Below are 72,089 nucleotides of genomic sequence, written 5' to 3'. Positions count from 1 at the left end.
ATTACTGAACATGGTACTACAATGTGTAGATCCTTGGGATTGGTGTGGAATACCGAGGGTATTCTAGTCACACTGTAAATATCTTAGGAGTGGGGTGTGACAACTTTGTAAATAACCAGATGCCACAACAGAATTATTAAAATGAATAACCAATTTAGAATTAAAGGAAAAACGATATCTGTTCAAAACAAGTTTTGAAACTAAAATGATCTTCCTCTTGAAAGAGGTGCATAGCAACAATCCTTTAAAACTAAAGCAAAGGAACTAAAACTTAAAGTGAAAGCTCCAACCGTCATCACCATGGCTTCAGCTCCAGTGCCCATTCTCATACGCACCTAAATTCTTTCTAGGTTCCTTGTCTCCCTGAACCCCTGCAATAGATTGCAAACATGGATAGTGGCGTTAGAGTCCATCAACCATAAATTAGATGGCTTAATAGACAAAATTGACTCATAAAGAACATTTATATCAAATAGACCTTCTTTAGGAGTACTCTATTCTTCTGGCTTCTTGTCTTTCACAATAGCCAAGAATGCATGATAGTTTCTCTTCCAATGACCCTCCTTCTTGCAATAAAAGATCTTACCATGTGCCTTCTTATTGCCATCACCCCCACCCTTGGCTTTTAGGGTCTTGCCCTTGTTGCCCTTTTCTTCTTCTTCTTGGAAGATGTCTTTGCAACAATGGTGTTCACTTTAGGCTTGTTCCCTTTTAGGATTTTCTCTGCCTCGACCAAAGCATTGGCCAATTCAGTCAACCCCAGCTGCCTTTCATCGATTTTATAAGACATCCAGAAAGGAGCATATGACCTTGGCAGAGAGTTCAGAACGACATTCGTCTTGTAAAGAAGATTGAATGATGCCCCCATGGTCTCTAGTTTCTCAAATAGATATATCATTTTCATGACATGATCCATTAGAGGGGTCTCTTGGGACATCCGGGTATTATGGATCTGGTTCACTAGATCGTAATGTGCATGAGTGAGCTATCTATTAAACAACTTGGCTAGCTTACCCATTTTACCCCTAGCTATCTTTATGCCTTTTATAGACTCTACTAATGACTTATTGATAAATCTCTAGATATATAATGAGGCTTTCAAATCCCTCACAATGAAGTCCTCATAGTAATCTATGAGTTTAGGGTCATGTGGGGTTCTTGAGGAGGTTCCTCATCTAAAACACTAACGAGTCCTTCTATAGTTAGGAGCAACCTAATGCTCTAGTACCAGTCAACGTAGTTGGGTCCAGTCAATTTTGAATCACTTATAAGGGCTAATAAATTTGAATTAACGACAGCTATCGTAATTTCAATCTACATATGCACAAGTTCAATCATATGAATTAAAATTCATTGAAAAAATAATAAAAGTGAACAATCATCATGAATGGTCTCTCACAATTCAAGTCTCCGTCATGACTTGTAAAGTGAATTGGATACTTACTACTCATGCATGCATAACTTACCCTGTCGGGAGTCATTATACACCTTGGCAGTATGGACTATGATGTCTGCCCCTAGGGCTTCCAATATTTTCAGCCACCTGAGTGTCATGTCCAGATACTGTCAGATGACACACACTTAAGTAATGTATATACCCATTGCATTGGATAGTGTCATGGAAACATGAAGGATGGCCCACTGTCCTAGTGCCCCCTTACTATCCATACCCTAACTTATCCAAAAGGAGATAAAATATAGATAATTATGCGATACGAACCGGGCCTTATCCTGTCAACATCAGTATGGTGATATCACACAACTTCTATATTTATCCTCAATGGGAGACCATGGATTTGATCTACCAGAATAGATTAATCCATATCATACATGTATTACCGTTAAAGAGGGATAATAACAACTCTCACATCATACATGGATAGCAATATACCGTTAGCAACAATTAAAGTGATTATTGGATTTCAGCAATTTTAAATAGAAACGATAATTAAACCCTCCCACAAAAAATTAAAATAGATGTAATAAATTTCTATGAATCATGGGTGACCATATCAAGGTGGCTCAGTCGAGGCAGAAGAGCTACGACGATGTTAGGCGGAAGGACCTAGAGTTTGCTGTTGGAGATAAAGTTTCCTTCATGTGTCAGCTACTATAGGGGTGATGAGGTTTCATAAGAAAGTGAACTTGAGTCCAAGAGTCATTGGACCTTACGAGATCTTGGCTTGCATCTGCCAGGTGGCTTACAGATTGGCACTACTCCCATCATTAGTAGGAGTCTATGATGTATTTCATATATCAATGTTGAGGAAATATGTACCAGACCCAGCGCATGTCTTATCCTCGGAGTTATCTAAGCTTGTTGAAGATATGCCTTCTGAGGAGAAGCCCATGGAGATTTTGGAGAGTAAAGAGCCTAACCTCTGCAATTGCACCATTTAATATGTGAAGGTGCATTGGAGCAATCACACTGATCAAAAAGCATCTTGGGAGCTCGAGAGCGAGCTGAGAGCGAAACATCATCATTTGTTTGGATTATCAAGTAGGTTAAATTTTGAAGATGAAATTTCTTATAAGGTGGGGGGAATGTTACATCCGTAACCAAATCTATACTAATACGAACTAGTGTGTAGGTCTGGAACTCAACTATGTTGGAAACCTTTAGGCCATTACAATCAAACTGACACACAAAGAAATTGACCAAGGGACTGGTGAACCAATTGAGTAAAGGTTCCTCGATAGGATGCTGGGAAGATTCGTTGATTATGGTTGTTTAGTTGATCTCCCTATTTATTTGAGTAAGGAAATGGAAGAAAGTCGTAGAGGATACCCAATACCTCCCTTTTCAGATGAATGAAGGTACGAGCCTTAACTAACATTGCACATACATCCCCTAATGAACTAGTATCCCATTTATGCCTATTAAGAACCCCTTGTATGTAAAACTACTTGAAGAAGACCCCACTCCATTTGGAGTTGAAACCTATCCAAAATACCCTCTACGAACGATGGCTGGGCAGCCTATAGACAATGTAGCACATGATCCGCAGAAGCTAAAACAGCTCAGAAATGCTATTTTGATTCTTGGATCACTCATGACCGAGCCTAGGGTTTGACCCCAAGTATTTTTAGGACCCTTATGAACTAATTGACCTATCCTAATGCTTTGGACATTTAACCTAGGACCTATTTGGATTCTAATATGTCTTAAACCCATTTTAGACATTAAACCAACCCCCAACCAAACACACCCTTGAGCCCTTAACCAAATTAGGAAAACCCTAGCCTCCTGCTCATTTCCCTCATTTCCAACACCTTGAGAATATAGAGAAAGCATGGAGAGCTAAGGTAGAGGAGGGAAGGAAGGAGGAAGAGAAGGATGTTTGAGATGTGTGTTCTGTGGAATGAGATAGGATGGTGACCGGCCAACCGTGATTTTGATATCACACCCGCTATATTGTCGTATGCTTATGTGTAAGCTAGATGGGGGAGAGAGGATAGTTGGGCCACCGTGATTTGGCACTATGGACTCGATCTCTAGGCTACACACCTGAGTAGCCTCACATTGCATTAGTTGTTTGCTGGTTAGGCCATGCTACACCCAGTACTACAATCCTTATCGATAGGGGTATAGGTATCGGGCATACCCATGGGTCCCGACAGTGTTTTCAGGGTAGCCCATCGTGAAGTTCAGGCGCTGACCAGTATTTCATTCTAAACACCAAGATGGGGTTTGTATCGGGGGTTTGCGGACAACTCCGTAAGGAGTCTAGTACTGTAGGATTCCACAAGTGACATGGGTTTGACATCGTTGGACTGCCTTCCGATTTATGGCACCAAAATATAGCCTTGTCTAAAATTGCATCGATGAGTTGGAGTAATACTTGTTGCATCTCGGTCTTCTTCACACTTCAAGCAGCCCTATGTCATAGCTTCCACAAGGTTCATGGGGCTAGTTAAGGCACAACTTTTATGATTCTATTTCCGACTAGTCTTGATAGAACCTAAATGCAAGAGTCCGTTATGTGACCGCAAAGCTTAAGCGCTTTAGCTTTTGCACTTGACTTTTCAAACCAAGCTAGGGGGAAAATCAACGAATGCATTCATGCATCATATGCATCATATATATCTCTGTGCTTGCTTGTATGGTTTAATCTCTCACTGGGCTTGATGGAAGCTCATCCCTCGAGGTTACATTTTTTCTAGATATGAACACAGGCATGGTGGACCAAGTTGAGGTCGAGCAGGACTACCAGCATGATGACGGATGTGAGGCTTGGGGTGCTCTTGGTGAGGAGGAGCATGGTACTGGTTATGCTTGTGAGGCGTGTGCTTTTGAAGCACAGTAGTGTGGGGCTAGAGGCCCATTGGACTTATGTTTTCTTTTATTCAGTTTTGGGAATGTATTAAGTACGATGTTACTTTGGGTTTCGGTTGATGTATATAGTTATTTACTACGCTTATGATATGATCGATGAACACTGTGAACATTTGGAATAAGACGGAACTAATGAGCACAGTTATGTTCAAAATCTTAGGGCATAAAGTATGCATTTTACATACTTAGAATGGAGCTAACTTGGGTATTTTCTATTATTTTCAGATTTTAGGTCCATTTGTGAGCCTAAAGGCTATTCTGGACTATCGGGCACCATATCTTCAAATTTACACGTAAAGTGGTCTAGTTTCTTTTCATGGTCGTGAAGAAGACTGAATTCTGAGAAAGATGGACGTGATGCCTTAAAAGTACACATTCTTTTTGGCACCCATACATGTGATTATTCTTTTTGGGGCAGAAAAGAATAATAGGCCAGAAATGAGCTAAAATGCAAGCCCAAGCCCGGTACCAAGGAGGATTGAGTTTTTCAGAGTTGGTGTCATGCCACCATCTCAAGCTTAGGAATAAGCACAGTCAAGGGGATGATTAGGATCACACACATCATCCCATTCCTACCAGGATCAATGACACAGTGTCCCAATCCATGGTCAATAGGCAAGGACCCACCCAAATAATTACAAATTATAAAAGAAAGGAATGATCCATTTAAAAATAGAGTTAATATAAGCGGAAGCTATATATATATATATATATATATATAGCAGTTACTGTATGTTCAGCTGGCTAGGTGATACAATAATAGTCTAACACTGTTTTTTGACTGACCATGACGTAATTACTCAAAAGAATAATATGTTACTATAAAATATATTCATAATGGGCATGCAGCCCCAAAAGAATCAAAAGATGGGACAATCCCCAACAACATCAAGGCCCGTAGGCATAATCATCATAGGGGCAGCCGTCGTCGTGTTCTTCTATCATAGCCTCGGGTTCCTCCATGCCAATACTATCATAATTTTTCGGCTGGACCTCTAGGCCAGCCAGATAACCACCATCTGCATCAAAATCTAAAAAGGTATGTACACAAGGGGTTAGCTCCACTGAGCCAGTGAGGAGAAAGGGGAATGCACAAACGCACAATCACACATAGTCCATGATGCATGTAATGTTAAATAGATTTTCCACCTAACAAACAATCTAAGTAATAGTATATACTACTATGATAACTCGGGAGACAATGTGGGTAACTTAACTTATCACCACAATGAAACCTCAATTATCACCAGGGAGCCTACGCCGGTAGAAACCATTTGGCCACCCAATGGCAGACCCTGATGATCAGTGGTCATCCCTGACCTGGTCTCTCTTACCCATAGGCAACAAGGAGCCCCGATCACCCAACACCTAAACCCCTATTGGTAAGAGTCGTAGCATAGAGAAAGTAAATCCTAACCGCAGATATACTACATGCAAGTCCTATCGTCCCGAGAGGTATTCCGGGTACATCAATGTCCCATTCCATCTCGTACCCGGGTACCAGCACGACATGGCACATACAGACCAGGATGACAATCAATAAATATCATAAGCATTTCTGAGGTTCCAACATCGGCATATTCAGCACCGTAACCCGATACAATAAAATAAAGTTATCACATCCACATTTCATCAATTCGTATCCAACATAGTATATATGCAAGGATGCAACATGTTAAGGATGAAAGCAAGCATACAAACCATTATATGATCTATGTAACTATATGTACATAATATATATCAAGCTCAAACATCACCCAAGACCCACTCATAGTTTGCTTGCTTGTTGTTCGGTGTGTTCGGTAAGATTTACCTTGGTGCACGGACTTTCGTACAGGTTATGAAGTCTGAGGATGCATGAGAATAATGTTAGAAGTGTATAGGTGGATCCCTTAAGGGGTCCCAACAATTTATTTAAAGTTTAGGTTAAGATAGCACGGGCGGATTGAGGGACGGAGGCAACCAGGTGAGTCCATTCCTGGCTCCGTCCAAGCCAATCAATGAAAATAGATGCAACGGATTCATGGATGGAACTTCCAATGTGAATCCGTTCGTGCATCCGTCCAAACCTTGAGACATTCTAAAGAGTGAACGGAGTTACGGGCGGAGTTACCAAGTGAATCCATTCGTGGCTCCGCCCAAGCCAATCGACTGGACTATACTGGACAGACCAACAGACAGAATTGCGACAGTGGATCCGTTCGTGGATCCGTCGGACCTCTCTTTGAAATTTGGGAAGATTTCCATCTCTAGCCCTTCATCCATGAAACCATAAGGGTCTTAGGGTTAGGGAGGTGAGTCCATTCCTTCGTTGGGGGTCCTAAACATATATCCCTCTATAGGACTTAGAGGATTCAAGGGATTGGAGCCATCTCCTGGTTTTCTCAAACTTTGTTTTAGGTCTCTTCCTTTGAACAGTAGTTCAGGCCACCAAGGCCATGAAGGCAGCAAGGGAGGGAGAAGTAGGCCTCAATTTGGGGATTTATTAGTGATTATCGGGTTCCCAAGAGGAAACTCAAAGCTGGGAATCGGTCCCAAGGGGATCCCCAAACTTGAAAATGGAAAAGAGAGGGAGAAGGGTGATAGCATTCACCTTAAAGATGAACCAATAGATGGCTTCCACCTCCACAGCTCTCTCCAATCTTCTCTTCAAAGCCTTCAAAGCTCTCCAAGTTTCCAACCTTTAGGTAGGTGGGAGAAGTAATTAAGCCACAATTGGCTGGACTTTGCTTTTATAGTTAGCTCCCACTTAGGGCCTCTGTGGCTTGGGGCTTTAACATTTAAAACTCACTTAAATGCCAACTTAGGCAAGTGGTCCACCTAGATAGCACACACAAGCCAAGGAGACCAAGGGTGGGGCCCACCTTATCTAGGTGCTTAGGTAGGATGCCCAGGGAACGGGGTGTGGGTCCCACACGAGGAAAATACCCAAAAGCCTAAAACAGTACGGATGGAAGTAGTCTTACGAGTCCATTTGTGCGTCTATTGTTGCTATAAAGGGCAGAACCTTAAAGAAATTGATTGGGCTTTGGCCCACACTTCAAGGCCAACAAAGGGAGGGTATATTAACATTTATAAGGGTAGTGTCTTACCCCACAACCATCACGATGTGTCCTTCATGATTCTGAAGAGTTTCCCGATCGCGATGCTAAGCTCATCGTCGAAAGAGGTGTCTAAGTGTGGGGACACAGGAAACGCCTCCGGGTACTCTTCACTCAGGGGACTCATGCTAGGAGGATGGCCGATGAAATCACCACCAATAAATCTCCCCCACTACCGGTTGAGGAACCTCTCTTCCATTGATAGGCCTATGAACTGGTCAATGATCATGTGACTAGGTTTGACCACAAGTGAAAACAGCTCAACAACGTACACGGAAGCAGAATCTACACGTCACAAGAGAGGGAAATTATAATTAATAGCAAATCGAGGTGCGGATGTAACATCCTCCCCACCTTACAAAAATTTCATCCTTGAAATTTGGCTGACCTTGTAAGAATTCAAGGGAAGGGTACTTTGCTTGCATCTCCACCTCGGCTATCCAAGACGCTTCTTCTTCTGGGTGGTTGCACCACTTCACTTTTACATAATGAATAGGTCTATTGCGGAGATTCACCACTTTGATATCTAGGATCTTCTCGAGCTATTCCTTATAAGACATATCCACTGCCAGCTCTGGTGGTTCTTGAGATAGAACATGACTTGGGTCATGCAAGTACTTCCATAACATAGATACGTGGAAGATGTCATGCACGACATCCAAAGATGGTGGAAGCGCTAACCGATAAGCCACCGGTCCAATCTTCGTAAGAATTTCATAGGGCCCAATATATTTTGGGCTTAGCTTGGCCTTCTTATTGAACCGCATCACGCCCTTGGTGGGCGACACCTTAAGGAATACCTTGTCACCGATAGAGAACTCTAGATCCTTCCGCCTTTGGTCTGCATAGCCTTTCTGCCTAGACTGGGCAGCCTTGATTCGTTCACGGATCAAGTCCACTTTCTCACAAGTTTCTTGGATCAATTCCAGCCCAAGGATACGCCACTCACCAACTTTATCCCAGTATAATGGAGTTTGGCACTTCTTCCCATACTGAGCTTCAAATGGTGCCATCCCGATAGTAGCTTGATAACGATTATTGTAGGCGAATTCGATAAGCAAGATGTGCTCATCCCAATTGCCCTACATATCAATGGCACAGGCTCAGAGCATATCTTCCAATATTTGTATTGTCCTCTCCGACTGTCTATCAGTTTGCGGATGGAAGGTAGTGCTAAAACTCAATAAAGTGCCCATAGTTCTCTGGAATCTGCCCTAAAACTTGGATGTGAACCTGGGGTCCCAATCTGAGATAATGCTAACTGGAACTCTGTGCAGGCGAACCACGTTATCAATGTACAAGCGATCCAGCTTATCCATAGAATAGGTGACCTTGATTGGAATGAAATGAGCTGTCTTCGTCAATCTGTCCACAATAACCCATAGAGCATCAACACCTCTAGGTGTACTAGGCAGTCCAGTGATGAAGTCCATGGTAACATGTTACCACTTCCATTCTGGCACGGGCAATGAATGTAAAAGGCCATGGGGCCATTGTCTATCTGCTGTCACTTGCTAACATGTGAGACACCTGGCTACAAATTCAGCTACATCTCGCTTCATTCCACTCCACCAGTAGTGTCCCTTCAGGTCCTTGTACATCTTAGTACTACTTGGGTGAATTGAATAGGGAGAATCATACGCTTCTGATAACACTTCCTTCCTCAGCTGATCGTCCTTAGGGACATATAGCCGATCCCTAAACATGAGAACGCTGCTCTCTATCAATGTGAAATCTAGATCTTGTTGTGTATCACCTTGGATAGCTTCAGTGATCTCCTGAAAGCGTTCATCTGAGGCCTGAGCTGGGTGAATCCTTTCCACCAAGGTTGATTGCACAGATAAGGCTACTAGAGATAGAGTAACACCCTCTACCAGTAACTCCAAATCCATCCTTCTAGCTTCTTCAACAAGTTCCTTACTGATAGCCAAGGATGCGATGGATAAGGTCTGGGACTTCTAACTAAGAACATTCACCACAATGTTTGCCTTACCAGGATGGGAATGGATAGTGCAATCATAGTCCTTCATGAGTTCTAACCAACGCCTCTATCTCATGTTGAGTTTCTTCTGGGTAAAGAAATATTTGAGGCTTTTATGGTCACTGTAGATCTCACTCTTTTCTCCATATAGATAGTATCTCCAGATCTTTAGGGCAAAGACCACAACCGCCAACTCTAAGTCATGAGTTGGGTAAGTCCTCTCATAATCCTTCAGCTGACGAGAAGCATAGGCTACCGCTTTTTCATTTTGCATCAAAACACAGCCAAGACCCATCTGTGAAGCATCACAATAAACTACCATCCCTCCGGTACCAGTTGGAATGGTAAGTACCAGAGCCAAAATCAGTCGCTACTTTAATTCCTAGAAGTTCCTCTCATAGTCGTTCGACCACTCGAACTTCACTCCCTTCTAGGCCAGTTAAGTCATAGGGGCGCAGATCTTTGAAAAATTCTCAATAAACCTCCTATAATAGTCGGGTAGACGGAGGAAGCTGCGAATATCTACTACATTCTTGGGTGTCTCCCAGTTAACTACAGACTATACCTTGCCAGGGTCAACTTCAATACCCTTGGTAGAAACCAGATGCCCTAAGATAGCCACTTGTTTTAACCAGAAGTCACACTTGCTCAACTTAGCATACAGTTGCTTTTCTCTCAAGCGCTGTAGCACAAAGCAAAGGTGGTCAGCGTGCTCTTCTTCGCTCTTCGAGTAGACCAGGATGTCATCAATAAACATGATGACATACTTATCCAGCAAATCATGAAACACCCTGTTCATTAATTCCATAAAGGCTGCTGGGGCATTGGTCAGCCCAAAGGACATAACCAAAAACTCGTAGTGTCCATATCGCGATCTGAACGCGGTCTTGTTGATGTCATTACCTCTGATCTTCAACTGATGATACCCCGAGCAGAGATCAATCTTGGAGAATACCCTTGCGCCTTGGAATTGGTTGAATAATTATCGTTCTTAGGCAGCGGGTACCGATTCTTGATTGTAACCTTGTTGAGCTCATGGTACTCAATACACATACGCATACTACCGTCCTTCTTCTTTACAAACAAAATAGGTGCGCCCCACGGGGAAACACTTGGCCTGATGAAGCCCTTCTTCAATAGGTCATTGAGTTGCTCTTGAATTTCTTTCAATTCTGATGTGTCCATTCTATATGGTGCCTCAGACACTGGAGCAGCACTGGGCACCAGGTCAATCATAAATTCTGTCTCCCGATCCGATGGTAACCGTGTGAGGTCTTTCAAAAAGACGTCAGGGAAATCTCTTACCACAATTATCTCTTCCATAGATGTAATCTTGGCTTCAGTGTCCAACACGGAGGCTAAATAGCATTGACAACCTTGCTCTAACAACTTCTGAACTTGGAGAGCCGAAATAATTGTTTTCTTAGGCTTCTTATTTTTGTTGCCCTAGAACACAAATTCATTGCCTTCCTCTGACCTGAAGAGGATCTTCCTCTTTACACAGATCAGGCTAGCTCCATGAGTGGACAACCAATCCATTGCCAGAATGATATCAAAGTCTCTCATATCCAAGATTATCAAACTAGCCTCAAGCCCATGGTCACTCACTCGAACAGGGTAGGAGTTGAAGGCTTAGTCAAGCTCGACCTTGCTTCCAGTCGGTGTACAAACTATTAGCTTCTATTCCATACTTACCAGTCTAATAGGTAATTTCGCAGCAAATGATGGTGATATAAATGAGTGCGACGCTCCTGAGTCAAACAACACATATGCAGGTAGGGAGCACACAGAAATCATGCCTGACAAACACCGAATAGCCAAACGTGATAAACTCAACATAAAGAATTTCACCAAGGTGGTTGAGTACAATACCTGTGATGACACCAGGGTCAGATTGGGCTTCTTCATGAGTGACAGACTAAACTCACCCCTGAGTTTTGCTTGTTGGAGGAGGAATAAGTGGGCGAACAGCAGCCTTTGCTTGGGGTACCTTGGAAGTCACAGTTGGCCATAAACCTGGTTGTCGAGGATGTGGGCAATCCTTTACCATATGGTTGGACTCCTTACAGTTGTAGCACATAAGAGTCTGGGTCCCATAATAAGGAGCAGATGTAGCGTTGGGTAACTGGGCCACATCGGGTCTACGGGACTGAATTGGAGCTACATTCATGTAGGCCCCTCTCCTCTGGAACCTATTAGGTCCCCTAGAGTCATGAGATGACATTGGCCTCTTGCCAGCTTGTATGGCCCTGTAGTTCTCTCTCTGCTGATCTTCAATTAACTTAGCGACTTGAACCACTTTTGCATAGGTAGGGTACTTGTGTAGCACCACAGATGTAATCAAGTAGGCTCTCTGCCCTCTTTCAAACCTTCTTGCCTTAACTTCCTCAACCTTCAAGTATGCCAGAGCAAAATAGAAATACTCCTCAAAAGCTTATTGGTATTAAAGGACCGACTTGGATCCCTGGCTGAGGCTCATAAATTTGATTTCCTTCTTCTCTCGAAAGTTCCTTGGGAAGTAATTATCAAGAAAAGGTTCTGTGAACTGAGCCTAGGTTGCATTTGGATACTTGGCCCAGAGGTATTCATTTGAGGAACACCACCATGCATCAGCATCACCTCGAAGTTGGAAAGTGGCACATCGAATCTTCTCAATGTCACTACACGACAGTACCTCAAGGATCCTTTCGAGATCTCTTATCCATGTAGCTGAAAACATAGAGTTGTGAATCAACTTGTAGAAAGTAGGAGGACGATGCTTTTGGAACTTCTTTGAAAGTTTAGAGGCATCGGCCCAATCTGTCACCACATTTTGGACTAGTAGGGTAGCCAGAGCAGGAGGAGGTGGATTCAGAAACACTTGCACTGTAGGGACTTCAGCTGCAGCTGGTGCCGGGGGAGGAATGATAGGAGTGGTATTAGCTATGGGGTTAGGGACTATATGCACCGGAGGTGGCACTCTTTGTCCTTCCTGTCCAACATTCTGGAGCTGAGCAGTCACATTCTACATGAAAGTGCACTGCTCATCTTACGACTCTCAATGTTCCCATTGCATATCTCACAAAACGTTCCCCAAGAGTGCGACAACATCCACAATAGTGTTAATTGGAGGCGGTACAAGCAAACCTTCCTCAAAGACGTCACCGGTGTCATCCCTAGAAGGGGAACAATTTCGATTGTGGGTATTGACCATGATTCAGCACCTGATATAGATAAGATGCTTCACATGTTAGCACAAGGACAAAGGGTAATAAATGCAAGGTAAGGAACCTCAAGGGAACAAGTACAAAACTTTATACAAAGTGTGTGTAACAACACACAAGAGAAACTAGGGCCCTAAAGGTGAGGCTGAGCCAAAAAATATAGGCCAATAGCCCTTTAGAACGCGGGTGGATGCATGGATGGAACTAGTCTTCTGAGTCTGTTCGTGACTCCATCGCTATAATAGGCTGAATGGACTAACAGATGGATGTGGAATTTGAGTCCGTGCATTTGTCTATTCTCAGGGTGTCCATTTTGGCCCAAAAGACAGAGTCGAACAAAACTACAGACGGATCCTTGGATCGTGGTTTGGTTCGTGCATCTGTGCAGTTCAATAAACAAAAAGTCAGGTTTTTATGCTCAACGGATTCACGGGAGGAATCACGATAGTGAATCCGTTCAAAAATTTTTGATAGGAATACAAACCGCACGTTTCATATTCATTTTGGCTTATTTGGAGGAGGCGGAGGCATAGAGCAGGGGAGCCCTACACTTCGTCCGTTCAAAACTTTACACCCTAGATTGGTGAATTTGGACTCCTCTTCCCTAAGATTCAAGCTTCCTTCATCAGGGTATGTGGTTCTCTATCCATTTTAGCTTCCTAGAGTTGTTCTTAGACTTCTCCTAGGGTGTTTGGTTAGATTTTTCTTCTCTTTTCCATTGTATGGTGTTAAATTGCTTGAAAGGTATTGGAACCCTTGTTTTTCCTTCATTCTTGGCTCCCAATCTATTTGTGAACATGTCTTATCATTCTACACCCATCGATTAGGACTAGGGTTGGTTAAACCCTTGCCTAAATCGAAATTTCCCCACTATTTTTGGGTAATTTGTTTTGTACTAGAACATGCACTTTAATTCTCCATACATTTCATGAATGTGTTGTAATTTTAGATGTACTCTTACTTATTTAATGTCATTGTAAATTTCTAAATGGGAGTTAGAGGAAACTCCCAAATTTCTTACTGTTTTTGGGGTGGTTATGTTTCCATGGTTTAAATGTGTTTATCTCCCCATTTAATTACTCCCATATGCGGGCTGTTTACATTGTCTATGCCTGGTTATTATGGTTGAATCAATTTCATGGAAAGGGTTATTGGGGATCCTCCCATTAAACCCATGTCCAAGGGATTTATCTTCTGAATAATTCTTTTCTAAGTCCCAAATGAATATGGATCACTTATTTGCTATGTTTTACATTTAGTCTCTATATTCTTGTTGAAGTTGGAGTGGCCAAGCACTTATATTGTCCTTTTATTGTTTGTGTGTAGGTAACTAAAGCGAAAAATGGCTCCCAAAACAAGGGGAAGCACTCCTGCAGTAACAGCAGCACCATTGCGCTATGACACCAGTTTATTTGTGTCAGCAGAGGCAGAGAAGCTTTACACTAAAAAATTTCATGACAGAAAGATCAAGGTGGGAAGGGATGCTATCTCGGAAGAATTGATTGCCTTCAAAGTGGGGTAAAGGTTCGATAACTTGGGGTGGTTCAACATGCTGTCTCTACCCAAGTTCTATTATCCCAAATTGATTGGGCACTATTACTCCAACCTAACAGCCGTTCAGGAGGATGCAGTGAGGCTCCAGATAAATTCTTTTGTAAAGGGAGTAAAGATTTCCTTTAATGAAGTGGAGCTAGGGGTTATTCTTGGGATCAACTCCGTTAGGGATCGTGTCTACCACCCACCAGGGAGGGATCCACTTACATGTGTGTCCAAGGTAGAATACAAGCACCTGTATTCCACCTTGACCAATCAGAAGTATGAGTATCGGATGAATCTAACAGAGTTTGGCAAGTCACAGAGGATTCTAACTATGCTGGCCAAGACTAACCTTGCTCCTGTCAAGGGTCACAACAACGAGCCCTCACTCATGGTCTGCATCAAGGTATTCAGGTGTGTCTACCCTATGTCATCATCAGATACATGGAGCAGGTCCTATTCAAGTCTAGGATGAAGAAAACCCTACCCTACGGGAGGCTTCTCACCCACATCTTTCAGTACTTCTAGGTCAACCTGGAGGATGAGCCACCCTCAGAGAGCTTCAAGGAACCTTTTTAGTACAATTCCCTAGCCCAAATGCGCATCAAATGCGATAAATTCTATGATGGGGAGCTAGTGGACCTAGAGGGTGGTGAGGGTGAGGAGGGTGAAGAGGGAAGTGATGATGAGAAGGAGGAAGGGGCACCAGTGCAGTTTTTTACTGGAGCCTCCAGTTCTGCGACCTCCGACATGAGTGCGGTCCTAGATGCCCTTGGTCAGTTGAACAACAACATGACCAAGCTCAACCCAGACATGGTGCAGGGATATATAGGAATATAGGGATAGTTTACTTCATATGATCGTCGCTTTGAGAGGGTGGAGAAAGACATCCACGACATCAATGCCTACCTGTACTATGAAGGCAACGATGAAGAGGATGAGGGTAGCGACGGTGAGATGAGGGACTAGGCCTCAGGGCCGTCGGAGTTATTTCTGATTTTCTCTTTTTAGTTGTGTTGTGATTTGGACGGATATTTTTAGAACAATATTTTAAGTTTAGCTTTTCTTTTGCCTTTTCTCCCTTTTTTTTTTTTTGTTCAAGTATGTAATTATGGTTTACAGTTGTAAGTTTTGGAAGTTCTCTTTTTGGATTATATGTAGTTTGCTCGCCTCCAAGGGAGGTTGAGTAAACAAAATAGTTGGATGTAGGTTGGACCTACTTATATATATATATATATATATATATATATATATATATATATATAGCTCTTTAACTTAAATGTTAGCCCTGTTATTTTTGCTATGGTTCTCGGACTCCACCCTAGCTAGTCTTCTCCCTATGTTTTACACACATTTCATTTGTGTCAGTTGAAAGCTTTTAATTTAGACCCTATTGTGTAGAGTAAATCAAGAGTCCTTGGTAGACCATGTTTGGTGTAGATCATCACGCTTTGATACCACACTGTCACGCCCCCATCCCAAGCTTAGGAATAAACACAGTCAAGAGGGTGATTAGGATGACGCACATCATCCCATTCTTACCAGGATCAATGACACAATGTCCCAATCCACGGTCAACATCCAAGGACCCATTCAAATAATTATAAATTATAAAAGGAAGGAATATTCTATTTAAAAATAGAGTTAATACAAGCGGAAGCAATATATACATATATATATATATATATATATAGCAGTTATTGTATGTTTCAGTTAGCTAGGTGATACAATAATAGTCTAACACTGTTTGCTGACTGACCATGATGTAACTACTCAAAAGAATAATATGTTATTACAGAAATGTTCATAGTGGGCACGCAGCCTAAAAAGAATCAAAAGAGGGGACAATCCCCAATAATATCAAGGCCCGTAGGCACAATCATCACAAGGGCAGCCGTCACCGTGTTCTTCTGTCATAGTATCGGGTTCCTCTGCACCAATACTGTCATAATCTGTCGATTGGGCCTCTAGGCCAGCCAAATAGCCACCATCTACATCAAAATCTAAAACGGTGTGCACAAAGGGGGTTAGCTCCACTGAGCCAGTGAGGGGAAAGGGGAATGCACAAATACACAATCACACATAGTCCATGATGCATGTAATGTTAAATAGATTTTTCACCTAACAAAAAATCTAAATCATGGTATATGCTACTATGATAACTTAGGAGACAATGTGGGTCACTTAACTTATCACCACAATGAAACCTCAATTATCACCAGGGAGCCTACGTCGGTAGAAGCCATCTGGCCACCCAGTGGCAGACCCCAATGATCAGTGGTCATCCCTGACCTGGCCTCTCTCCCCCATAGGCAATAAGGAGCCCCGATAACCCAGCACCTAAACCCCTATTGGTAAGGGTCATAGCATGGGGAAAGTAAATCCTAACCGCAGATATACTATATGCAAGTCCTATCATCCTGAGAGGTATTTCGGGTGCATCGACGTCCCATTTCATCTAGTACCCGGGTACCAGAGATGAGAAGAGAGACTCATTGTAAGCCCTAGTCTTCCCTTTGTTTACTGTAGTCTTCCTCTTCTTGCTTGGAGCACCTTCCTTTGGAGCCATTGATGAAGAAAAAGAGGTTTTTGATGGAAGAAGATGAGATTGAAGTGAAATGGGGCAAAGAATCAAGGGGTTTTATCGAGGGTTTGCCCTAGAAGGTTCGTTCAAAGGTTTTGGAACAAAGAGGCACAAAAACTAGAATGAAAAGGTATGAAGAAATGACCTCTCAAATTCCCTTAAAAATAAAATTTTAGCGATCCGGTCGACCGGCACGATCGAAGCGGTCTACCGGTTGGGGCAGAAATCCAAAAATTTGAAATTTTGAAACAAAATCTGATTTTCAGTCCAATATGAGTGTTTTCAAATAGAAATATGTTCTATTTCAAAAAGGATTGCAGATGCCCAACTCACGTTAGAGCGTGCAAAAATGCTCTTTAGATAGGGGTTTTATGAAAATGTCCGCGACTTACCTTACAGTGTTGATATGTTCAAGGATAATTTTGCCCTTTTGAGCAATGTCACGAAGAAAATGGTGACGGATGTCGATGTGCTTAGCACGGGAATGACGAATAGGATTTTTGCTAAAATTTATAGCACTTGTGCTATCACACATGATTTTTGAGGTTTCAAAAGAGATACCATAATCAGTGAGAGGTTGGGGCATCCAAAGGATTTGAGCACAGCACCTACCTGCTGCAATGTATTCAACTTCAGTAGTGGAGAGTGCTACGCAATTCTGTTTTCTGAACCAAGAAACAAGACATGATCCAAGAAAGTGGCAAGTTCCACTTGTACTCTTGCGGTCAAGATGACAACCAGCAAAATCAGCATCAGAAAAGCTAAGTAATTCAAAATTATTGTTCATAGGATACCATAATCCTACATCAACAGTGTTTTTCAAATATTTGAATATTCTTTTGACTGCACTTGTATGAGATTGCATAGGGCTAGCTTGGAATGTAGCACAAGCACAAACACTAAACATAATGTCAGGCCTACTTGCAGTTAAGTAGAGTAAACTGCCAATCACACCTCGATATCAAGTGGGATCAAAAGGAGTTCCATTCTCATCTTTCGCTAAACTTAGTGAGGCACTCATAAGAGTGCAAGAAGCTTTTTGAGCATTTATATCAAATTTCTTCAATAATTCTTTAATATATTTAGATTGATTAATGAAAATTCCATTTTTTGTTTGTTTAATCTGAAGTCCTAAAAAGAAGTTTAATTCTCTCATTAAACTCATTTCAAATTCATTTTTCATGCAGTTTCTAAATTCAATGCATAGAGATTCATCAGTAGCATAAAAAATGATATCATCGACATATATTTGAACAATGATTAAATGTGATCCTTTGTGCTTAACAAACAAGGTTGTATCTACTTTATCAATAATATAATCATGCTTAATAAGAAATTTCCTTAATCTATCATACCAGGCTCTAGGTGCTTGTTTAAGTCCATATAAAGCCTTCTTGAGTTTATAAACATAATTAGACAAAGTAGAGTTGTCAAATTCAGGAGGTTGTGAAACAAAAACTTCTTCAGTTATAAAACCGTTCAGGAATGCACTTTTTATATCCATCTGATAAAGTTTGAAGTTCTTATGACAAGCAAATGCTAACAATATTCTTATAGCTTCTAATCTAGCTACAGAGGCATAAGTCTCATCAAAGTCAATTCCTTCCTGCTGATTATAGCCTTGAGCAACTAGTCTTGCCTTATTTCTCACAACAATTCCATTTCCATCAAGTTTATTTCTGAAAATCGATCTTGTTCCAATGATGGATTTATTTTTGGGTCTTGAAACAAGTTCCCAAACATCATTTCTTTTGAATTGATGTAATTCCTCTTGCATAGCCAGAATCCAATCATTATCTAGTAGTGCTTCCTTTATGTTCTTAGGTTCAATCATAGACAAGAAAGCAGCAAAATCACAAGTATTTTGAATTTTAGATCTAGTTTGAATACCTTTCTCAATATTCCCAATTATTTGGTCCAAGGGGTGATGCCTTACAGGTCTTATGTCTTTAGGAAGTCCAGTTGACTCTTTTAAAAGGATATCTTTGATGGAATCATCTAGAAAGATGGTCTCAACTCTCTTTTTGATCTTGGATAATGTATCCTCATCATCATCAATCAATGATTTATATCTATCTTTGGGAAGTGAAACATCAAATTTGACATTCATGGATTCTTCCACAGTTAGGGTCTTTTTATTAAATACTCTATAGGCTCTATTGTTGCTAGAGTATCCAAGGAAAATACCTTCATCAAATTTTTCTTCAAATTTCCCTTTGGGATCTTTGGTATTCAAGATAAAGCATTTACATCCAAAAATTTGAAAGTAGTCAACCTTGGGTTTCTTTTCAAAATACAATTCATATGGTGTTTTAGACAAAATCCTTCGGATTAAAACACGATTCAAGACATAGCAAGCAGTATTTACCGCTTCAGCTCAAAAGTATTTGGATAGAGAATATTCACTAAACATGGTCCAGGCAGTCTCTTGAAGAGAACTATTTTTTCTTTCAGCAACCCCATTAGATTGAGGAGTTCGAGGAGCTAAGAAGTTGTGTGTGATACCTTCATCATCATAAAATTTTCCAAATTGGTTTGAGTTGTCAAACTCACCATCATGATCACTTCTTATAGTAGTGACCAAATAGCCTTTTTGGTTTTGTATTTTCTTGTATAGTATTGTAAATTCATTGAAAGCATCATTCTTGTGTCTAAGAAATAAAGTCCAAGTATATCTAGAATAGTCATCAACAATCACAGAAGTATATACTTTACCACTCAAACTTGGAGTAGGTATAGGACCAAACAAGTCTAAATGAAGTAATTCAAGGGGTCTACTTCTAGATATCATATTCTTAGATTTATGAGAAACTCTTGCTTGTTTACCTTTTTGACAAGCATCACAAAAATAGTGTTTGTCAAATTTCAACTTTGGCAAGTTTCTAACAAGATCTTTAGATGCAATGGATTCAATCAATTTAATATTTATGTAACCAAGCTTTCTATGCCAAATATTTGATTCTTCATGTGAAATCAAGCATGTAATACTAAGACTAGCTTCATCAATAATATAAGTATATATATTGTTATTTCTAGTTCCTTACAATATGATTTCATCATTAGTATCCATAACTAAATAATGTGAAACATTAAAGTTTACTTTAAATCCGGTACTACAAAGTTAACTTACACTAAGTAAATTGTAAGCAAGTTTGTTTACCAAACAAATGTTTGAAATAGTAGTACCTCCAATATTTATGTTTCCGATGCCAACAATTTTTTCTTTGCCATTATCTCCAAAAGTTACCCATCCACCATCATATTTTCTTAGTTTTGTAAAAAGCTTTTCATTTGATGTCATATGCTTGGAGCATCCACTATCAATGTACCATTCAATTTGATCTTTGGTCTTCAAGCATACCTACAAAACAAGATTCAAATATACATTGGCCCCCACATTCTTATGGGTCCATTGTGGTTAGGATCAAGGGTTCCTTTGGGCACCCATACTCTCTTAGTAGAGTAGTTCATCGAATAAAGGTTCCTTGGGGATTGACCATAGCTACTTGAGGATGATCTGGATTGTGTTGTAAATTTTTGAGTTTTTGGTTTTTGATATCTAGGATAGATATTCAAGGAAGATGGTGTCCTCTTTTAACTATCAAAAGACTTTTGAGATCTCCTTCTTCTTTGAGGAATATATGATTCATAATGTCTTGGGTAGTAAGGCTTATATGACCTATGGTTTGGGTGAGGTCTATAGTTTTTTTTCATAAAGTATGGAGCTTGTGGTCTATAGTATTGCCTTTGTGGCTCTTGGGGAACAAATTTCCTTTGTGACCTATACCTTTTGTGATAGGTATATTGGAAGGCATGATTCTTTGGTTTTCCATGATTTTGTTTTCTTCTTGATTTTCTAGAAGAGGGTACTTGGGAATTTAAAGTTTGACATTGACTTGCTTCTTTTGGATGTACCATATTACTCTTACCTCTAGCTTGTTGTGGGATTCTCCCATCATACCCTAGACCTTCCTTATCAAGAGGGGTCTTTTGTGGTGTACCAAGAAGAGCATCTAAGGACTTTTGTCCTTTAGTAAAGGTGAGCAAGGCCGACTTCAAATTTTTCTTTTCTTCTTCAAGCTTAGCAATATTATCATGCAGACTATCTAGCTTATTATGAAGATTAACAACTTCTTTTTCTAATGTAGAGTTGGAAGCCTCAAGCTTTTGGCTTGCCTCATAGAGAGCTTCAAAGCCTCTTTCTATATCATCTTCATCTATATCATTTATATCAATATCATCAATTGAATTGCTATTTGAACTAAAAAAGTCAGAATTTACCTCTAATTCATTTTCTCTTTCATGAGCCATTAGTGCTAGGTTTGTGGTTTCTTCTTCGGATTGATCTTCTTCTTGTTCTTCATCCGAATCCCATGATATTTCAATGACAAAGGTTTTCTTCTTATCTTGACCCTTTGGACACTTAGTTTTGAAGTGACCAGGCTTTCTGCATTCATAACAAACTATATCTTTTCTGTTAGAAAAAGAAGGTTTATCCTTAGAGATGTATTTACCTTTGTTCTCTCTTGATGTCTGTCCTTTGTTGAAGAACTTTCTTCCTTTTTTTTTGAAGAATTTTTTAAAGTTCTTGGTGATTAGAGACATCTCCTTTTCTGATATACTTAGATTTTCATCTTCATCGCTGTCATCATCAGAAGAGTTTGTAGCTTTAAGTGCAATAGTCTTTCTCCTTGGCTCTTTCGTCTCTGCCCACTTGTCATCTTCATTTAAATTAACTTCATGAGTTATGAGAGATCCCATAAGCTCATCCATACTGACCATGTTCATATTTTTTTATTCTTTTATGGCCGTAACCTTTGGTCTCTATTTGGGAGGAAGTGACCTGAGAATCTTTCGCACATTTTTGGGCTTGGTGTAGGTCTTCCCTAAGCCCTTCAACTTATTTATGATGTTAGTAAATCTTAAAAACATATCAGCAATAGTTTTATTTTCTAACATCTTGAATAATTCATATTCAGTCACAAGCTTATCATTTTTTTATTCTTTCACTTGTGTTGTTCCTTCATAGGAAATGATAAGAGTATTTTAAATCTCTTTAGCAGACTCACACATAGCTATTTTATCAAATTCAGATTCACTTAATGCATATTGTAAAAAGGTAATAGCTTTAAAGTTGTGTTGAATTTTTTCCTTTTCAACTGAAGATAATTCGTCAGTGATTTTGAGAACATTCTCATCACCAACCTTCTTGGTGAAAGTATATGGTCCATTTTCAATGACATGCCAGATATTTAGGTTATGTGCACATGTGAAGTTCTTAAATCTAATTCTCCAGTATGCAAAATTATCACCGTTAAACAGTGGAGGTCTCGAGACATTGTTCGAGTCCATTGTGGTGTGCTGCCATGGATCTTTAGTCTCTATATATTGAGCTCCCACTCTGATACCAATTATGAGATAACCTAGAGGGGGTGAATAGATTATCACTAGTGAATTTTAAACCTTTTTTGATTTGTCTCCCAATTAAGTGATTAAAATAAAATAGTAAATAGAAATAATGCGAAAATAGGAAGATACAAGATTTATAGTGGTTCGGCTAAACCAAGCCTACATCTACTCCTCTCAACCTTGAGAGAATTTCACTAGTAACTTTCTTTCAGTACAGTAGGTGGGAAGAACACATTTACAATCTTTTTCACAAGATAAGAGAATCCTAACTCTTTTTCACGGGATAAGAGGATCCTATCTCTTTTTCACAGGATAAGAGGATCCTACACACTAATCTAAGTATAGTCTAAATTAATGTAAAAATACTTTCTTAACTCAAAAGCATAAACAAATGAAAGATAAAAGGTAAGGATTACCTAGGCAAGAAATGTGGCATGTGTTCCTTGCAAGTGAATAATGATATGTACATGAATGCTCAATATAATGCCTTCAACATAATAATGCTTAAAATATGAATTTGGAGAAGGTCTTTGATGTGTTGAAGTTCTCTTGAATGATGTTTGTAAGAGATGGCTAGACTTCAACAAAGAGAGCTTGAGATTGATGTTTGAATATAGCTCTCACTAGATTTAAAACTCACATAAACAAGTCTTCAATGACTAGTACTTGAGGGGTTTCAAGTGTTGGGTTTAGAGCTAAGAAGATGCTCTATTTATACAAAAAGTCTGGGTTAAGTTTGAGTCACAATGGATTAAAAACGGCTAGTTTTTAGTCAAATCGATCGACCACTTTGTGTGCCGATCGACCTCTTTAAAAGAGTCATTGGAAAAATAGCTGTTGGAGTCAAATTTGATCACCGGTCGACCGGTTGTGGAACCGGTTGGTGTTGGGCGACCGGTTCCCCAACTAGCTCATCCCACTTCAACTTCTGTGACTGACGGTCGATCTATATAAAGATCAACCGGTCAACCAGTTTTGAAACCGATTCCCAGATAGGTTCTTTTCAGTGATTTTTCTCAGTGGATACTTACATATATTAAACCCTATTTAAACTAAGGCCATTATGGTATATATAATCTAGTCTCCTAAGGTCTCTAGAATGCATGATGTATGCAATGCAATTTTCATTAAAGTTATCATGCAGTACATTGTGTAAGAGTGGTGTGTGTCTAAAGGTTTGAGTCTTCGGTCTTGAGCTTCATATTGACATCTCTAAAGATGTTCTTCAATCTTCAAAAGATTCTTATTTAGTTCTTTCTATTGATGAAGCTTTTCATGACTTTACAGCATCCTTGATCATCTAAGTTCTTTTGGTTTTGGACTCCTTGATTTCTTGTCTTCATGACTTCTTGGCTTGATGTCCATTTTCAACCATGCTTGTTTGTTATCATCAAAACCAACGATTTTGGAGAGGTAAGTGATTACCCAACACTCATGACTTGCATGAACACACACTTTCAAGCTGCAAAATAGACACATACTGCACCAGGGGTTTCTCCTGTATCTGACTCACCACCTGTACCTGATAAGTCTGTGGAAGACAGACAAGGAGTTAAGGGCATAACACAACATGGGTCCAGGAAGAGACCTATGAACTCACAAGAGCCTGGAGAACCTAATAAGGCTCCCAGAGGACCCTATCTTGATTCGACTCCAGCATGCTCTAACGGGGAGGATGCAAATCGACTTAGCCAATCGGCACAATTCATCGATGTGCCCCAACCATCTAAGTCAAACAACCGGTGCTATGTCTACAATCGATTGGTGCATATGTCCAGGGATTGTAGGTATCAGGGAGCCAAATTCATGTCGTATTTGAATGTCATCTACCCGGAGCAGCCACGACAGGACAGTAGGCCAGAAATGGAACAAAATTTTCAACCTCCTCAGTCGGCATCGAGTCGTCCTCAACCCACTGCACCTACCCATCCGCCTGCTAGACCTGGTCACTGCTATACGTGCAAGCAGCCCGAACACATGTTTAGAGATTGTCCTCGTCGCAGATTTCGTGCACCACGATAAGATCCACCTACTACTCGGCCCTTCCGGTCCTAAAGCAATAGAGTCCAAAAACAAGTATATACCTTGGACACGAGGGAAGCTGAGGCGAATTCGAAATAATAATAGGTACTCTACCTGTATCGTCCTCACCTATTCGAGTATTATTTGATTGCAGCACATCACACTCTTTCGTTCTACTGAGGTTGCTAATGCAAGGAAGGTGCCCCCGAAGAACTTAGAATACAAATTGGTGGTTAGCATTGTTAATTGAAACATTGTGAAATTAAATGAAGACTATGGACCCTGTCCATTTGGAAAATTCTATATTCGTATGTAGATTCTGGAAGGATGATAAAGGACCGTAGGCGTGTAGCTAGGTCTTGGTAAAGCGTTATACAGCAAACCAAACAAATAGAACATCCTAGGCAGGATTGGGGAAAGTGTGAAGTATACTAGGTGGTTGGAAGTGAATAACAGAGGTAAAGAATTTAAGCTGAGGATAGAAATAGGTATTAGTATAACTAAGAACAACCAAGAATAGGAAGAAAGTAGAACTAAAGGATCCAACAAAACCTTGCTCAACAATAGGTATGAAGGGGGTAATGGGTCCCCAAATGTCCCCTCTATTATTGGGAGTGAACAATAGGGATTCCATCAATATCCCAATTCATCCTAAAGTTGAGACTAGGTATTGGGAAGCCAAAAGTTAAAGTATTCATAGGAAGAGTTGTGTAGGAAAGATGGTGTAGACTTATGCTACATAACCCAAAGCCATAAAAGTATAGATTATTAGGCAAAATACATGGAGGTGTTAAAGAAGTATCTCCCAGACTCGACTCATGTTGTCACACCCCAAACCTCCCCCTAGGAGAAGTAGGTAGGTGACCCGAATTACATAGCGGCAATCTACCAAATCCCAAGGATCTAGAAGCAGTGCTTACATTCACAGAATCACATTCATTCACTTTACCAAGGGCAAGATCAGAGTGCTGCAAATAAACTACAATTTCAATAAATAAAGGAAGCATAGCGATACGGGGAAACGATGATAATATATATATAATAAAGTTTATTTTGATACATTTCCCATCCACCCACAAATTAGAAAACAAAGCTGTCAGAACCAAAGCAAAAACTACTATATATATATACAGGGTGAGCATACTCAACCCCGAAAAGAAAAAGAAAGAAAACTACAATAGTACCACGGTCAGCACGGGAAAAAATTCCTAACAAAAACAAAAAGGAGTCCCCAAAATAAAAAACATCAGAAGTACTCCTCAACGGTCTTCATCAATGACCACCGAGAAAGTACACAGGATCGGTATGACCTCCGTCGGGGTCCACACCAACATCATCGTAACAACCAGGACTCTCCTCCTCGAGATGATCCCCCAGGCCACACTGGCATCTATCTGTAACATCATCTAAAAAAATAATGTATAACAGAGTGTGAGCCCCACCGAGCTCGTGAGCAAATAACATCAATCATGCATGCACATGTAATCACAATTCATAGTTCAAATGATCCTACATGAAGTGCAAGTCCAGTTTATTATTAGCCACCTAACAATACAACTAAGTCAGGTCTGTGCTACTACAATCCCCAATACATGTATCCCTAGTGCGAGCTTCTAACCCCTTCCTGCGATACACCCATTGAGTTGTCAGAGAGGACCAGTCAGCTCCCGCATCTCCCTCACCAAGGTCAGCCCGACCAGCCCTCTGTGATTCACCTGTAGGGTAATCCATTTCCTTTCTCTTTTCTTTTCTTTTCTTTGGCTTACAGCCCATATTCACCATTCCGGTGTTCTTTCATTTTCTTTCATTCACCATTCCGGTGTTCTTTCATTTCTTTTCTCATATGCATATGGTCACCCTCACAGGCATCCAACACCTAAACCCCTATTGGCAAGGGTGCGTAGCATGGGTGATCAAACTCTAGCCCCATGTCTATATGGCATCATATGAGTCGGGTGGTGTCAACCACATCCCATTCTACGGGCTACCACAAGCCTCATTTCCAAGCCGACTACGGCATCTAGTCTAGCATTCACAATCATCATAGAAGAATTCACAGTGTTGATCAACAGACAGTCATTATGCAGTGATTTGAATAGTTTGAACAAAAATAAATAACACAACATATATGATTCAATTCTTATTAGCCGGCATAGTATCATAATTACACATGTATGCACGATTGTATTATTCACTCACCTGAGTTTGGCTCTAGATACTCGATTGCAAACTCAGTTCCAATAGCAATCTGGTTGTTGACCTCGAGCGCGGGATCAATTCCTAGATATAACTCAAAATTTGTCATGTTAGGTTTTTAGTCTATCACTGGCACTCCTAGAGTTGACCTAAACTTATTGGGTTGACACGGTGTTGGTACCCATTTGGGATCATTGGGCCTTGCACTGGGTCTTAGGCCCATGTCCCGGTGCATCATCCAATGTCAGTGGCACAAGAGTAATATGGTCATTGTCATTAACTATACCTGACCCTAGGTCAGATTAGGTTCACAGTGCTGTCCACAGCTTGTCTGTGCTATAGGACCAAGCACAGGCAAGGTTTCCTTTACCTGCGGGGCCCACTAGGGTTCTGAAGCTTTCCCTCAAAAAGGTCAGATGTGGGAAAGGGCATTCAGGTCATTTTCCTTCCTCCCACAGTGCCACATGGCCAATGAGTGAGGTCCCCAAATCCAGATCAGTAATTCTGCCCATTTTCCTTCACTGGGTGATGGCTTTGGGCGTTAGGTTCATCGCCCAGTGCATCGTCCAGAGGCTGTAAATCGACATTGGGTTGAGATTCCAAGGTGGGGCTTCTTGGGCAGTGTGCTCCACATCACCCCATGCATGTTAGGGTGCTGTGTAGCCCCTGGAATGGCCTACCTATGGGTTCAAATGGGTCATCCATCAGGTCCACCATCAGGCTGCCAGAGGCTGCCTAGACAGCCCAGTGAATAGTATCATAGGGTTTTCTCAAAACTTGAAATTCGATTCCAGCCTCATGCAAGGCTGGAAATGGTTGCAGAACAGTGATTCAAAGCTGCAACCACCTAGGGTTTAGTCTCTGCAGCCATGTCTTGTATCTAGGGCTTCAATCAGTCAGCCAGAAGTGAATCTGGGCAGTGCAACTATGCACAGCCAGAATCGGCTCCAAAGAATAGCAAAACAGAATTATAAAATTAAATAAAAATCTCAGATCTTCCAAGCTCAAGGCTTGCATGGTAGATCTGGTGCTGTTTTGGGCAAACCCTAGCCGTTCAGGGCTGCCCAGGGAGCAAAATCACATCAAACATAGAGAAGAAATGGGGACAGCAGGCATATGCAGGTATGTTTATACCTGAGCAAGTCTGAGAAGACTCGAACCAGGCTGGGTACAGGGCTGCTGCAGCTCCTCCCCCTTCCTCCTTCTTCTTTCTTCTTCTTCCTCCTCTTCTCTCTCTCTTCTTTCTCTCCTTTCTCTCCTCACTGTTCCAACAGAAATAAGAGCTCTAAATGAGCTCAAGACCCTTATATTTATAGGCCCAGCCCACACTGAGGCTTGTTTGGCTGTAAAGGCCCGTTTTGAAAATCAGTTTTTAAACTGATTCTGACTGATTTTGGCCACACTGGTGGGGTCCATAGTGAACCAAGGGTATGAGGTGGTCCCTCAGACTCCCCTCTATCCATGGAGGGTTCCCATATTTATATTGGGTGGTCCCCATAATTAAAAATTATTAAAAATATACTGTTTCACTCACTGGGCGATGTCACTGGGCCTTGCTGCATTGCCCAGTGCCATCGCCCAGAGAATTCTAGAAAGTTGAAATTCAATAGGGCTGCACTAGGGTTTGACCCTTGGTTAGGGTATTGTCCCCACATGCCATTTAAGGGTTTTTGCACAAGTTTACAAAGGTGGGTCCCACCACTATAGGGAGGAGAGAGATTACCTGCAATCCATGCCATATATCAGGCTATGAGCTGCACAGTTGCAGGGTTCTGCTATCCATCTTCTGACAGGTATATTAGCTGGCATGCACCAGGTCTCTTCATTAATCCAAGTCACTGGAGAGATGCTCCACAGTGGTCTTGGTTGCCTGGTCAGGGGTTCCTGTCCTTAAGTCAAAATTCTAGCCTGTTAGGAGCAGGGTTTGACATTTCTCCCCACCTTATAAAAATTTCATCCTCGAAATTTGCTTACCTTGTAATCCAAAGAGTTGGGGATACTTCTCCTTCATTTCTTCTTGATGTTCCCATGAAGCTTCTTCTATTGGATTGTTTCCCCATCAAACTTTCACAAAAATGATGGTGCGGTTATAGAGGTTATGCTCATTTCTATCCAATATCTCTATGGGTTGTTCTTCGTAGGTCATATCCACGTCCAACTATTCAGGTTCAGTTGACAACATATGTGTCGGATTGTTAATATACCTCAGTAGCATTGACACATGAAAAACATCATGGACGCCTGACAAAGATGGTGGTAATGCCAGTCGATATGCTATGGGTCCCACCTTATTAAGAATTTCGTATGGACCGATGAATCTTGGGCTCAGCTTGCCCTTCTTGTTGAAATGTAGCAATCCTTTAGTTGGAGATACTCGAAGGAATACTTTTTCTCCGACCTCAAATTCAATATCTTTCCTTCGATTATCCACATAACTTTTCTGTCTTGACTGGGCTATCTTGATCTTCTCTCTTAAGACATCCACCTTGTCGTAAGTCGCTTGAATCATTTCGATTCTGAGATATTTCCGCACACCAACTTCATCCCAATATAATGGAGTTCGATACTTTCAGCCATAAAGTGCTTCGAACGGTGCCATGCCAATGGTGGAGTGATAGCTATTATTGTATGCAAATTCCACCAAGGGTATGTGGGCATCCCAACTGTCATCCATTTCCAAAACACAGGCTCGGAGCATGTCCTCCAGAGTCTGAATAGTCCTTTCTGATTGTCCATCCGTCTGCGGATGGAAAGCTATGCTAAGATTTAGTTGAGACCCTAATTCCTTCTGTAAACTTCTCCAAAACCTTAAGGTGAATCAAGGATCTCTGTCAGACACAATACTGACAGGCACGCCGTGTAAGCGGACTATGTTTTCAATATATATGTGGGCAAGTTTCTCTATTGAGTAACTTATCTTAATTGGTATAAAGTGTGCCACCTTGGTTAGTCCATCTACAATCACCTAAATTACATTCATGCCCTTCCTAGTGTTGCGCAGATTTGTCACGAAATCCATAGTGATTCTTTCCCACTTCCACTCAGGTATGGGAAGTGGCTACAATAAGCCATATGGTTGGTGTCTCTCCGCTATTATCTGCTGACAAGTAAGGCACTTGACACGTATATCGCTATGGTCTGCTTCATTCCAATCCACCAGTAATACTTCTTCAAATCTTTATACATCATTGTACCTCCGGGGTGAATTGCATAGGGTGAGATGTGTGCCTCTTTAAGAATTCGGTCTTGGACATCAAAATCGTCAGGCACACACAATCTTTCTTGGAACTTTAGTGCACCATCTTGGGCCAAAGAGAAATCTGGGTCCTTATGGACACCTTGTTGAACTTCCCAAATTATTTTGGCCAACTCGGGATCCAATGGTTGCTTCGTAATTATTTCCTCTCGTATCGACGGCTGTAGGTTCATAGCTGCTAATTGCATAGCGGTTCCTTCAATCACGAGTTCTAAATCAAATTTATGAGCTTCCTCTATTAAGTGCTCACTTACGACCAAAGATGCGAGGGACGAAGTCTAAGATTTTCTGCTTAGTGTGTCCTCCATAACATTGGCTTTACCAGGGTGGTATTGGATTTCACAATCGTAATCATTTACCAATTCCAACCACCTTCTCTGTCTCATGTTCAACTCCTTCTGGGTGAAGAAATACTTTAGACTTTTGTGGTCGCTGAAGATTTTACTCTTTTCACCGTATAGGTAATGTCGCCATATCTTCAATGCGAAAACTACCGCCGCCAATTCTAAGTTATGAGTGGGGTAGTTCTTCTCATGCTCCTTTAATTGTCTAGAGGCGTAGGTAACCACTTTACCTCTCTGCATCAGGTTGCCACCCAATCCTATTGTGGATGCATCCGTGTATACCACCATTCCTCCTGTGCTGTCCGAAATGGTTAGAACTGGTGCTGTTACCAATTGGTTCTTCAATTCCTGAAAGCTTTTCTCACATGCTTCATTCCATATAAATTTGTCTCCCTTGTAAGTTTTGTCATTGGTGCCAAAATCTATGAGAAATTCTCAATAAATCGTCGGTAATACCCGGTCAGTCCTAAGAAACTTTGAATCTCAGTAGCACTCTTTGGAGTTTTCCATTCAAGAGCCGCTTTCACCTTATCAGGGTCTACTTTGATGCTGTCTTTGGTGATGATGTGCCCCAGGAAACCAATTTGGTGAAGCCAGAATTCACATTTGCTGAATTTGGTGAAAAGCTGGTGTTCTCGCAATCGCTGCAACACAAAAGTGAGGTGTTGCACGTGTTCTTCCTCATTCTTAGAATACACCAGGACATCGTCAATAAATACTATGACGAACTTATCCAACACATCATGGAATACCCTATTCATCATATCCATGAATGCTGTCGGGGCGTTAGTTAATCCGAACAACAATACCAAGAATTCATAATGTCCGTATCGAGTTCAGAATGTCATCTTATGGATATCACCGCTCTTGATCTTCAACTGATGGTATCTCGACCTAAGGTCAATCTTGGAGAATACTCTCGCTCCTTGTAACTGATCAAATAGGTCATCGATATGCGGCAACGGATATCGATTCTTGATTGTCATCTTATTCATCTCGCGGTAGTCAATGCACAGCCGCATACTGCCATCCTTCTTCTTAACGAACAGCACGGGTGCTCCCCAGGGTGATACACTAGGTCGTATAAATCCTTTCTTCAACAGGTCCTAATGTTGAACTTGCAACTCCTTCAGTTCGATTGGCGCCATTCTGTACGTTGCCTTGGATACCGGTGCTGCTCCAGGAATTAGATCAATCGCGAACTCTATATCGCGGTCAGGCGGTAACTGCGTCAGATCTTCTAAAAAGACATCAAGAAACTCTCTGACGACTGCTAATTCTTCCAAAGGTTTTCTCTCTGCCTCCATGTCTAACACTGTGGCTAAAAAGCCTTGACATCCATCGTCAAGCAACTTGCGTGCCTGGAGGGCTGATAAGGTTAGTCTCCTTGATTTCCTCCTGGATTCACCTTGATAGTTCAAAATTGACCCATCCTTTAACTTAAATATTATCCTCTTTTCCGCACATAAGACGTTTGCACCATAGGTAGATAACCAATCCATGCCTAGTATTACGTCCAAATCTTTTATATCCAACTTTATCAATCATGCGGTTAGATTCTTCCCACAAATATCAACTTGGCAGGGGTCATATACCTCTTTCAAACTCACGACACTGCCCGTCGGTGTGCTGACTACTAATTTGTGTCCAATGTCTCTTGGTTGATCTTTCATCTTACTCGCAAAGGTTGAGGAGAAGAAAGAGTGGGTTGCGCCCGAGTCAAATAATACTCGTGCGGGTATGGTTGAGACATTCAGGGTACCTAGGGTTTGTAGGTAATTTAGGTTACATGTAGTAAGCCATTTAGTCCCTATAAGTTAGTAGTATTCAGCTATGGCCGGAAAGACCTAGCATAGGGCTGATTCTACAAGTTATTGCTGTACCCACGTACTCGACAATCTCTGGCCATATGTCCTTCTTTGTTGCACTGGTAACACTTAAAGGGTGGAGCAGCAGGTGTTGAGGCTTGGCTCAATTGACTTGTTGTTGGTCGAGCTGGCGAAGCTGTTGTTGTCACTTGACTCATAGCAGGTTGAGCAGGTCGATTGAATGTGGGGCGAAAAGGATTCTGGCCCCCGTTCGGCCTACAATACGGAGTCGAGATGGAATTTGAGTTGGTTCCGTGGTAAACTTTACTTGGCCAGGCGTAGGTCTGGAAATTGTTTGGCCTTTTGCCCACGGACGACGTCACAACTTTCTCTTTCTCTTTCTCCTTAAATCTATCTTCCATGGTGTTCGCCTTGTCGACCATCTGAGCATAGTCCCTAATGTCCATGATTGACAACATTGATCCGATCTCAGTCTTGAGTCCATTCTCAAATTTCTTTGCCTTACTAACTTTCCCTTTCAGGTGCTCTAGAGCAAAATGAAACAAGTCCTCAAATCGCTATTGGTAACCCAGCACCGACTTGGTTCCTTGCACTAGTGCAATGAATTCTGCTTCTTTTCTATCCCTGAAACTCTCTGGGAAATAGTTCTTGAAGCAAACTTCTAAATTGCTCCCATATGGGGTTTGGGTGAGCAGCTTCCAAATTAGGCCTAGTTGCCTTCCACCAAGCTTCAGCTTCATTCTGCAATTGATAACCCGCACATATAATGTCAAACCCTGCCCCTGACTGCTGAAATTGCTGCTGAAGAACAGGGACCCCTGACCATGAAACCAGGACCACTGTGGAGCATCTCTCCAGAGACTTAGATTAATGAAGGGACCCAGTGCATGTCCTACTATATACCTGTCAGAAGATGGATAGCAGACCCCTGCAATTGTGCAGCTCACAGCCTGATATATGACTTGGATCCCATGTAATCTCTCTCCTCCCCAAATAGTGGGACCTACCCATGAGAAATGTGCAAAAATCTCCTATTTGACATGTGGGGACAATACCTTGACCTAGGGTCAACCCCTGTGCAAGCCCCATTGAATTTCAGGTTGCTGGAATTCTCTGGGCGATGTCACTGGGCGATGTGACAAGGCCCAAAGACATCGCCCAGTGACTGATTCTGCATATTTTTAATTATTTTAATTATGGGGACCATCCATTATGGACAAGGGCACCCTCCACTGATAGAGGGGAGTTTGAGGGACCACCTCATACCCTTGGTTCATAGTGGACCCCACCAGAGAGCCCAGAATCAATCAGAATTAGTTTAAAAACTGATTTTTAGAAGTGGCCTTCACAGGCAAACATGCCTCAGTGAAGGGGGGGTCTATAAATAGGGGGGATAGAGCTCATTTAGAGCTTTCTATCTGTTGGAGAAACCGTGGGAGAGTAGAGAGAAAAGGAAGGAGAAGAAGAAGAAGGGGGAGAAGGAAGAAGAAAGGAAGAAGTAGGGCTGCTGCCACCACCCCTGCTCAGTTGGAAATCGAGCCCTCCCTGGCTCTGTGCATGTATAAATACCCCTCATATGCCTGCTGATTCCTATTTCCTCTCTCATTTTCTGTGTTTATGCTCCCTGGGCAGCCCAAACTAGCTAGGGTTTGCCTAGATCTGATCCAGATTAACCGTGCAGACCTTATGCATGGAGGATCTGAGATTTTTACAGAAAATTAATAGGCTGTCTTAGTGTTCTTTGGAGCCGAACCTGGCAGTGCCCTACTGCACTGCCCAGGGTTGCTCCTGATGAGCTGGAACGGAACCCTGGATGCAAGCCTGGGTGCAAAAACCTAAATCTAGGTGGTTACAACCCTAGACCACCATATTCTAGCCTTACCTAGGGCTGAAACCGAAATCCCTGCCTAGCAAAACCCTGTGATACTATTCACTAGGACTACTTGGGCGGCCACTGTCAGCCTGATAGTGGATCTGATGGATGATCAGCTTGGACCATGATGTAGACCATCACTGGGGCTACATAACCCCATTGCATGCATGGGCTGAAGGTTAGGCCTCTGTCCATGAAGCCCAGCCTTGGAAACTCAGCCCTACTGTAGATTGCAGCCTCTGGGTGATGCACCCAACGCCCAGAGCCATCGCCCAGTGTGTGGAACCTGCTGTATTGATGGTCAGATTTAGGGATTCTCATCTAATGGCTTTTAGACACTGTGGGGGGTTGGAAAATGACTAAAATACCCTTCCCCACATCTGTTCATAATTAAGGAATGCTTTAGAACCCTAGTGGGCCCCGCAGGTAAAGGTAACCCTGCTGTGCTTGGTTCTGCTGCACAGACAAGCTGTGGACAGCACTGTGCACCTATTATGATCTAGGGTTGGGTGCAGATTTTGATAATGACCATTTTGCGCCTTTGCCATAGACATTGGCCGAATGCACCGGGACATGAGCCTGAGGCCTAGTAACTCCAAGTGAAACCAATTAAACCCCGGGTCAACCCAATAAGCTTAGGTCAACCTTAGGACTAACAGAGATAGTTTAAAAACCTAACATGACAACTTCTGATTTACATCTAGGACCTGATCCCGAGCTCAAGGTCAATGACCAGACAACTGCTGGAACTGAGATTGTGACTGAATACCTAGAGACAAGTGCAAGTGAGTGAATGATATTGTTATATATGCATGTATGATCATGATGCTTATGCTGGCAATTGAACATGATAATTGTGAATGCTGTGAGATATATACTTTTGTTAAAAGCTACTCAAATCACTGCATATTATCTTACTGTTGATCAACATTATAAATGCTTGCTTGATGAATGTTTGTTAGATTAGATGCCATAGTCGGCTTGGAAATGAGGCCTGTGGTAGCCCGTATTATGGGGTACGGTTGACACCACCCGACTCATACGATGCCATATAGACATGGGGCTAGAGTTTCATCACCCATGCTACACACCCTTGCCAACAGGGGTTTAGGTGTTGGATGCCTATGGGGGCGACCATCAGAAAATGAGAAAAGAGAAAAAGGAATGAATAGAACACCGGAATGGTGCATGAATGAAAGAACACCGGAATGGTGATATTGAGCTATATGCCGAGCTATAAGCCAGAAAAGGAAGAGAAAAGAAATGGATTGTCCCATAGGTTAATCACAGAGGGTTGGTCGGGCTGACCTTGGTGATTGATGGGGGAGCTGACTGGTCCTCTCTGACAACTCAATAGGTGTATCGCGAGAAGGGGTTAGAAGCCCGCACCAGGGATACATGTATTGGGGATTGTAGTAGCACAGACCACACTTAGTTTTATTGTTAGGTGGCTAATAAATAATTTGGACTTGCACATCATATAGGAACATATGGAATGTAAATTGTGATTGCATATGCATACCTGATGATATGATTTGCTCACGAGCTTAGTGGGGCTCACACTCTGTTATGCAATGTTTTTCTTAGATGATTATGCAGGTGGATGCCGCTGTGGCATGGTGAGTCATCTTGAGGAGGAGACTTATGGTTGTTACGATGATATTGGTATGGACCCCGACGGAGATCATACCAATCCTGTGCACATTTTCGGTGGTTGTTGATGAAGACCATTGAAGTGTGTTCGTGATAGCTTTTTGGCTTGCGAACTCCTTTTTGGGTTATCTGGAGTTTTCCCCATTCTGACTTGGTTGTTGTAGTTTTTTTTTACCTCTTTCTTATTGGGGTTGAGTATGTGTTTGAGTTTAAAAATTATACCGCAAGCGTTTGGGTCAATCGTAGCTACGGGTCGAACACGAGGAGATATACGCCACTCTATTTAACTAACTTAAAAGTAATGCAAAGTGAACCAAATTAAAGTGTTAAATTAAACTAATGAAACTAATGAAAATTAATGCATCCTAACTCATAAGCATCTAACAAAATTAAAGGATTAAGTTGGTGTCCTAACACATGAGCATCTAACCTATCAAACTAACGTAAATTGGAAGGAATAACAAAAACACAGCCACACTTCATAATCACATAAAAATAAATAAGGGAATAAAAGTGCATCCACATACCACAACCATATAAAAAAAATAAAAGAAATAGAGGGAGAAGAAGAAGAAGATAGAGAGAGATAGAGGAGAGGAAGAATGAGATTGAGAGTTTAGATAGTAAAACCTGGATGTGCTTGCATGAATGTAACTGAAAAGCTTGAATACTTCATAAACTTACCTTGGCCTCCTCTTCTAAATCTTCAAATCTTGTCATCAACTTAAGAACTTAGACTAGAAGGCTTAAAACCTAAACTAGAATTAAGAAATTACAACCCAATTGAAGACTTAAATTGAAATTAAAGCATAAACTAAACCTATTACAACCATTAAATGAAAATCAAAAAGCAAACTAGAACTTAGAAAAGCCAAAAATCACAACTTAGAAGGAGAAGAAGAAAAAAAATTTTACTAAGTGAATGAACTAAAAATTACACTAAAAACTGAATTAAAATTGAACTAGAAACTAACTAAAAACTGAACTAAAAAAAACTCACTTCTTACAACCCAGAGGGCAAGGGGTATTTATAGGGGGAAGAGAGGAGAAGAGAGAAGAGGGAAGTGTAGGAGAAATATTCCCTAAGAAAAGAGAATATTCTCTTCTCCTTCCTCTTTTACAAAGCCTTGAATCCTAAGAAAAAAGGAAAAAAAATAGAAAGAAGAAGAAGAAAAGATTGTTTACATAGACCTTCTATTTCTAGAAAAGTAAACTTCCAATTCTAACAAGTGCTTCTTTTTCTTTGTAGATATCTTTCCAAGCAATAAAATCAAAGATGCTTTGATGTTTCAACCTTCCATAAATGAGAAAATATCTTTCAAAATAAATCTATCCCAAATAGAATTTCAGAAGTGCCCTTGAGAAGTTGGAGGAGAGAGAGAGTAAGGGTGATGACTAGGATTCCTTCAAGAATAAATAAAATACCCATTCCGTCCTTCAGAAAACGTGGAGTATGGGGTGCCTATATAGGCTTCACCATTGTGTTCCTTGCGAAAAATCACCCAAAATAGACCCAAATTTCGTCCAATTTGGAGTTCGGGAGCCCAAGATATCTCAAGTTGAAGTTGGACTGTCCAGAGCCCTCCAAATGGAATCTTTCGGGTAAAGGAAATATAACTTCTGATTATTCATTAAGGCCCCTAGAATCCGAACTTTTGCTTCACTTTGTCTCTGGCCGACTGTCAATAATTACAAATAAACCCCTGTAGACCATTTTCGTGCATCGTTACGAAAACGGTCGTTACTTCTTCATTTCAACTCGAAATCAAGTGCCGTTTGAACCGTTAAGAAGCTGACTCGATGGGCTACGCATCCATGCCATTAATACCTCTAAATAGCTTAAAAACATTTTTTTAGCATCATCTCCTCCATTTTTACAATAATTCACCTAAAACCTGAAAAGCACAAGAAAGCACCGAGTAACTCTGTCCAATGTGGTAAAATGTATGCTTTATGCCCTAAGATTTCACACATAAATGTGCTCATCAGATTCCCCCACACTTGAATGGTTGTTTGAGTTAAAATAATACCGCAAACGTACGGGTCAATCGTAGCTACGGGTCGAACACGAGGAGATATACGCCACTCTATTTAATTAACTTAAAAGTAATGCAAAGTGGACCAAATTAAAGTGTTAAATTAAACTAATTAAACTAATGAAAATTAATGCATCCTAACTCATAAGCATCTAACAAAATTAAGGGATTAAATTGGCGTCCTAACACATGAGCATCTAACCTATCAAACTAAAGCGAATTGAAAGGAATAATAAAAACGCAGCCACACTTCATAATCACATAAAAAGAAATAAGGGAATAAAAGTGCATCCATATACCATAACCATATAAAAAAAATAAAAGAAATAGAGGGAGAAGAAGAAGAAGATAGAGAGAGATATAGGAAAGGGAGAATGAGATTAAGGGTTTAAAGAATGAGATACCTTGATGTGCTTGAATACTTGAATAAACTCACCATGGCTTCCTCTTCTAAATCTCCATGTCTTTTCATCAACATAGGAACTTAGACTAGGAAGCTTTAAACTAAAACTATTACAACCATTAAACTAGACTTATGAAATCAAAACTAAGAACTTGAAATCAAAACTAAGAACTTAAGCCAAAAATAGGAAAAGAAGAGAAAATTTCACTAAGTGAATGAAATAAAAATTACACTAAAAAACTGAATTAAAATTGAACTAGAAACTAACTAAAAACTGAACTAAAAATACTACTTACTCCTTACAACCCAGAGGGTAAGGGGTATTTATAAGAGGAAGAGAGGAGAAGAGAGAAGAGGGAAGTGTAGGAGAAATATTCCCTAAGAAAAGAAAATATTCTTTTCTCCTTCCTCTTTTACAATGCCTTGAATCCTAAGAAAAAAGAAAAAAATAGAAAGAAGAAGAAGAGAAGATTGTTTACATAGACCTTCTATTTCTAGAAAAGTAAACTTTCAATTCTAACAAGTGCTTCATTTTCTTTGTAGATATCTTCTCCAAGCAATAAAATCAAAGCATCTTTGATTTTTCAATTTTTCATAGGTGAGAGAATATCTTTCAAAATAAATCTATCCCAAGTAGAATTCCAGAAGTGCCCTTGAGAAGTTGGAGGAGAGAGAGAGTAAGGGTGATGACTAGGATTCCTTCAAGAATAAATAAAATATCCATTCTGTCCTTCAAAAAACGTGGAGCATGGGGTGCTTATATAGGCCTCACCATTGTGTTCCTTACGAAAAATCACCCAAAATAGACCCAAATTTCGTCCAATTTGGAGTTCGGGAGCCCAAGATATCTCAAGTTGAAGTTGGACTGTCCAGAGCCCTCCAAATGGAATCTTTCGGGTACAGGAAATATAACTTCTGGTTATTGCATTAAGGCCCCTAGAATCCGAACTTTTGCTTCACTTTGTCTCCGGCCGACTGTCAATAATTGCAAATAAACCCCTATAGACCATTTTCGCGCTTCGTTACAAAAACGGCCATAACTTTTTCATTTCAACTCGGAATCAAGTGTCGTTTGAACCGTTACGAAGCTGACTCAATGGGCTACATATCCAAGCCATTAACACCTTTAAACAGCTTAAAAACATTTATTTAGCATCATCTCTTCCATTTTCTCAAGAATTCACCTAAAACCTGAAAAGCACAAGAAAGCACCGAGTAACTTTGTCCAATGTGGTAAAATGTATGCTTTATGTCCTAAGATTTCACACATAAATGTACTCATCAGATTCCCTCACACTTGAACGTTACTTGTCCTCAAGTAAAGCAAAAACAAAAACTAACATAGAATGTAGAAAATCCTAACTCACTTTCGTAGGAATCACGGTTGCACTTAGCATGTGCAACAAGCCTTTAAACCCCTAGGTTACCCCTAGTGGACGAGTTGTGTCTCGTGGGTGTTTGCAGTGAATATACTCCCAAAATTCAATTGTAAATGAATACTATAAATTTTAATCATGGCATAAGTAGGACAGTGCACATAATCCCAAAAAGTGTTCAACTAAAGATCAAGGAGCCAAAGGTTCCCCCACACTTGAATTTTATCACCCCACATCAATTCAAGTAACAAGCATGCATAAAGTTCAAGGGATCTCCTCATATTTTCTGAACACTACTCACCTTCAAGTAAACCCCCCATAGCATCGATGGACCAAAGACTTAGGCATTGAGTAATGTTGACCATACTTTTTTTTTTTTTTTCAGGCATTAAGGCAAAAGTTTTTTTCTTTCTCAACCACAAACTCTATTTCTACTCCACTACTGTTCTCTGAATGACATGGTAGAGCATACACCAGACACCCAAATACTTGGTAGCTTCGCTTTTTGCATATATCCCTAAGACATTGAGACATTGATGCAAGAGTTTTTTTTTTTTGAGTTTCCTTCCAAGGAATTTCGATCAAGTCACCCTGCTTCATGAGGCACAGTGCCCTGTCTAGTCCCAAGGAATTCCACTTTCTTTTCTATTCCTTGTTTTTTTTCTTTTTCTTTTTTTTCATTCACTTCCACTTTCATGCCTTGCCTTGCCACAAACAAATTGGTCTCAACTACTAGCCAAAAGATCAAAGGGTCCATAAAACACATAGAGGAATTTAGCCATCAAATGAAATAACGCTCATATTTTTCAATTCAATCCCTCTCACCGGATACAAACCAATTACCGTCCTTGAAAAGGGATTTTTTTATTATTTCGCATGCTAGGATACCTAATTCCTTCTTTCTCTCGCTTTGCAATCAAAGAGACATATGCACAAAACCAAACTATTGTCATAATCAAAATTCACCAATTAAGCCCAACATCCCCCCCACACTTAATTCATGCAGTGTCCTCAATGCATGCATAAAAGAAAGAATAAGGACAAGGGAGGAGATGAAGGGGCTTACCGGATATAATCAACAAAGAGAATCATGAAGAGTCATGAGCTCTACAAAAAGTGCTAGGAGCAGCAACAGAAATCTCAATCCATGGCCAGTAAATAGAGAAATAGCTTCAGACCCAGAAAACACTCGACCATGAATTTTAGTAAAGCGAGAAATAATATGGAAGTTAAGAACAACTGAGAAATATTCAATAGAAAAATCTATCCTCACGGGACAGTGGAAAATGAAGGCATTAAAACTCAGGCCATAAATCCGTCCCTCCTCTCCGATTTGCAATGTAGAACACCTATCATTCTTTGAAAAACCAATCAAAAACGGATCACAATAAGCATAAAAAGGATTATGAATAACCTCATCTAAATAATCATAAAAAATTGGAGGTTTACTCAAATCAATCCTGGCAATACAACTATCCGCTCTTTGCATAACTTGGTTTGCCAAATAAGAATCATGGAAATATGCTTGAAAGGCATTATGACTAACATTGTTCTCCACAATAAAATCGTCAAACCTAGGAGGTTTGGACAAATCAACATGTGAGACAATGAAATCCTCAAAATGACAATTATCTAAGTTTTCCAAAGAGAGAGGGGGAGATCAAATTTCCTGGCTTTCTATGTTATCATGAAAATCTGATTCTAAATCAATAAATTCACTAGGCTCACTAAAATCAGAAATTTCAGGCAAAAGGTGAACTTCCCCAGGTAGCTTATCAAACCTCGCTTCACTAATATCTTTAGGAGACTCAATCTCAACAAATAAATTGTCATGAAAAGCATCTTGTTGGGAGTGACTCTCATTAACCTCAAATTGGGGTGGTGGACTTTCAATATCATTAAACTGGGGATGGGGCGGTTCAGGCTGACTAGGTAATGTACCCGTTTCCTCCTCTTGCACCATGGTGATCAGTTGAGAGAGTTGCTTCTCCATAGTATTTTGGCTTGTTGTGAGAAGATCTATGTATTTCTCAAGTTCATTCAGTCTGACCTCCTCACCCATGTTCTGAAATTCAGGGGGGTTGGTGGTATGGTTCAAGGAGAGGTGGCCCACTGAGATTCAATGGAGGGTTGGGCATTGGAGGACCATACTGACCATGATATTGGAAATTGGGTGGTCCAACTTGGTTATTCCATTGATCCCACGAGAAATAGGGATGATCACTCCACCCGTGATTGTAAGTGCCAAAAGAATTATATTGAAATTGAGGACTCACATTCTCATCACCATTGCTACCCCCATAAAGATTAGGGCATCCTTCCATAACATGAATAGTCTGGGGATGTGACCAATCAAAATTTCTCGAAAGCCCATAGTTGGGTTGGGGAGCAAAATTGTACTGGGGTGGTGCAAAATTATTCTCTATCTCACTACTTTTGGCTTCCCTAACCTGTTTAAACATTTCCTCCAAAATCATGGTTGCCTTAGCATAGGTCCATCTTTCCCCCAAAGTCTTATAAGGAAGTGTATCTCCCATTATTCTAAATTAACCACCTATCCCAAATTGAGGTCTCCCAAAAAAAAAAAAGTTTAAAGAAAAAAAAAATTACTAAAAACAAGAGGGAGCCCAAGGTAGATAGTGCATCTATCCCTCAGAAATCGAAACAATGGTTCCAAAGCTGTAAGGTTGCCATACAGGTTGACAGCAAGGGAACCCGTATAGTGTTCACGAACCACCTACAGGCGCCTCCAAATGGATTCTGATGTAGGGTGGAGGACTACTATACGTTTATGTTTCCAACGCTCTCACTATGTCGCTTTCCTGTTATCAAGAGTGGTCACCTCCAAAGATAAGTCACATGCCAATCCAAACCACCCAACGAATCAAGGGGCACCAAGATTGGCTGGGTTTGGGCATATGAAGGACTTTAGATTGGGCCCACACTATTGAAACAGAAAAGAAACAAGAGGAGGTTTTCAAAAAAATTTTTTTTTTTGTTTTTTTAAAAAGAAAGAGGAGAAAGAGAAGAAACTAAAGCACTTAGAATTACTTAAAAATCAAAAAAATAAAGTGGTCAATAATCTCCCCGGCAACGGCGTCAAAAACTTGTTTGAGTTAAAATAATACCGCAAGCGTACGGGTCAATCGTAGCTACGGGTCGAACACGAGGAGATATATGCCACTCTATTTAATTAACTTAAAAGTAATGCAAAGTGGATCAAATTAAAGTGTTAAATTAAACTAATTAAACTAATAAAAATTAATGCATCCCAACTCAAAAGCATCTAACAAAATTAAGGGATTAAATTGACGTCCTAACACATGAGCATCTAACCTATCAAACTAAAGCGAATTGAAAGGAATAATAAAAACGCAGCCACACTTCATAATCACATAAAAAGAAATAAGGAAATAAAAGTGCATCCATATACCATAACCATATAAAAAAAATAAAAGAAATAGAGGGAGAAGAAGAAGAAGATAGAGAGAGATATAGGAAAGGGAGAATGAGATTAAGGGTTTAGAGAATGAGATACCTTGATGTGCTTGAATACTTGAATAAACTCACCATGGCTTCCTCTTCTAAATCTCCATGTCTTGTCATCAACATAGGAACTTAGACTAGGAAGCTTTAAACTAAAACTATTACAACCATTAAACTAGACTTATGAAATCAAAACTAAGAACTTGAAATCAAAACTAAGAACTTAAGCCAAAAATAGGAAAAGAAGAGAAAATTTCACTAAGTGAATGAAATAAAAATTACACTAAAAAACTGAATTAAAATTGAACTAGAAACTAACTAAAAACTGAACTAAAAAACTACTTACTCCTTACAACCCAGAGGGTAAGGGGTATTTATAAGAGGAAGAGAGGAGAAGAGAGAAGAGGGAAGTGTAGGAGAAATATTCCCTAAGAAAAGAGAATATTCTTTTCTCCTTCCTCTTTTACAATGCCTTGAATCCTAAGAAAAAAGAAAAAAATAGAAAGAAGAAGAAGAGAAGATTGTTTACATAGACCTTCTATTTCTAGAAAAGTAAACTTCCAATTCTAACAAGTGCTTCATTTTCTTTGTAGATATCTTCTCCAAGCAATAAAATCAAAGCATCTTTGATGCAAGAGTTTTTTTTTTTTTTTTTGAGTTTCCTTCCAAAGAATTTCGATCAAGTCACCCTACTTCATGAGGCACAGTGCCCTGTCTAGTCCCAAGGAATTCCACTTTCCTTTCTTTTTTTTTCTTTCATTCACTTTCATGCCTTGCCTTGCCACAAACAAATTGGTCTCAACTACTAATCAAAAGATCAAAGGGTCCATAAAATACATAGAGGAATCTAGCCATCAAATGAAATAATGCTCATATTTTTCAACTCAATCCCCATCACCGAATACATACCAACTACCGTCCTTGAAAAGGGATTTTTTATTATTTCGCATGCTAGGACACCTAATTCCCTCTCTCTCTCGTTTTGCAATCAAAGAGACATATGCACAAAACCAAACTATTGTCACAATCAAAATTCACCAATTAAGCCCAACATCCCCCCCCACACTTAATTCATGCAGTGTCCTCAATGCATGCATAAAAGAAAGAATAAGGACAAGGGAGGAGATGAAGGGGCTTACCAGATATAATCAACAAAGATGATCATAAAGAGTCATGAGCTCTACAAAAAGTGTTAGGAGCAGCAACATAAATCTCAATCCATGGCCAGTAAATGGAGAAATAGCTTCAAACCCAGAAAACACTCGACCATGAATTTTAGTAAAACGAGAAATAATATAGAAATTAAGCACAACTGAGAAATATCCAATAGAAAAATCTGTCCTCATGGGACAATGGAAAATAAAGGCACTAAAACTCAGGCCATAAATCCGTCCCTTCTCTCCCATTTACAATGTAGAACACATGTCATTATCACAAAAACCAACCAAGAATGGATCACAATAAGCATAAAAAGGATTATGAATAACCTCATCAAAATAATCATAAAAAATGGGAGGTTTACTCAAATCAATCCTAGCAATAAAACTATCCGCTCTTTGCAGAACTTGGTTTGCTAAATAAGGATCATGGAAATATGCTTGAAAGGCATTATGACTAACATTGTCCTCCTCAATAAAATCATCAAACCTAGGAGGTTTGGACAAATCAACATGTGAGACAATGGAATCCTCAAAATGACAATTATCTAAGTTTTCCAAAGAGAGAGGGGGAAATCGAATTTTCTGGGTTTCTATGTTATCATAAAAATCTGATTCTAAATCAATAAAAACACTAGGCTTACTAAAATCAATAATTTCAGGAAAAAGTTGGACTTTCCCAGGTAGCTCATCAAATCTCGCTTCACTAATATCCTGAGGAGACTCAATCTCAACAAATAAATCAACATGAAAAGCAGCTGGTTGGGAATGACTCTCATTAACCTCAAACTGGGGTGGTGGACTTTCAATACCATTAAACTGGGGTTCAGGCTGACTAGGTAATGTACCCGTTTCCTCCTCTTGCACCATGGTTATCAGTTGAGAGAGTTGCTTCTCCATGGTATTTTGGCTTGTTGTGAGAAGGTCTATGTATTTCTCAAGCTCATTCAGTCTGGCCTCCTCACCCATGTTTTAAAACTTAAGGGGTTGATGATATGGTTTAAGGAGAGGTGGCCCATTGAGATTTAATGGAGGGTTGGGCATTGGAGGACCAAACTGACCATGATATTAGAAATTGGGTGGTCCAGCTTGGTTATTCCATTGATCCCACAAAAAATCGGGATGATCACTCCACCCCTGATTATAAGTGTCAAAAGAATTGTATTGAAATTGAGGACTCACATTCTCATCACTATAGCTACCCCCATACAGATTAGGACATCCTTCCATAACATGGATTGTCTGGGGAAGTGACCAATCAAAATTTTTCGAAAGCCCATAGTTGGGTTGGGGAGCAAAATTGTACTGGGGTGGTGCAAAATTGTTCTCTTTCTCACTACTTTTGGCTTCCCTAACCTGTTTAAATATTTCCTCCAAAATCATGGTTGCCTGAGCATAGGTCCATCTTTCCCCCAAAGTCTTATATGGAAGTGTATCTCCCATTATTCTAAATTAACCACCTATCCCAAATTGAGGTCTCCCATAAAAAAAAGTTTAAAGAAAAAAAATAAAAGAGAGCCCAAGGTAGATAGTGCATCTATCCCTCAGAAATCGAAACAATGGTTCCAAAGGTGTAAGGTTGCCATATAGGTTGACAACAAGGGAACACGTATAGTCTTCACGAGCCACCTACGGGCGACTCCAAATGGATTCTGATGTAGGGTGAAGGACTACTATATGTTTATGTTTCCAACGTTCTCATTATGTCGCTTTCCTGTTATCAAGAGTGGTCACCTCCAAAGATAAGTCACATGCCAATCCAAACCACCCAACGAATCAAGGGGCACCAAGATTGGCTGGGTTTGGGCATATGAAGGACTTTAGATAGGGCGCACACTATTTTAAATAGAAGAGAAACAAGAAGAGGTTTTCAAAAATTTTTTTTTTTTTTTTTTTAAAGAAAGAGGAGAAAGAAAAGAAGCTAAAGCACTTCGAATTACTTCAAAATCAAAAAAATAAAGTGGTCAATAATCTCCCCGGCAACGGTGCCAAAAACTTATTTGAGTTTAAAAATTATATCGCAAGCGTACGGGTCAATCGTAGCTACGGGTCGAACACGAGGAGATATACGCCACTCTATTTAACTAACTTAAAAGTAATGCAAAGTGAACCAAATTAAAGTGTTAAATTAAACTAATGAAACTAATGAAAATTAATGCATCCTAACTCATAAGCATCTAACAAAATTAAGGGATTAAGTTGGTGTCCTAACATATGAGCATCTAACCTATCAAACTAACGTAAATTGGAAGGAATAACTAAAACACAGCCACACTTCATAATCACATAAAAATAAATAAGGGAATAAAAGTGCATCCACATACCACAACCATATAAAAAAAATAAAAGAAATAGAGGGAGAAGAAGAAGAAGATAGAGAGAGATAGAGGAGAGGGAGAATGAGATTGAGAGTTTAGATAGTAAAACCTGGATGTGCTTGCATGAATGTAACTGAAAAGCTTGAATACTTCATATACTTACCTTGGCCTCCTCTTTTAAATCTTCAAATCTTGTCATCAACTTAAGAACTTAGACTAGAAGGCTTAAAACTTAAACTAGAATTAAGAAATTACAACCCAATTGAAGATTTAAATTGAAATTAAAGCATAAACTAAACCTATTACAACCATTAAATGAAAATCAAAAAGCAAACTAGAACTTAGAAAAGCCAAAAATCACAACTTAGAAGGAGAAGAAGAAAAGAAATTTTACCAAGTGAATGAACTAAAAATTACACTAAAAACTGAATTAAAATTGAACTAGAAACTAACTAAAAACTGAACTAAAAAAAACTCACTTCTTACAACCCAGAGGGCAAGGGGTATTTATAGGGGGAAGAGAGGAGAAGAGAGAAGAAGGAAGTGTAGGAGAAATATTCCCTAAGAAAAGAGAATATTCTCTTCTCCTTCCTCTTTTACAATGCCTTGAATCCTAAGAAAAAAGGAAAAAAAATAGAAAGAAGAAGAAGAGAAGATTGTTTACATAGACCTTCTATTTCTAGAAAAGTAAACTTCCAATTCTAACAAGTGCTTCTTTTTCTTTGTAGGTATCTTCCCAAGCAATAAAATCAAAGATGCTTTGATGTTTCAACCTTCCATAAATGAGAAAATATCTTTCAAAATAAATCTATCCCAAATAGAATTCCAGAAGTGCCCTTGAGAAGTTGGAGGAGAGAGAGAGTAAGGGTGATGACTAGGATTCCTTCAAGAATAAATAAAATACCCATTCCGTCCTTCAGAAAACGTGGAGCAAGGGGTACCTATATAGGCTTCACCATTGTGTTCCTTGCAAAAAATCACCCAAAATAGATCCAAATTTCGTCCAATTTGGAGTTCGGGAGCCCAAGATATCTCAAGTTGAAGTTGGACTGTCCAGAGCCCTCCAAATGGAATCTTTCGGGTAAAGGAAATATAACTTCTGGTTATTGCATTAAGGCCCCTAGAATCCAAACTTTTGCTACTTTGTCTCTGGCCAACTGTCAATAATCACAAATAAACCCCTATAGACCATTTTTGTGCGTCGTTACAGAAACGGTAGTAACTTCTTCGTTTCAACTCGGAATCAAGTACCGTTTGAACCGTTAAGAAGCTGACTCGATGGGCTACGCATCCATGCCATTAACACCTCTAAATAGCTTAAAAACATTTTCTTAGCATCATCTCCTCCATTTTTATAAGAATTCACCTAAAACCTGAAAAGCACAAGAAAGCACCGAGTAACTCTGTCCAATGTGGTAAAATGTATGCTTTATGTCCTAAGATTTCACACATAAATGTGCTCATCAGTATGCTCGCCCTGACATACTTATGTATGTTTGGTTCTTTTCAGCTTTACTTCCTTGTGTGTGGGTTGGTGGGAAATGTAAAACTTTTATACATATATATTATCACTATTTCCCCGTATCGCTATGCTTCCTTTTTGTTTATCAAATTGTAGCTATCTGCGACACTCTGATCTTGCCTATGGAAAGTGATGATGGTGACTCCATAATCATAAGCACAGCTTCTAGATCCATGGGATTTGGCGGGTTGCCGATAAGCAATCTGGGTCACCTACCTAACCCGCCCAAGGGGTGGTTTGGGGTGTGACATATAATCTTTTGTGTGTCTATGCACTCAAGTACTTCAAATGCCTTCTCTAGGGCACTGATCCACCATTTTGGTTGCATTGCCTCAGAAGTTATCTTGTAGAATGCAGGCGATTGGAGTTTCTTGAATCGTTCCATAACCTTGGAGGTAGAATTCTCCGCTAAATGTTGAGGCACTGGTGGAGGAAATAGTACAGGCCAATTGGGTGGTGGTGGTGGTGCAGTGCATTCGTGCATCATAGTTGCAAACTGCGTAGACATTTGACCAAGCAATTCTTGTTGCTGTTGCATGGTCCACATCATAGTGGTCATGAATGCAGTCACGTCACCAGCTGCCACATTTGGCTGGGGTGCAGCAGTAGTGGCTTGAGCAGCCGCGGGTGCCCCTGATGAAGCAACCGATGCTTCAGAATGTTGAGCCTCAGTTCCATTAGGCAGCTCAATCTCCGGTACAACTCGAGGTTGTTTTCCTTTATGACCACCACAAGAACCTCTTCTGGTGTTAACCATTATTGCTTCTCCAAAAAGAGGAGCGTATTTAATATTCCAATATCATTCGTATGGTTTAACAATTATTTCCTAGCTAGAGCAGGTACAAGTCTAGTCCACAATTCCAATGAGTTTCATGAGTCGTACTAGTAAGGTGGATTGTTAGATACATTGTCTTGGTTTATTAGGTAATGTGTCTTATTAAATGCTTTATGTTTCACTGTCTTATACATTTTATGTATCAATATGCTATGCATGGCACTATATGAAAGTTTTCAAATTTTTAAGTAACAGACTTTTAATTATTTACCTGGTCTAACAGAAAATGGCAGCAATGGCTAAATAAAAATCCAATCGATTCTTGGCTCGGGGCAACACTAGTTGTATCCATCTCAGTCTCTCTCGTAGATGTCTAATGTAAATCATATTGCAGGGGTCTCTAGCCTTGGCCAAAGTAATAGGTCCTGTAATAGGGAATGGTTCTAAGCATCAGGCTAAACTTAATTAAAAGAATTAAGTACATAGCTATAGCAATTCAAATGACTAAGATTCAATTTAACTAATCTGGGTTGGCTCAAGGTACCTTAACGTCTAAGTACTTCGATTGGTTAGACAGCCTATTCTCGGTTGGCCTAGTCTGCGATTTGGGTAAGATCTACGCTTCCTACACGTTGTACATATATATTACAACATACCTATGTAACTAGGTGCGGTTCACATGGCAACACTCCAGTCAGTTTGTACATCACAATATTCAAGCATGTAGTAATTTGGTACTACACACCATACCCCATAAGTATATCTACACATATATTTATCTCTAGATATATACCAAATATTTATTATAAATATATTCATACAATTTCCCCAAGCACCCATGTGCTTTTTTCAACCCTCAAATAAGAATTTCACCCCTTTGGGTTTAAGAAGATGGTGTTTGATTAGTGAAAAATCACTTATTATTACTATTATTTATTTATTTTTTATATTAATTTTTTTTTAAACCATCTGAGAAAATTCCTTGTTTCTTTTTGTTCATTAAAGGTAATGTGGTCAAATCTCGAGTCCTTGTATGTAAATAGCCCAAAACAGCAAAATTTGCACTCACTGGGCGATGTTTCTGGGTGTTGCCACATCGCCCAGTGCCATCGCCCAGAGAATCGGGGCGCGGGGTTTTAAATCCGAGAGGGCCCCATTTGACTTCTAACTTCTTCTAAACCTCTCTAAACACCTAGGAGAAGTCTTTGGGGGGTGAGGGGACCATCTCTACACCAAATCTTGGCATTTCCTCGAGTCATTCACGAACCTACACGTGCCTAAGTGAGTGTTCTTGGTTACTTTGTCTTTTCCTTGAATTGTTTTTGTTCTCTCTTGTTTAGATTAGGGTTTTGTCAAACCTTCTTGCCCTAACCATGTTATTTTCTTCTCTTTTTGTAGAAAATATCTACAAGCCACCGCACAGCTAGGAAATCAGTAGCCCAGAAGCGGCTATGGGTTAAGTCAGAGGATTCTTCGGCATCCTCAGTACCTCCTTCATCTTCTAGTGATGATTCTTCTTCGGAGGAACCCAACTTTGATCATTTCCTCTTCTCTAGGTATGAACATGCTAAGGAGTGGAAAATTATTGAGTCGCTAATGATTGTGAATGGTTGGGTAGTCCGGGTAGAGGACTTTCATCAATACCATCTCTATACTGGGTTCAACATTTTGGGTTGGACCCCCATGTTGGCACCCACCGAGCCATGTTATCCCTTCTTGGTTCGGTACTTTTACTGCAACCTAGTGCCTTCTATACCCAGGAGTTTGGAGTGGATAGTAGGGTAATGGGAGTGGATATTAGGCTGACCACTACACTATTGGTAGAGATTTTGGGTTTGCCTGACACAGGAGAGACGGTTTACTATCAGCCTCGGATGGACATATCTGAGATGCTTTCTTTGGAGACTAGGAGGACAGTCTTCAAAGCTTTGACAGGGTCACAAAGCACACCTAGGTCTGAGACTTCTTACAAGCCTAGTGCTCATGTGATCAATAGGTGTGTAACCTACAACATTTATCCCAAGGGTGGGAATAGAGGCAGCATATCCATGCTGAGGGCGTACATCACATACTATCTCTTGGGAGCTGGGAAGGGAGGTCCCGTCATAAACCTTCCATATCCTTTACTTCAGGTGATGCTTTACCATCCTAGGAACCCAGCTGATGGGAACCTTATGGGAAGTTCCTCACTTTGGTCTTCCAGTACTTTGGGGTTCCCTTGGAGGGCGAGTACGCAGAGAAAGACCGATCCAGGCCTATTGACAAAACGTCCATAGTGAAGATGAGAGTGCCTGGAGAGGATCCACCAGAGGATGAGGGGCAATGGGGATGCAGCAGGGAGAGGAGCATGGTGATGATGTGCACGATGAGGAGGTGCAGGGGATGGAGCAGGGAGACATTGAGGGAGACACCAGGGCATACAGGCAGAGGAGCAAGTCATAGGTCAGGGTGACTTTGAGGACTTTGGCACTCAATTTACTGACTTACCTTCCTACGAGGCGACTGGTGCCACTAGCTCTTAGGTTCCAGGGCCTTCTGATTGGGCATAGATGATGACACATTTTCAGAGTCTTGGCACTCAGCTCTCTGACATGGCAACCAGGATGGACCAGGGCTTCTCTTCCTTGGAGAGTAGAGTGGGTTTTATGGAGCAGCGTCTTGACTTCTGGGACAGGTTCTACAGGGTTAACTCTCACCAGACATAGCCTCCTCCAGATGACTTACCTCCGACTGAGTAGCTCTCATCAGCTTCAGTGGCTATGACTATCTTTGTTTTTTTCCTTATGCTTATATACTTTTCTTTCTTTGTTTGAGATGTATCTAGTTTAGTGGGTTTGTTTTTTTTTTTCTAGCTTCTGTACTTCTTGAATTGCAGTTTATGCAATCAAACTTATGTAAATATTGGTCAGTTTAATGGAAATCTTGCATTTTTCATTTAATTACTCCCACCTCCCTTGTAGCTTTTAGTTGTGTCCTATTTTATTCTTTATAGCTTCTTAGTCCTAGTCTGCAATCCATGAATGTAAGAAGAGCCTCTCGCTCTGATACCAAGCTCTGTCACACCCCAAACCACCCCTAGGAGGATTGGGTAGGTGACCCAAATTGCATAGCGGCAATCCGCCAAATCCCAAGGATCTAGAAGCAGTGCTTACATTCATGAAACCACATTCATTCACTTTACCAAGGGCAAGATCAGAGTGTTGCAGATAAACTACAATTTCAGTAAATAAAGGAAGCATAGCGATACGGGGAAACAATGATAATATATACATAAAAAAGTTTGTTTTGATACATTTCCCATCCACCCACAAAGTAGAAAACAAAGCTCTCAGAACCAAAGCTAAAACTACTATATACATATATATATATACGGGATGAGCATAGTCAACCCCAAAAAGAAAAAGAAAGAAAACTACAACAGTACCACGGTCAGCATGGGGAAAAACTCCTAACGAAAACAAAAGGGAGTCCCCAAAACAAAAAGCATCAGAAGTACTCCTCAACGGTCTTCATCAATGACCATCGAGAAAGTACGCAGGATCGGTATGACCTTCGTCGGGGTCCACACCAACATCATCGTAACAACCAGGACTCTCCTCCTCGAGATGACCCTCCAGGCCACACTGGCATCTATCTGCAAAATCATCTAAAAAAATAATGTATAACAGAGAGTGAGCCCCACCAAGCTCGTGAGCAAATAACATCAATTATGCATGCACATGCAATCACAATTCACAGTTCAAATGATCCTATATGAAGTGCAAGTCCAGTTTATTATTAGCCACCTAACAATACAACTAAGTCAGGTCTGTGCTACTACAATCCCAATACATGTATCCCTGGTGCGGGCTTTTAACCCCTTCCCGCGATACACCCATTGAGTTTTCGGATAGGACCAGTCAGCTCCCGCATCTCCCTCACCGAGGTCAGTCCGACCAGCCCTCTGTGATTCACTTATAGGGTAATCCATTTCCTTTCTCTTTTCTTTTCTTTTCTTTGGCTTACAGCCCATATTCACCATTCTGGTGTTCTTTCATTTTCTTTCATTCACCATTCCGGTGTTCTTTCATTTTCTTTCATTCACCATTCCGGTGTTCTTTCATTTCTTTTCTCATATACATATGGTCACCCTCACAGGCATCCAACACTTAAACACCTATTGGCAAGGGTGCATAGCACGGGTGATGAAACTCTAGCCCCATGTCTATATGGCATCGTATGAGTCGGGTGGTGTCAACCGCATCCCATTCTATGGGCTACTACAGGCCTCATTTCCAAGCCGACTACGACATCTAGTCTAGCATTCACAATCATCATAGAGGAATTCACAGTGTTGATCAACAGATAGTCATTATGCAGTGATTTGAATAGTTTGAACAGAAATAAATAACACAACATATATGATTCAATTCTTATTAGCCGACATAGTATCATAATTACACATGTACGCACGATAGTATTATTCACTCACCTGAGTTTGGTTCTAGATACTCGGTTGCAAACTCAGTTCCAACAGCAGTCTGATTGTTGACCTCGAGCGCGGGATCGATTCCTAGATATAAATCAAAAGTTGTCATGTTAGGTTTTCAGTCTATCACTAGCACTCCTAGAGCTGACCTAAACTTACTAGGTTGACCTGGTGCTTGATTGGTACCCATTTGGGATCACTGGGTCTCAGTCTCATGTGGCGGTGCATTATCTAGTGTCAGTGGCACAAGGGTAATATGGTCATTATCATTAGCTGTACCTAGCCCTAGGTCTGATTAGGTTCACAGTGCTGTCCACAGCTTGTTTGTGCTATAGGACCAAGCACAGGCAAGGTTTCCTTCACCTACGGGGCCCACTAGGGTTCCGAAGCTTTCCCTAAAAAAAGATAGATGTGGGAAAGGGCATTCAGGTCATTTTCCTTCCTCCCACAGTGCCACATGGACAATGAGTGAGGTCTCCAAAGCCAGATCAGCAATTCTGCCCATTTTCCTTCACTAGGCAATGGCTCTGGGTGTTGGGTGCATCGGCCAGCGCATCGCCCAGAGGCTGTAAATCAACATTGGGCTGAGATTCCAAGGTGGGGCTTCTTGGGCAGTGTGCTCCACATCACCCTATGCATGTTAGGATGTTGTGTAGCCCTTGAGATGGCCTACCTATGGGTCCAAATGGATCATCCATCAGGTCCACCACCAGGCTGCCCAGACAGCCCAGTGAATAGTATCACAGGGTTTTCTCAAAACTTGGAATTCGATTCCAGCCTCATGCAAGGCTGGAAATGGTTGCAGAACAGTGATTCAAAGTTACAACCACCTAGGGTTTAGTCTTTGCAACCATGGCTTGCATCCAGGGCTTCAATCAGTCAGCCAGAAGTGAATCTGGGTAGTGTAACTATGCACAGCCAGAATCGGCTCCAAAGAACAGCAAAACAGAAATATAAAATGAAGTAAACATCCCAGATCTTCCATGCTCAAGGCTTGCATGGCAGATCTGGTGCTGTTCTGGGCAAACCCTAGCTGTTCAAGGCTGCCCAGGGAGTAAAATCACATCAAACATAGAGAAGAAATGGGGATAGCAGGCATATGCAAGTATGTTTATACCTGAGCAAGTCTGAGAAGACTCGAACCAAGCTGGGTGCAGGGCTGCTACAGGTCCTCCTCCTTCCTCCTTCTTCTTTCTTCTTCTTCCTCCTCTTCTCTCTCTCTTCTTTCTCTCCTTTCTCTCCTCACGGTTCCAGCAGAAATAAGAGCTCTAAAATGAGCTCAAGACCCTTCTATTTATAGGCCCAGCCCACACTGAGGCTTGTTTGGTTGTGAAGGCCACTTTTGAAAATCAGTTTTTAAACTAATTTTGACTGATTCTGGGCACACTGGTGGGGTCCACAGTGAACCAAGGGTATGAGGCGGTCCCTCAGACTCCCCTCTATCCATGGAGGGTGCCCATGTTTATATTGGGTGGTCCCCATAATTAAAAATTATTAAAAATGTACTGTTTCACTCACTGGGCGATGTCACTGGGCCTTGCTGCATCACCAAGTGCCATCACCCAGAGAATTCCAGCAAGCTGAAATTCAATGGGGCTGCACTGGGGTTTGACCCTTGGTCAGGGTATTGTCCCCACATTCCATTTAAGGGTTTTTGCACAACTTTACAAAGGTGGGTCCCACCACTATAGGGAGGAGAGAGATTACCTGGAATCCATGCCATATATCAGGCTGTGAGCTGCACAGTTGCAGGGTTATGCTGTCCATCTTCTAATAGGTATATAAAATGACATGCACCGGGTCTCTTCATTAATCCAAGTCACTGGAGAGATGCTCCACAGTGGTCCTGGTTGCCTGGTCAGGTGTTCCTGTCCTTAAGTCAAAATTCCAGCTAGTCAGGAGTAGGGTTTGACACATGTCTTGACTTAGGAACCACTTAGACTCGGTTCCGCCATGACCTATCACGAGAAACCCGAAGAGAATGTGGGATGTGAGAAGCATAATCTCCACAACCAGACTATCTTCTTGTAAAGGTACTGTGGAATAGTCGGCTCGATCAAGGAATGTCCGATTGACAAGAAAATGAAAGGCAGTCAGAGTATCCTCATCTACTTGAATCCCTAGGCACGTCCAATTTCGAGGATGAAATTTTTATAAGGTTGGGGGAATGTTAAACCCATGCCCAAAAATACAGGCTAATTTGAAATTTTGTTGGAAGTCCGGAACCCGAGGTCAAAGCTACCAGTACACTGTGGTGCATTAAACCTGTGGTTGAACATAATGAGGTAGCCCTATTGGTGAGGACCTACATAACATTAAGAAGGCAAGCACCAACTCCTTGCGACTGTACAGCTCACCACCAAATGTACAGTCTGAGGAAGGTACCATCCCTTGATTCTAGGACCCTTGGACTTAATCCTAGTTCTAGGCTAAACTAATGATGACCCTCATCACCATGAATGTTTTAGATAAAGCATTTTAAACCCAAACATCAATTTTCATGATTGATTTGATGATGAGAACCCAATTCCATACATACATCTTAAATCCCAACATAAATGACAAATTCTGCTACTTTGCAGATTGACCTTCTCTTAGTTAAAATGATATAACTCCATCATCCAAACTCCATTTGTGTTGGTTCTAATTTTGTTAGAACCTAGACTCATAGGGCTGCATTTTGTTAGAAGACACCATTGCCTAGTTATGTCTCTAAGTTAGTTAAAACTTCATTTCAAGTTGGATTAACTGTTGTATAATTAAAATAACATAAATTCATAATCCAATCTTCATTTTCTTTGATTCTAGTGTTTCTAGAAACCATATTCATAGAGCTTCATTTTCTTAGAAGGAACCATGATCCAATTATGTCGCTAAATGAACTGAAATTTCATTTCAATCCAAATAAATTCTGCAAATGAATTCTCTGGGTGATGCACTGGGCGATGCACACATCATCCAGAGTGGGAAAAATCAGTATTTTAATCTGCAAATATGTGGGGACCACCCATACTGGCCATGGACACTCTCCATAGGTTGAAGCAAGTCTAGGGAACCACCTCATACCTTTGGACCCCTGTGGACCCCACCTGAGTGCCCGGAATGACTGAGAATCAGTCTAAAAACACATTTTGAAAAGTGGCCTAAGCAGCCAAATAGGCTTTAGTAGAAGGCTGGCCTATAAATAGAGGACCCTTAGCTCATTTTAGAGCTCTAGTTCCCTTCTGAAACCATAGGAGAGAAGGGAAGAGAGAAAAGAAAGAAAAGAGAAGGGAAAGGAGAAGAAAGGAAGGGCAGAAGAAGGAAAAGAGAGGGAAGAGCTTACTTGGGTATCAAATCAGCTCCAGCAGCCATTCTCAACCCAGTTCAGGTATAAAGCTATACCTGTACATACTGCTTTGCTGTTCGCTGTTTATCTTCATGGATCTCAGTGCTAAGGTAGCATTTTTTGCCATTGGCAGCCCAGATCACCTGGGGGCTGCCATGTACTGCCTCAGATCTAACATGTAAATAGATTGCATGGAATATCTAAGGGTTTTTCATATATTTTTACTGCTGTTATTTTCTTGGGACTGAAATCAGTCCCTGTGCCTGGCTGCACTGCCTTATTGCACCCAGATCTGGCAGTTTGGGCTTGGATCTGAGCATACAGGCTAGCCCTTGCCTAGATCTTGGTAGGGATAGCCTACTACCATGATTATACATGTAAATCTGGCCTTGCATGCAGCCAAAACCATGGCTTGATGTTGGAACTCAGCTTGGTTACTATTTACTAGGCTGTCTGGGCAGCTTCTGGCAGCCAAGTGGTGCGCCCAGGCCAAGATCCGAGTGGACCAGTGTAAACCACTCCCCATGAGGTCCATAATGACCTAACATGGATGTAGGGTCGATCAAGGCACTGCCTATAGTGCAAAACCCAAGAAAATGAGTCTGTTCACGTTCTAAGCATTCTCTGGATGATGCACTGGGCGATGCACACATCACCCAGAGAATTAAAGTGGACTATTTTGTAGATCTGAGTTTGGGGATCTCCACATATGGACTATAAATAGTGTAAGGAGGTAGAAATGACCAAAATACCCCTCCTCACATCTGTCCATAATTATGAACACCTTGGGTACCCAAGTGGGCCCCATAGGGCATGGAAACCTTGTCTGTGTTGGTGCTGCAGCACTACTGACCTAGGGGCTGTGTTGTAAGACTATTGTGACCTAGAACCATGTACTACAGTGGTAAAATACCATATTGACCCTAAGCCACATTCTCCGGATGATGCACTGAGACATAGGCCTAAAGCCCAGTGCAAGGCCCAGAGAATTCTGGGCTATCTTGGACTGAGCATCGAGTCAGACAAATGAGCCTAGACCAACACTAGGTTATCCAAACAGTTTGAATAATTAAAATAACACATTTCTAATTTATTACTTTAGGATTTTATTTCATGCTTGAGGTGCACAGCCAGATACTGGCCGGAACTGAACAATCAACTGAACCGGTACGATCAAACCAAGGTGAGTGGAATTATACCATGAGTGTAGGTGTAACATGACTGATGGATCATGACAACAACAACAATATTTACTGTCTTTAATTACTTTAAATTGTTTTATATCCTCATTTGAATTCTGAATCTTATCTGATGAACATTGGAAATGAATGATAATGCTTGTATGTGGAATTACTAGATTAGATGCCGTAGCCGACTTGGAAATGAGGCCTGTGGTAGCCTGTAGAATGGGATACGGTTGACACCACCTGACTCATACAATGCCATATAGACATGGGGCTAGAGTTTCATCACTTGTGCTATGCACCCTTGCCAACAGGGGTTATGGTGTTGGATGCCTGTGAGGACTATCGTAAAACCTCGAGCGATACATCGGGAAGCACCAAAAGGTGAATTATGGCTATAAGCCAAACAAAAAAAAAAAGAAAATGATACTAAGTCGGTTACCTCATAGGATTAATCACAGAGGGCTGGTCGGGCTGACCTTGGGAAGGGATGCTAGAGCCAACTGGTTTTCTCCGACAACTCAATGGGTGTATTACGGGAAGGGGTTTCAAGCTTGCACCAGGGATACATGTATTGGGAATTGTAGTAGCACTAACCCGCCTTAGTTGTGATGTTAGGTGGCTAATAAATAAAATGAATTACACCTCATGTAAGACTCATTTGGTTGCACTTGCATGTGCATTGATGGTTTATATTTCATTCACTGGCTCTGTGGAGCTCACACTCTTGTATATTCTCTTTTAGTTGATTTTGCAGGTACGGGTTTGCTAATGGGCGAGGAAGCTGTTGATGGCATTGTAGATCTTCCTCATCTCGTTGCTTACCGATGATTTTGTTATTATTTAAGTTTCTTCCTTTTAAGAAGTGTAATTACCAAGATAATGTACCTATTGATCATAAATGGATATGTATATAGTATAACATAGGTATTGGGGGTTTTATTATTGATGATATAAATCATCTGTGGGTAGTTCAATCTTCCATTGCGCTCTGATAGTCATTTATTTTCTTTTAACCTCATTGTGTGGTTTGTGATGTGTAAGTACTGCTTCTTGATCCTTGGGGATTAGCAGATGTCGTAGGATATCCGGGTCACTTGCCTAAATCCTCCCAGGGGGTGGTTTGGGGGTGTGACATTAACGCCCAATGACGCCTCTTTTGAGATGCTACTATCTTGCCATTGAAGGACTATAGAGATCTTCAATTTGACTAAGAACATAGTACTTGAAGAGTAACCTCAATAGGTTCTATTAAGGAAAAGAACATGAACCATTTACAATTACACTACTCCTAAAAAAGAAAAGATAAAAGATAAAGATAAATTGCAAATTGTTTGATTGATTTGTGGATCCCTTCTTCACCGCCACCATCACTTATATAGTTGTTGTTGGCAACCCTTGCAGTTATTAGGTGGTTAAGTAACCTCCCATCTTCATCACTTCTCATTTTTGAATTTAAATTTGAACTCTTTTAGGTGGTTACGTAACTGTCCATAACCTCTTTCACCACCTTCCCACTTTGTTGTTCAAATTTTAAAAAGGAACCCATTACATGGCACGTGTAATGCACGACCTTGAAGTATGCATGGTTTTTCGGCCATTTACCGTTTTCGATCATGATCATTTTTCTGACCATTTTCGGTCATGAACATTTTCTGACCGTTTTCGATCATTGACCATTTCTGACCGAACTGACCATTTTCGATCATTAAACATTTACAGACCGTTTTTTATCATTGACCATTTTTTCTGATCATTTTCGGTCATTGACCATTTTTTCTGACCATTTTCGATCATTGATCGTTTTCGGTCTCACTGCTTTTGACTGTTTTCAGTCGCTGACCATTTTTCGGCCACTTACTAACAAATCAGTCTTGATATAAATAGATTTCGATCTATTTTTCTATTGACCGAAATAGATTGAAAATAGGGTGTAAATAATGCCCCCTGCAACCACTGTGGACGATGCTATAAAGTCCATATGTGGTTGCATAAGACTCTCTGTCCCTATGCGCTTAGTCTCCTTTTGATGATTTCGACTTAAGACCAATTCAAACAACATCACCATTGATTCACGCACTATCACCATTGGGCGGGATTTGCCCCTAATTGAAGCACCTGCATTTCCTCTGGTTGGTGATGAGTTCCTTCAAAAGATTCTCCACATTTGCCTCCTGCTTCAGGCAAAATTAAAATAAAGTTACCCCTGGTCATTACTAGACTACATATCAAGATGACATGTGTCCCATTAATACATATCATAAAAATTAAGGTCAACTTTAAAACCACTATATGGTTTCAAATAAAACCATTGTGGTTTACCTCCACCACATATCAAAGCCACATGTCACCACTGTAGGTCAAACTACGATCTATGGGATCAGGGCGGTTCACCTTGGTAAACCAATAGTAATATAAGTTTGAGAACCCTAATTTAGGGAACTCCAGGATTATCCCTAGGGAACCCTAGAGTTGCCTTAGAGCATCCAAAAATGGCGTGGGCACCCTGTTTTCAATTTTTTTGGGTCGACCATGGTTGCCCATGGTGTCCCTACAGGAACCCTAGTAGGGTTTGGTATGACAAACCAATGCCCATTCCAATCATCTCTAGTCTATCACATAGAAAGAGGATCCATCCCAAACCCAAATGCGCAGTAGAAATAAATTGATTCGGGTTTCTTTCGCATCCCATGAATATTTAATAATTAATAACAGAAAGAATCAATAAAGAATTGCTAACCTGGTGAGCCTCAAGTGTTGCTCCTCTAATAGACAATGGTTCTTCCTCCAATGAGCGCTCCAAGTAAACAGATCTGAACCTCCAATGGTGCTACCAAGGTTCTTCAAGCCAATCCTAGATGCTCTCAAATTCTTTAGCACAGATTTGGGTTTGTAAAACCTTAACTCTCAATTGCAGTAGAGAGAAAATAGAAGAAGAAGAAGAGAGATCACAAGAGGGAGAGAGAGAGAGAGACCAAAATGTCAGAGAGAGGGGACCAGGCAAAAATGTGGAGCACTACCCCCTTGCATTTTTTTTTTCTTTCTCAACAACAAACTCTTTTTCTACTCTACTACTGTTCTCTGAATGACATGGTGGAGCATACACCAAACACCCAAATACTTGGTAGCTTTGCTTTTTGCATGTATCCATAAGACATTGAGACATTGATGCAAGAGTTTTTTTTTTTTTTTTTTTGAGTTTCCTTCCAAGGAATTTCGATCAAGTCACCCTGCTTCATGAGGCACAAGGTCCTGTCTAGTCCCAAGGAATTCCACTTTTCTTTGTTTCTTTCTCTCTTTTTTTTCTTTTTTTTTCATTCACTTTCACTTTCATGCCTTGCCACAAACAAATTGGTCTCAACTACTAGCCAAAAGATCAAAGGGGTCCATAAACACATAGAGGAATCTAACCATCACATGAAGTAGCACTCATATTTTCAAACTCAATCCCCATCACCGGATACAAACCAACTACCATCCTTGAAAAGGATTTTTTTATTATTTCGCATGCTAGGAGGGCACCTAATTCCCTCTCACTCTCGCTTTGCAAATCGAAGAGACTTATGCACATAACCAAAAACTATCACCACAATCAAAATTCATAAAATTCACAACTAAAGTCCAACACACACCCCCACACTTAATTCATACAGTGTCCTCAATGCATGCAGAAAAGAAAGAATAAGGACAAGGGAGGGGATACATACCAGGATATCAGGGGTCAAGGTAAAGAGGCTCATGGAGATCCATGACCTCTTCTTCAACTGGAGTAGGCATCGCTATGTATGGCTTCAATCTTTGGCCATTGACCTTGAAAGTAGCTCCTGTACTTGGATTGAAGACTTCAACAGCCCCATGAGGATAAACTTTTTGAACAATATAGAGGCCATCCCATCTAGAACGCAGCTTACCTGGAAAGAAATGCAAACGAGAATTGTAGAACAAAACATTCTTGCCTACCTCAAAAGATTTTCTCAAAATGTGCCTATCATGAAAAGCCTTGGTTTTTTCCTTGTAAATCCGGGCATTCTTATATGCCTCATTCCTAAGCTCTTCCAACTCAGATAGTTGGAGTTTCCTATGGGCACCTGCAGTGCGTAGGTCAAAGTTAAGCTTCTTGATAGCCCAAAAGGCCTTGTGCTCAATCTCTACAGGTAAGTGACATGCCTTTCCATACACCAGACGGTACGGAGATTGACCAAGATCAGTCTTGAAGGCTATCCTATAGGCCCACAACGCATCTACCAACCGGTTAGACCAATCCTTACGGTTCGGGTTGATGGTTTTCTCAAGAATTTGTTTGATCTGCCTATTTAAAACTTCAACCTGGCCACCGGTCTGGGGATGGTAGGGTGTAGCCAACTTATGGACGACACCATACTTTTTCATGATGGACTCAAAAGGCCGATTACAAAAATGCTTGCCCCGATCACTAATGATAGCCCGGGGAGTTCCAAAACGGGAGAAGATGTTCTCCTTTAGAAATTTCACAACCACCGTGTGGTCATTGGTCTTACAAGTAACTGCCTCAATCCATTTAGACACATAGTCCACAGCAAGTGATATGTACAGGTTACCAAAAGAGTTAGGGAAAGGCCCCATGAAATCAATACCCCATACATCAAACACCTCAACCACCAGAATTGGGTTGAGGGGCATCATATTTCTCTTAGTAAGATGCCCTAAGGATTGGCATGAAGAACATGCCCTGCAATAAGTAAAAGCATCTTTGAACAGACTAGGCCAATAAAATCCACACTGTAAAACTTTGGCCGTAGTCTTATTAGGCCCAAAATGGCCTCCACAAGCCTGATCATGGCAAAAAGATAAGACAGATTGTTGCTCATGATCAGGGACACATCTCTGGATTACTTGATCTGGGCAGGTCTTAAAAAGATAAGGATCATCCCAAAAGAAATACTTAACTTGTGAAAAGAAACGATTCTTATCTTGGGTGGACCAATGTGCAGGTGTCACACCCGTAACCAGATCATTAACAATGTCAGCAAACCAAGGTTCACTAGACACTGCCATCAGATACTCATTAGGAAAATTCTCGTCGACTGGAGAATCAACAGTCAAGGAATTAGGCAGCCGGGATAGATGGTCTGCAACCAAATTTTCACACCCTTTCTTATCCCTAATTTCAAGATCAAATTCTTGTAACAAAAGAACCCACCTAATGAGGCGAGCCTTGGCATCTTTCTTCTACACAAGATATTTGATAGCTGCATGGTCAGTATAAACAATCACATGTGATCCAACCAAGTAGGGCCTAAACTTCACTAAAGCAAACACAACAGCTAAAAATTCTTTCTCAGTGGTAGTATAATTAAGCTGTGCATCATTAAGAGTCCTACTTGCATAATAAATCACATGGGCAATTTGTTGATTCTTTGCCCAAGAACAACCCCTATAATAAAATCAGAGGCATCACACATAAGCTCAAATGAAACTGTCCAAGTTGGAGCTTGAATAATGGGGGCTGAGGCCAAAGCTCTTTTCAATTGCTCAAAACTATCATGACACTCAGAAGAGAGATCAAATGGGCAGTCCTTTACCAAAAGAGAAGTGAGAGGTCTAGCTATCTGGCTAAAGTCCTTGATGAATCTCTTGTAAAAACCTACATGGCCAAGAAAAGATCTAATGTCCTTCACACTCTTGGGTGGTTGTAAATTGGCAATAAGGTCCACCTTAGATCTATCAACCTTGATCCCTTCTTTGGACATAATATGACCAAGAACTATACCTTGCTTTACCATGAAGTGGCACTTCTCCCAATTCAGGACCAAGTTCTTTTCTATGCATCTTTTAAGAACCAAAGAGAGATGATGCAAGCAATTAGAAAAAGTAGAGCCGCGAATAGAAAAATCATCCATAAACACCTCTAGAAAGTGCTCTACCATATCAGAAAAGATACTCATCATGCACCTTTGGAATGTAGCAGGGGCATTGCAAAGCCCAAAAGGCATACGCCGGTAAGCAAAGGTTCCATAAGGGCATGTGAAAGTGGTCTTGTGTTGGTCCTCTAGAGCAATAGGAATTTGGTTATAGCTTGCATAACCATCAAGAAAACAATAATATTCATGGCCAGCTAGTCTCTCTAACATCTGATCAATAAAAGGCAAGGGGAAGTGGTCCTTCCAAGTTGCCGCATTCAATTTTCTATAGTCAATGCACACTCTCTATCCCGTTTGGATACGGGTTGGAATCAACTCATTATTGGCATTCTCAACTACAGTGACTCCTCCTTTCTTAGGCACAACCTGCACAGGACTCACCAATTGGCTATCAGAAATAGGATAAATGATGCCATGATCCAAGCATTTTAGGATCTCTTTCTTGATTGCCTCTTTCATCACAGGATTAGCCCTCCTTTGGGGTTCCCTAGAAGGTTTGGAACTCTCCATCAGATGTATATGATGTTGAACAATGGAGGGGCTAATACCTTTGATGTCAGATATGGTCCAACCTATGGCTTCCTTATGGTCCTTTAGAAGCTTAATCAATTCTTCTTCCTAAATAGAAGTCAGATTAGAAGCAATAATAACAGGAAGAGTATGATCATGTCCTAAGAAGGCATACTTGAGGTTGGAGGGCAATGCCTTCAACTCTAATATGGGGGGCTCAATAATAGAGGATTTGGGAATGGAAGTGGATAGGGGTCCAAGGGGCTCCAAAGGTGGTTGGATGCTCCAGACCTCAGATAAGGGAGTATCATCAACACCCTCTAATTCCTGCATACATTCTTGAAATCCCGAATCAAAATCAATCTCAAAGAATGTATCAATATCATCGGAAAATCCTTGAAGCATATGCACCTCTTCATCCATGTCTGGCTGCTTGCCCAACCTAAACACATTGAAGTCAACAGAAGTATTGTCAAAAGATAATTTCATGAGACCATTCCTGCAATTGATTAAAGCATTACTGGTAGCTAGGAATGGTCTACCCAATATGATTGGGATTTGGTCCTTGAAGTTGGCAGTGGGTTGGGTATCTAAAATAATAAAATCCACAGGAAAAATAAATTCTCCAACCTTCAACAGGACATCCTCAATCATTCCCTTAGGAACTTTAACCGATCGATCTGCAAGTTGAAGAGTAATTTTGGTCGGTTTCAGTTCTCCCAATCCCAGTTGTTGGTAGACATGAAAGGGTAAGAGGTTCACACTTGCACCAAGGTCCAATAAGGCATGATCAATAGTAGTATGGCCTATAGTGCAAGAGATGGTGGGGCTTCCAGGATCCTTATGCTTGGCTGCTACTGGCTGTGAGATTAGAGAACTAATGTTAGCAGCCAAGAATGCCTTTTTGGGCACATTGGTGGTCCGCTTTTAGGTGCATAAGTCTTTGAGGACTTTAGCATAAGCGGGGATCTGGGCAATAGCATCTAACAAGGGGATATTTACCTGAACCTGTTTGAACACATCCAATATCTTCTCCACAGAAGGAGACTTCTTGCTAACCAACCTATTTGGGAAAGGGGCAGGTGGGGTATAAATTCTTTCAGGGTTGGTCATTTTAACTTCCTCAATAAAATTCTCTTTGGTTTCCTCAACCAAATCATCTGGTATATCTTTAGGTTCATCAGACGAACCTGGAACAGTAGGCACTTCAATGGCCTCTTCAGAAGGGGGAGAGTCAACAGGAGTATGAGATGGTAAAGACTGAGGTGCACTAGCCTGTTAATACTCACGGCCACTCCTTAAAGCATAAATAACATTTACCTGTCTGGAGGGCCCTTGGTGTTGTTGGCCTTGTGCAACATTGGTTGGAGGAGCTTGGGTACCTTGCTGAATATGAACCTGATGCCTAGGATTTGGCTCAGGCTGGCTAGGTAACTTCCCTGTTTCCCTCTCATGCAGGATTGTGACAAGCTGGGTGAGTTATTTTTCTATGTTATTGTGGCTTGTCATGAGAAGAACTATCTTGTTATCCATCTCATTCAGGCTTGTTGCCTCTCCTGTATTGGTAAACCCTGGGGGTTGCTGATAAGGTGCAAGGAGAGGAGGCCTAGCAGAATTAATAGAAGATCCTGGATGAGGACGAGGGGGAAAGGGGTTAGGAGACATTCCTTGGCTTTGTGGTGCATAGTTGGGCCTTTGGACACCAACCTGACCTTGATGGTTAAAGTTGGATGGGCCTGCTTGGTTCCCTTGATTCCATGAGAAATTGGGGTGATTTCTCCATCTTGGATTGTAAGTATTGCTATATGGGTTATTTTGGTAGAGAGCACTTACATTCTCAGTGCTGGAATTGCCCACCAAGGTGTTGGGGCATTCCTCAAAAAGGTGTCCAGGGGTTTGGCACCAACTGCATACCGACACATGGTTGACCTGGTTGACCGGATTAACTGGTATAGACTCTTTAAGAACTATGGACTCCAACCGTTTTATGAGGCTGTCAAGTTTGGCCTCCTTGGCTGGCATACCCTCAATGAGATACCCCTTAGTGGTCTTTTTAGCCTCTTGGGAAGATTTCCATTCCCTAGTCTTATCAGCCAAGTTGGTTAAGAATGTCCATGCATCATTCTCCTCAGAAAAAGAAGTAAAGCCTGCTGGACACATAGACTCTATATGTTGCTTGGTCTGATAATCAATACCCTCATAAATAATTTGGCATAGATGCCACAAGTCAAAACCATGGTGAGGGCATTCTAAGAGGAGGTCCTTGAATCTTTCCATGAATTTAGAAAAGGACTCATGTGGTTTCTACTTGAACTGGAGGATGTCACTTTTAAGCTTATTGGTCTTATGAAGAGAGAAGAATTTTCTTAAAAAGACAATGGTGAACTCATCCCATGTATTAATGGAGTTTGTTGGCAGTCCATAGAGCCACTTCTTGGCCTGGTCTTTCAGGGTGAAGGGTATAAACCTAAGCCTAACTGCATCATCAGTCAAATTCTGGACCTTAATTAGAACACATACCTCCTCAAATTCCTTAAGGAAGAGATATGCATCCTCAATAGCCATCCCATGGAAATGGGGTAGCATGCTGATGAAGTTGGTCTTGAGTTCATAGTTATTCCCTGTAACAACAGGCAGACTAATACATGAGGGCTGTGTAGCCCTGGTGGGGTAAAACCTATCCTTAAGAGTCTTGGGTTGTTGGTCACCCATGGTCAAAGGTGGTAGAGAAGGTGGTCTTCTAATAAGACGATTACTTGAATCACGAGTCCACACCTTAGCCACCTAAACCGATATGAGGTCTCCTTTAGAAAAATTAAAGCAAAATAAAACACTAGAAACAAGAGGGAGCCCAAGGTAGATAGTGCATCTCTATCCCTCAAAAAGCGAAACAATGGTTCAAAAGCTGTAAGGATGCCATATAGGTTGACAATAAGGGAACCCGTATAGTCTTCTATAGCCACCTACGTGCGATTCCAATATGGATTCTGATGTAGAATGGAGGTCTACTATATGTTTATGTTTCCAACACTCTCACTATGTCGCTTTCCTGTTATCAAGAGTGGTCACCTCCAAAGATAAGTCACATGTCAATCCACCCAACTAAGTCAAGATGTAGCGTCATAGGTAACTTAATCCTATGAGGGACACCAAAAGATGGAGGGTTGAAGCATATGAAGGACTTTAGATTGGGCGCACACTATTTGAAACAGAAGAGATATAAGAAGAGGTTTTCAAAAATTGATTTTTTTTTTTAAAAAAAAAAAAAAAAAGAGAAAATAATAAACTAAAACACTTCGAACTACTTAAAAATCAGATAAATAAAATGGACAATAATCTCCCCAGCAACGGTGCCAAAAATTTGTTTGAGTTAAAACAAAACCGCAAGCGTACGGGTCAATCGTAGCTACGGGTCGAACACGAGGAGATATACGCCACTCTATTTAACTAACTTAAAAGTAATGCAAAGTGAACCAAATTAAAGTGTTAAATTAAACTAATTAAACTAACGAAAATCAATGCATCCTAACTCATAAGCATCTAACAAAATTAAGGGATTAAATCGGTGTCCTAACACATGAGAATCTAACCTATCAAACTAAAGCGAATTAAAAGGAATAAAAATACAGCCACACATACTAACCATATAAAAAGAAATAAGGGAATAAAAATGCATCCATAAATCACAACCATATAAAATTAAAATAAAAGAAATAGAGGGGGAAGAAGAAGAAGATAGAGAGAGATAGAGGAGATGGAGAATGAGATTGAGAGTTTAGATAGTAAAACCTGGATGTGCTTGCATGAATGTAATTGAAAAGCTTGAATACTTGCATAAACTTACCATGACCTCCTCTTCTAAATCTTTAAGTCTTGTCATCAACTTAAGAACTTAGACTAGAAGGCTTAAAACCTAAACTAGAATTAAGAAATTACAACCCAATTGAAGACTTAAATTGAAATTAAAGCATAAACTAAACCTATTATAACCATTAACTAAAACTCATAAAAGCAAACTAGAACTTAGAAAAGCCAAAAATCACAAATTAGAAGGAGAAGAATAGAAAAAATTTCACTAAGTGAATGAGCAATTTTTACAAGAGAGGTAGGGGGTATTTATAGGTGGAAGAGAGGAGAAGAGAGAAGATGGAAGTGCAGGAGAAATATTCCCTAAGAAAAGAGAATATTCTCTTCTCTTTCCTCTTTTACAATGCCTTGAATCCTAAGAAAAAAGAAAAAAAAAAGAAAGAAGAAGAAGAGAAGATTGTTTTCTAGAAAAATAAACTTTCAATTCTAACAAGTGCTTCCTTTTCTTTGTAGATATCTTCTCCAAGCAATAAAATCAAAGCATCTTTGATTTTTCAACCTTCCATAGATGAGAAAATATAAATCTATCCCAAGTAGAATTCCAGAAGTGCCCTTGAGAAGTTGGAGAAGAGAGAGAGTAAGGGTGATGACTAGGATTCCTTCAAGAATAAATAAAATATCCATTCTGTCCTTCAGAAAAGGTGGAGCATGGGGTGCTTATATAGACCTCACCATTGTGTTCCTTGCAAAAAATCACCCAAAATAGACCCAAATTTTATCCAATTCGGAGTTGGGGAGCCCAAGATATCTCAAGTTGAAGTTGGACTGTCCAGAGCCTTCCAAATGGAATCTTTCGGGTACAGTAAAGTAACTTCTGATAATTGTGTTAAGGCCCCTGGAATCCAAACTTCCACTTCACTTTTTCCCCGTCCAACTATCAATAATTATAAATAAACCCTTGTACACCATTTTCGCACGTCGTTACGAAAATGGCCATAACTTCTTCGTTTCAACTCGGAATCAAGTGTCGTTTGAACCGTTGCGAAGCTGACTCGATGGGCTATGCATCCATATTATTAACACCTCGAAAAAGCTTAAAAACATCTCCTTAGCATCATCTCCTCCATTTTCACTATAATTCACCTAAACCCTGAAAAGCACAAGAAAGCACCAAGTAACTCTGTCCAATGTGGTAAAATGTATGCTTTATGCCCTAAGATTTCACACATAAATGTGCTCATTAGGAGTCGTCGCACAAAGCCAAGGCGAAGGCACAGTTCGTAGTAGTGGCCAAGATGCCTGAAAAGAAAGTGCGAACTGAGCCCATCATCATGTTCTCTGAAGAAGACATGGAGGGGCTAAGCTGGCCACACTACGATGTTGTCGTGGTTCAGGCAGTTATAGCCAACTGGCCCGTTCACAGAAATTTGGTGGACACAGGGGCATCAGTTGACATGTTGTCATATGATGCCTACTTATAGTTCGGATTTGAACCAGGCACGCTGAAACTCGAGGCCGCACCATTGTACGGGTTCTTAGGAGCGCCCGCCCCGATCAAGGGGTCGGTAGAACTCCTGATGATAGTGGGGACCGCCCCTTGTCAGAAAACCATAAAAGGGAACTTTATGGTAGTTCGGGTCACGACAGCCTACAATGTCATCCTTGGTAGGCCAAGTCTAAACGAGCTCGGGGCTGTAGTCTCCACTAAACACCTAAAAGTTAAGTTCTCCTCCCCTAACAGTGTGGGGGAGTGCCTGATAGAACAGAAGAAAGCTCACGAATGCCATGCTGCCTTCCTGAAGCAGATCAAGGGTAACTGTAGGGGAACGGCCTACACTGTGGAGGTCACGGACAACCGTGAAGGTGACAAGCACTACCAGCGAGGCAAGCCAATTGAAGAGCTCATTGAGGTTACGCTGGATGACCAGAACCCCGTGAAGACTGAAAATCGGGTCCCTGCTAAAGGTGGAAGAAGCGAGAGAGCTCACCTCGTTCCTCCGAAGGAATAAGGACGTGTTTGCCTGGTCAGCAGCTGATATGCCAGGTATCCCCCTCCACATTGCAGAACATGCCTTACACATGGACCCAGCCAGGAAGCCAATCCAATAGAAGAGAAGAACATTTACCCTGGAGAGGCAGACCGTGATGAAAGAAGAAATAGAGAAATTGAAAGCGTCCGGCTTCATCAGGGACGAACAGTTCCCCACCTGGCTGGCCAATGTGGTAATGGTACCCAAGCCCAATGGGAAGTGGAGGATGTGCATAGACCACACAAACCTCAATAAAGCATGTCCTAAGGATGAATACCCACTCCCCAAGATAGACCTTCTGATAGACACAAGTGCAGGGCTGAAAGGCTGAGTTTTATGGATGCGTACTCAGGATACAACCAGATTCTGATGAAGGAAGGAGATGAAATATACACAGCATTTCACTCAGACCAGGAAAATTTTTGCTAGCTGGTCATGCCTTTTGGCCTAAAAAATACAGGGGCGACCTACCAAAGGATGGTCAACAAGAACCTCAAGGCCCAGATCGGTAGACATATGGAAGTATATGTGGACAATATGCTGGTCAAAAGTGTGAAAGCAGAAGATCATCTGGCTGACCTCGATGAGGCATTTCAGGCATAACGCGCCCACCAGATGAAGCTGACCCGTCTAAGTGTGCATTTGGGGTAAGCTCTAGAAAGTTCCTTGGGTACATGGTATCCCAAAGGGGGATCGAGGCCAACCCAACAAAGATCCAAGCCATCTAGGAGATGATCCCACCCAGAACGATTTGCAAGCTTCAGAGACTAAATGGAAGAATAGCAGCGCTAGCAAAGTTCATGTCGTGATCTGGAGATAAGTGTCTACCATTCTTCAAGACCTTAAAGAACTTAAGAGATATCAGGGGCTTTATATGGACTGAAGAGTGTCAAAAAGCCTTTGAGGATCGAAAGGCATATCTGGCCAATCCACCCCAACTGGCATGACCAATTCCCAAGAGGAAGCTACTGTTATACTTAACCACATCGCCCATAGTAGCGAGCGCGACCCTAGTGTGAGAAGAAGATGGAGTACAGAAGCTGGTGTACTAAGTCAGCCACGTGCTGCTAGACGCCGAAACCCACTATCCCCAGATCAAGAAACTTACGTTCACTCTGGTGAAGGCAGTACGAAAGCTAAGGCCATACTTTCAGGCCTACCCAATAGCGGTCATGACTGATCAACCGCTAAAGAAAGTACTCCACAAGCTCAAGGTGTCTGGGAGGTTGATCGCTTGGGCAATAGAGCTGAGTGAGTACCAGATCGAGTATAGGCCCAGGACGGCCATAAAAGGCTAAGCTTTGGCTAATTTCGTGGTCGAGTGTATTTAGGGCGAGAATGCTCCAGACCAAGGGGACCAAATGGAAGTAGAGACCGATCCAGAACCATCCTAGACTATGTTCGTGGATGGGTCGAGGAACTTGGAAGGCTGTGGAGCGGGCTTCATCCTGAAGAGCCCAAAAGGCTTCAAAAGTCAGTTCGCATTGCGCTTCAAGTTCCAGGCATCCAACAATGAAGCAAAGTATGAAGCGTTGATAGCAGGCCTAAGAACAGCCAAAGCCATCCAAGTCAAGCGACTGGCGGTCCGAGCTGATTCACAGCTGGTCGTGAATCAATTGAATGGGGACTATGAAGCGAAAGATGAACGCATGGCTGCCTACCTGACCATAGCAAAAGCATTGGTCAGCTCGTTCGAGGCATTCGAGATGAGAAGGGTACCAAGGAATGAGAATGAAAAAACAGATGCGCTCTCTGGCTTATCCACGGAGGCGCTAGCCCAGCTAGATGGGTCAGTTTATATTGAAGATTTGTCGGAACCCTCTCACCAAGTTAAAGAGGTCACACCCGTCGAAATGGAGCGTAGTTAGATGGATCCAATCGTCGCATATCTAAGGGACGACGTCCTCCCCGAAGACAAGGTTGAAGCACTAAAGGTTCGAGGTCACGCAGCACAATATACCCTTATCGAAGGGGAGCTATACAAGAGATCAGTATCAACCCCATTGCTGAAATGCCTAACGCCTACTCATGCCCTAAACACCCTGATAGAAGTACACTAGGGGATATGTGGCAGCCACATGGGAGGACGCCATCTGGCTTACAAAGTACTAAGGGCAGAATTCTACTGGCCAAACATGTAGAAGGATGCTATTCAGTACGTGAGAAGGTGTGAGCAGTGCTAGAAGTTCGCGTCCATTCCGCACCAATCGGCCACAGAGTTGACCTCTATACTTAGCCCTTTCCTGTTCGCCATGTGGGGAATGGACATCCTGGGCAACTTCACCCCAGCCTCAGGAGGAAGGAAATACCTAGTTGTCGCGGTAGACTACTTCACCAAATGGGCAGAAGCAGAACCACTAGCAACAATTACGCGACAACGGATGGAGAAGTTCTTCAAGGATAAGGTCATTTACTAATTTGGGCTACCAAAGATACTGGTGACAGACAACGGGCTTCAATTCAATA

At 41.0% G+C, this 72,089-nt stretch overlaps 1 pseudogene; it reads right to left on the bottom strand.

Annotated features, from left to right (window-relative positions):
• Window positions 1-21,787: 21,787 nt before the first annotated feature.
• On the bottom strand, window positions 21,788-64,749 carry LOC122643458 (annotated as a pseudogene).
• Window positions 64,750-72,089: the final 7,340 nt, after the last annotated feature.

This window comes from Telopea speciosissima, chromosome 10 (assembly GCF_018873765.1).
Source record: "Telopea speciosissima isolate NSW1024214 ecotype Mountain lineage chromosome 10, Tspe_v1, whole genome shotgun sequence".
NCBI classification, from domain to species: Eukaryota; Viridiplantae; Streptophyta; class Magnoliopsida; order Proteales; family Proteaceae; genus Telopea; species Telopea speciosissima.
This window is presented reverse-complemented; position numbering and strand designations above follow the sequence as displayed.